This window comes from Trematomus bernacchii, unplaced genomic scaffold, assembly GCF_902827165.1.
Source record: "Trematomus bernacchii unplaced genomic scaffold, fTreBer1.1, whole genome shotgun sequence".
Classification (NCBI taxonomy): domain Eukaryota; kingdom Metazoa; phylum Chordata; class Actinopteri; order Perciformes; family Nototheniidae; genus Trematomus; species Trematomus bernacchii.
Window position 1 is genome coordinate 6,583,433 of NW_022987342.1, and position 72,089 is coordinate 6,655,521.

The 72,089-nt window shown below is 40.4% G+C and overlaps 1 protein-coding gene and 1 non-coding gene across 3 annotated transcripts; both read right to left on the bottom strand.

The window, feature by feature from the left end:
- Nucleotides 1–12,636: 12,636 nt before the first annotated feature.
- On the bottom strand, nt 12,637–12,711 carry trnai-aau. The gene has a single exon. It is a non-coding gene; the product is annotated as a tRNA-Ile (tRNA).
- Nucleotides 12,712–24,890: 12,179 nt separating this feature from the next.
- Nucleotides 24,891–47,019, bottom strand: LOC117482420 (high affinity choline transporter 1-like). 2 transcript variants are annotated; one of them, XM_034130532.1, is made up of 9 exons: nt 46,735–47,019; nt 38,668–38,876; nt 37,879–37,992; nt 35,463–35,618; nt 31,030–31,178; nt 30,287–30,430; nt 29,858–30,011; nt 29,466–29,683; nt 24,891–27,811 (listed from the first exon to the last, which is right to left on the bottom strand). In XM_034130532.1, exons 2-9 carry the CDS (start codon nt 38,849–38,851, stop codon nt 27,266–27,268), a joined length of 1,665 nt encoding a protein of 554 aa, XP_033986423.1. In that variant the 5' UTR covers nt 38,852–38,876; nt 46,735–47,019; the 3' UTR covers nt 24,891–27,265. The 2 variants fall into 2 exon arrangements, with proteins under 2 accessions (XP_033986423.1, XP_033986425.1); XM_034130534.1 differs by lacking the exon at nt 46,735–47,019 and adding an exon at nt 39,288–41,284.
- Nucleotides 47,020–72,089: the final 25,070 nt, after the last annotated feature.

Here is a 72,089-nt window from a genome sequence, read left to right on the forward strand (position 1 = left end):
CAAACTCAAATACATTTGTTTCTTTTATGGAAAATTAGCAATATATACAACCAGTTATATTCATAAAAGATAATAAATTATAATTGTAAAAAAAAAAAATATGGAAAAAAGTAATGTAAAGTGTTTTTCATAATAAAAAAAAGACTTGCTCATCTTACTGTATATGCTGAATTGGCCTATCAAGAAACCACTGGCCTAACAGCAAATGTCTATATCCTGTGTTGGCCTAACTTGCTCATCTGTGTGCAACTTTGGGCTGAATGCCATGAATGAAAGCTGCTATATAAATTATTATCACTCTTTCACTCTGAGACTCATAAGGCAGTACTAGATTTAGTAATATTACCATGAATCTAGCCATTTATTTACCATATTTTATTGGAAAACATCTCTGAAACTCTGAAAAAATCATATTGCTAGTTTACCATAAATGGCCAATTCGACCGGTTGGTTGAGCATATTTTCCAAAAAATAATTACACCCTTGTTAAAACTTTTTTTGTGCATCAAGTTATCTAATTATGTTCAGTAAGTGCCCTGACACTAATATGTCAAAAATGATCTGGTTACCTTACAAAAGTTGACCAAAAAGAGTGATTTCTTCAGCAGTGATTTTTAGCATGCCAACTTTCTCAGAAGAAGCTAGCTGAAGGGCTTTCTGTTCGAACCACAGTGACATCTAGAGGTTGTATTGTGCATAACATGTCAACCAAAGGGTAGAGCTGGCTGAATCAGATGGAGTTAAACTTTTTCTTCTTTTTTTTCAACAAGATATCAAGACACAAAATGTGCTCTACCAAATGGTGGTGCTGGCAGTTAAAGGGTTAAAGGCAGTTTCATGTTGTAGCACTAATGCCACGGTGCTAGCTATTTCCTGCAATGTCCAATGTTGACATGTTTCCAATCCATTACATTCTTCAGAGATAACCAATACAACATCCTCTTGCTGATCCATTTCCCCACAGTCTTGTACGTCTTTAATGTATATTTAATATATTTATTTATTAATATATTTACTATCTATTTCATTTTCAACTTTTATTTTGTTTATAATGTATATATTTATCATTTGATTTCTTATCTTTTATTTATTATTTATTCCTGTATTATTTATATTGTCTGTATTTATTTAAGAATCTATTTCTGTATTTATTTATATTTGTATTTATGCATGTGCTAATTTATACTTATGACATTTATCTCCATGGATAGATAGAATACCTTTGGTGTGATAGTACTTTTTCTGAGGCAATTATAAACTAGTGGTGGTAGGCAGCTACCTAAGTAAAAGTAGGTTGGCCAGTATGGAGGACGGAACATGACATAAGTATAAATAAATAAATAAATGTTTAAATAAATGTATGAATAAATACAGGAATAAATAAATGAGGAAATAAATACATAAATAAATAAATGTGGAAATAAATACACAAATAAATAAATAAAAGAATAAATAATTGCATAAATAAATATGGAAATGAATGTATAAATAAATAAATAAATAAAAGTCAAAAATAAAACAGAACACACATTATTATATATATTTCATATATTCTACATTTACGGTCACTTACATTTATTTATTTATGTATTTCTGTGTCCGTATGCTAATGATGATCGTGTGGAATGATGTATAGAGGACTTGGCTCAGCTCGACATGGATGTGGAGGTTGACCCAGCTGTGTTTGAGCGTCCCACCAACTTGAAATCCTCTCGGAAAACAGAGGAGGCGACCCTTGGGCGTCCATCTTACATGTTGCCCCCAAACGTTATTGAAGCACACGTTCGTTACTGCGGTCAACTCAGCCGTCTCTCGCATTTGCTTGGTCAAATCAGCAGCTCTTCATTTTTGAGTGCGCAATTTATCACGCCTTTACGGTAATCACTGAGATTGTACTACTCTGACGCTAGTACAAGAGTAAAAGAATCAGTAGCGGCTGGCCCATAGGGGGCGATAGGGCGCCGCCCTCCCTAAACCACACACAAAAACATTATTATTATTAATGATAATAATAATAATAATAATAATAATAATAATAATAATAATAATAATAATAATAATAATAATAATAATAATAATAATAATAATACCAATTAATTATATAAATTGTCAATATTTGTGTGTTTAAAATATGGAATGCACCCAGAAATATGTGTAAAATATTATTTTAAAATAATTTGCGCAAAATATATGCTTTTTCTATACACTGTATGACTGAAGTACTATGCTGGGGTGATGGAGAAATCGCCCCACGGAGGCGGGTCTCTGTAGCAGGTTAGCCAATTGCTGATTCAAGATATGAAAGTGTGTCATAAAATGTAGCCAATCAGCATCCTCAAAACTACTTCTGGAGGGGCGATTATTATTATTATTATTATTTATTTTGTATTCATCTATTTAATGTCATACATGACCATCATACATTTGACATACAACAGACAAAGTCCAGGGGCAGATATACAAAGCAACAAGACATTACATACAATAAAGAAAGAAAAAAGAAAAAAGATATATATATATTTCAGATAAAATATTTTTTAATTATCAAATTAGTTTTGATTGCCTTCTTATTCCTAATATTTTTTATAGTGCTAATATATTGTTTAAATTCTTGATAGAAATTTATAACATTTGGTTTGGAGTCAGCCCATTTCTTTTTATGTATATGACATTTCCCTAAAAATATAATCAACTACACAAAAAATACAAGATCTGCATCCATATTATCATCCCTGAAGTACATAAGAATGTCTTTGTCCTGGAGTTGAACCTTTTGTCCCGTCTTTTTCCTAATAAAACATTCCACATCATACCACAATATTCTACAATTATTATTATTATTATTATCACCCCAAGTAATCAACTGCTACATAGCTGGACGACGCCCACAGGATTGCGGTGAGGAAACACAATGAGGAAGTGGATAAAAACAGGCATATTTTATCCAAAATAATGACGTTTTTTGGGGCTTTTGAGTTGGCTTTTCAGTCAACCCTGGCATTTTCAGGGGATTGGTGGATTTTGTTTCCTCCCTGCCAGTGCCGATTCGAGAGTCCGTGGGGGCCCTAGGCAAACATTCAAACATTCACTGGGGGCCCCTCGAACCAGCTTTTCAGCACCACGCACAGCCGACAGCAGTTTATTTGATATGGAGGGATACAGTATACATAGAAGTTCATAGAAGAAGCAACCATTATATATTGTTGATTTTATTTTGATTTCATTTTGGCACCATGGCAGAGGCAAAGTTAATGTGCAGAGATTATAATGTCCCGTTTACTAAAATATGTATTGTTTTATGATGTTTAGTTGACAATAATAGTCACTGTGCTACATTTTCCTGCACTCAAGCATACATCTGAAGATAAGAGTTGTGTCCCCCTTTGGCCACAAGAGGGAGTATACCTTTAAGTGAGCGCTTCTGTCAGGAGGAAACAAAGGTTCGCCAACACATTGCACTCTACTGCTGAGAAAGGCTGTACAAAGACCTGAAACGATGTGCTGCAATGTCTGTGTATTGTTGAAGAATGCCAAGTAAAGGAAGAAAGTAATAACTCGCACTGAGTCTTAATACATTACTTTATTTCATTATTTTCCCCCTTCATTTGAGAAACACTATCCAATGATTGATTATGTTTGTGTTACACACACACCATTACTGAATTAATTCTAAAACCAAGAATAACCTACATACAAAAATAGGGAGCCCTGGCTCAAGGACGGACAAAACAAGGACACCACACATGATTATTTTCCAATTACAGTATATTTATTTAAAGAGAGTAACTAAATCAGTTTAATCAGTAATGTGTGCACTGTATGGGTGTGTGATGTGTCAGTATATCAAGCAAAGAGAGAGCGAGAGAGAGAGAGAGAGAGAGAGAGAGAGAGAGAGAGAGAGAGAGAGAGAGAGAGAGAGAGAGAGAGAGATTATTACACAATGTAAAAAAAACTGTTTACAACATTGGAAAGAAGGAACAGGCTTAATGACCACAAACTGGCAATCGAAACATGCCACAACCTAAGGGACAGTGTATGAGACACACAGACACACCCACACACACCTTGAGGGAGGGAGAGGAGAGAGAGAGAGAGAGAGAGGAGAGAGAGAGAGAGGGAGAGAGAGAGAGAGAGAGATGAGAGAGAGAGAGAGAGAGAGAGGAGAGAGAGGAGAGAGAGAGAGAGAGAGACCTGCTAGACCCAACTCTTATTAATCCAGGGGTGTCAAACTCAAGGCCCGAGGGCCAAATCCGGCCCGAGACTTAATGTTCTGTGGCCCCACAAGAGCTTGCAAAGAATATAATATGTTTATTATACGGTTACATGATGATTTACAGAAGCACGTTGCCCATAAACTACATGTCCCACAATGCATCTCAAATTAGACTTTTTTTCTCAGAATTTGACTCTTTTTTTTAAATGTTACTTTTTTTTTAAATGTCACTTCCTTTTTTTTTAAACGTCGCTTCCTTTTCTTTAAAGGTCCCATGTCATGGCCATTTCCACTGATCATAATTCCATTCTTGAGATATACTAAAATAGATTTATATTGTGCAATTTTCCAAACTCACATTGGTTTCTCATACAGCATCTCTGTAAACTACGTGTATTCACTGAATCTCACTCTCTGCCTTTAACGGCTCGTTGGAGCTCCAATAGCTCCAGCCCCCACCCCCACGTTGTGAATTGCGCTGAGCTCCGTGGAGGTGTGGTTTCCTTGTTTAGCGATACACAGCGAAACACAGTCAAATTCATCCTGAGCACACACAAACTCACAGCCAAAGTAAAAACAATAAGTGTGGCTTGATATTGAGTAAGAAAAAGGTTGATAAACGCTGTGAGAATGGGTCTGCAGAGAGAATTTCGCCGCGATCCCAACTGTCTGTTATCAGCCTGCAGCCAGGGAGGAGAAATCAGCAGAGCTGCCTGCACTGAGTGTGTGTGTGTGAGGAAGTCCGTGGATTGGTCAATTTGGACCAATCAGCGGGAGCTTAACCAACACACTCTCACTCCATAAACGTCCAGGAGCGACGCTTGGTCAGGGTCCCGAGGCGTGCAGTTGGGACGCTCCTAGGCTCCTTCAGCTTCATAAACAGACGCAAATAGCTTTCAACTGATTGCAATGTATTCCCATCGGCGGCGGGATTTGACGCTCATGGAAGCACGGCATTCGTTTGTGTCGGAGGCTGTTAAAGGCAATGTGAGCGTCCATTCCCATTGGATAACGGAGAATTGTACACCCGGAAGTAAGTATTCCCCTTACGGACCGTCCACACAGCAGCGTTAAAAAAATCTTGGAGGAGGGCGTATCTGAAGCTTGGGGATTTTTTGCGAGCAAGGCACCAACAACCAATCACATGAATCTCCCGCCCCCGACATACGAAGCAAAACATTTGAAGTAAACTGGATATAAACGCCCCAAACAGGCGAAAACATACCACTGTCTCTGCCACCTCCCTCCATGCCTGGCTCCTCCGGTTTGTATCCCGGTAGGTAAATAGGGACTGGTCATAAAGCACCGGGTGATTCCCTACCGCTAATTTCTCCTCCATTTTTTGGAATATGAGGAAATGAACTGCGGTATGTCACTCCCAGTTTACACGCCGTTTGATTGGCTAGAGCTTGAACGGTCAGATTTGCGTACACGGGATTTGATTGGCTGACGCTTCCACCTCAGCCTCAAAAGTTGAACATTGTTCAACTTTGAATCCTGAAAATCCTGAAAATCTCCGCTCGCCTGCCCACAATGCAGTTCGGCGAAAAGTGAGGGAAAGTGACGTCACCCCATTCAAAGTGAATGGGCAGAAGCGTTTCAAGATTTTTTAACGCTGCTGTGTGGACGGTCCGTTACTGTCGATTGATTTGACAGTGATATCTCCACTACTCATCAACTCAAAAACACCAGATTATCCTTGTTAATTAAACGACATTGATAGGTTTTAGTGTGTGTACAATGCTTTTGTCACGTTTTCCCCTTCAATTCTGAGAAACAAGTCGTTTTCTATGAGTTTTGGATGGCCGAAGACATGACATTACCCACAATCCTCTGTAGCAACCATAGACTGTATACATTTTTTTAATAATACATTATTCCGAGTGTGCTTGCTTTTCTCTTTGAAAGTCATCACATAACGGCATTGTAATACACGTTTCGGCTGCATTAAATATGACATATCTGCCGTAGTTAACTCTATTTATAGAGCCCTGATGACAAACAGGAACTGCCGCCAAAACTGAAAACTTGACGTGAATCTTAAATATATAAGCAATTAAACAACATCTTACATTTCTTTTCACACAATACGTCTCCTTGCAGTATCAACACTAATTCGGCTGACTTTTATATTTGATCCAATTGGTAGATAGGCTGTATTTACGCCATAACGGTGCACAGCTGATAGGAAGGGACACCTACTGGTTAAAGCACGTTATTGCATTTTATTATTTTATTATTAGATATTAATAGGAGGATGTGCAAAACAGACAAACTAATAAGGCTTTATTTAAACATTAAAGAATACTTTAGGTTAAGGTCTTCTTTTGAATAAGAAAAAAGCTTTGGGGGTATAGAAGATGAATATGGAGGGATGAAACCCTCTTTGATGGTCACACATGCAGAGCACACAGCACACACAGTGAAATTTGTATCTACAGATAAATATTAAGCCTGACAAAGTACTTAACGTCTAAGATATTGCTTTCTTGCAATGTTAACTATGTTTAAGCACTTATTTTAACTGATATTATACATATGTATTATACTCTTATAAGATGTATGTAGATAGTATAAGAAATGTGCAGAATATGACAATGTCATGGTGGAGGTACACACATATTGATAGATGTCTTGTAATGCACTGTTGAGGAACCTGTGACCCAAGTTTTTCATTCATTGCATAACTACACCGTAGTTGTGTATAATATGATATGTCAATAAACCTTAGAAAATCTTGAAATCTTGAATGGGATGTGCAAAATAGTCATTATATACAGTCTTTAATTAACTATTAGTAGAGAATAACGACGAGTAAATAATATACTTTATAGGGATCCTATTAATATCTAATAATACAATTATAAAATGCAATAACGTGCTTTAACCAGTAGGTGTCCCTTTCTATCAGCTGTGCACCGTTATGGCGTAAATACAGCCTATCTACCAATTGGATCAAATATAAAAGTCAGCCGAATTAGTGTTGATACTGCAAGGAGACGTATTGTGTGAAAAGAAATGTAAGATGTTGTTTAATTGCTTATATATTTAAGATCCACGTCAAGTTTTCAGTTTTGACGGGAGTTCCTTTTTGTCTAGAAGTCTTGTCATCAGGGCTCTATAAATAGAGTTAACTACGGCAGATATGTCATATTTAATGCAGCCGAAACGTGTATTACAATGCCGTTATGTGATGACTTTCAAAGAGAAAAGCAAGCACACTCGGAATAATGTATTATTTAATTTTTTTATACAGTCTATGGTTGCTACAGAGGATTGTGGGTAATGTCATGTCTTCGGCCATCCAAAACTCATAGAAAACAACTTGTTTCTCAGAATTGAAGGGGAAAACGTGACAAAAGCATTGTACACACACTAAAACCTATCAATGTCGTTTAATTAACAAGGATAATCTGGTGTTTTTGAGTTGATGAGTAGTGGAGATATCACTGTCAAATCAATCGACAGTAAGGGGAATACTTACTTCCGGGTGTACAATTCTCCGTTATCCAATGGGAATGGACGCTCACATTGCCTTTAACAGCCTCCGACACAAACGAATGCCGTGCTTCCTTAAGCGTCAAATCCCGCCGCCGATGGGAATACATTGCAATCAGTTGAAAGCTCTTTGCGTCCGTTTATGAAGCTGAAGGAGCCTAGGAGCGTCCCAACTGCACGCCTCGGGACCCTGACCAAGCGTCGCTCCTGGACGTTTATGGAGTGAGAGTGTGTTGGCTTAATGTAACGGCTCCGCGGACGTAATGTAACGGCTCCACGGATTGGTCCATTTGGTTCCGGGTACCGCATGACCGTATCGCATCATAGCTCTGGGCGTGGCTACTGGGTGTTCACACGTCACGATACCCAGGAAGAACATGAGAAATCTCCAACGAGGCGTTTTGGGGAGGTCTTTTCTGTGTTAGAGTTTTACTCGCTACAGGGTGTACTTTGAGGGTTTTTGACTCTGCAGACCGTTTACATGCATAAAAACCTTCATAACACACAAGGGGACGGGTAATAACCGGAAAAGCATGACATGGGACCTTTAAATATCACTTCTGTTTTTTGATTTTGACTTTTTTTCCAGCTTTTCTTTTTAAATCATTTTGTGACATTCTCACTGAAGAGACTTGCAATTATTTGCCCCAGACTTCTGCTTTCAGATGTTGTTAATTATGAAGTTATTACCCTATCAGATAATAATCCAATGCAGAGGCAATAATGTAATATAATACATTATTTTATATATATATTTATATATAAGTTACAACCGGCCCTTTGAGTGCAGCCATAATGCTGATGTGGCCCGCGATTACATTTAGTTTGACACCCCTGTATTAATCCCTGTACTGGACAATTGTTATTTGTTCCAAATCGGAACCGGATTTCGGTTCCCGACCCTCATCACATCCCCAGCCACAGCCGTGGTCTTGACCGGTCTTGACATAAAATCTCGAGTCCTATAGGTCCGACACCGAGACAAGAACGAGACCAAATGCAGTCGATTCCGAGACAAGACCAATACCTTTAAAAAGTACTACAACAAACACCAGCAAATATTCTCATACTTATGATTATTAATTATTCCCCTCTCTTCTGATACCAATACTGTGCCGAAGTTTACCTGTAACACTCTCCATACTACTGTAGGAGCGGAATCATTCGACCAATATAATGCTAGGATGATGCTATACAATGATAACGGAGGCGAGATAACGCGTGAATAACGTACATTATTCACGCGCTTAATCCACACCCACGTTATCAATGCGCACAATTTAAGATATCGCTTTCTAAGCTACGCCGCTGCCACGTGAGCGCGTACTTTGAGCGCACCTATGATACGTCGCCGTGACGTCTGACATCGTTGTGACGTCGCCTGTATTCTATGTCAACCCAATCAAAATTGATGGAGGCGTTGGCGTATGGGGGTTATTCCCTATCTTTATTCAAGAGCGTGGTCTTTAAATTTGAGAGCAATTTGAGAAATTTGATTTCACGTTCAGATTATGTATTTCTTTCCCTCAAACCCTGTCATCGCACTCAAATAGTGCCTGCTTGCGCTTAGATTTGCTCTGCTTCTGCTCAAACTGTACGCTTGCACTCAGATATATTGCTGCTTGCAAAGATTTCCCGTGTTCCAGCTTAAAACCTTCTCCTCGCACTCAGGCTGTTTCTGTGCGCTTGTCAAATGTCTGCTCTCAGATTTCTGCTGTGCGCTTGGATTTTTTGTGCAACAACCCTGTCAAAATCCCTCAACCAATAGGAGGCCAGGTGTCCTTGCGGTGTCCAACTAAGCTAACTGAGCGGAGAACTGACGTGGCTTAGTTGTCCGTTCTTTGGCACAAATCACACCCCAGACACCTAAAGACTGCCACCGTTTTTAAAGGCACGTCAAAGACGTACACCACAGTTATTTTAAGAATAAGAATAATTATTATTCGTTTGTTACATATTCAGCTTTTTGTATTACTGTTGATTATACCGCTGTTCTGTAATATATATATATATATATATATTTTCATACATATATATTATATACATCATATATACATATATGTATGCAAGTATTGCTAATGCCATTGTTTTACGTTTTTGTACATAGTCCTCAGTTCCAAATGTTTAAATTGTTTATGGAGGCATTACAATTTAAGACTGGTAAATTGACACTGAAAACTCCTGTTTTTTTTTGCATTAAGTCATACTGGGATGTTTGCTGAAATTGATTGCATGTGGCACAGCCCTACCTAGACATTTTTTTTTAAATCAACTCTAAAGTTGCTCAACTCTAACATTGCCAGACTCCGCCCCTCACTCTCTGACTCTGTGGCAGAAACACTCATACACGCCTTCATACATCCCGTCTGGACTACTGCAATGGAGTCCTGTCCGGGGTTCCCAGCAAAACCCTGGCCAGGCTCCAATATGTCCAGAACTCTGCCGCCAGGCTTCTCACCCGCACTAAGCCATGGCAACATATCACCCCCACCCTCATCCACCTCCACTGGCTGCCGGTCAAGTCCCGGATTCACTATAAAACACTCCTCCTCACGTACAAGTCCCTCCATACCCTCGCCCCCCAGTACTTAACTGACCTCCTACATCCCTACACCCCTTCTCGGAGTCTGCGGTCCTCCGACACGGGCCTGCTCTCCATCCCCCGCTCTCGCCTTCGTACTGTGGGTGACAGGGCGTTCAGTGTTGCGGCCCCACCCTCTGGAATGCACTTCCTCCTGAGATCCGGAACGCTGCCTCACTGGACATCTTCAAATCCTCACTAAAAACACACCTGTTCACCGTGGCCTTCAGACCCTAGTCCTTTCCTGGTCCCCTGGCTTCCTTTATTTTATTTTGTCTTGTTTTGTTCGCTCCTCATTGTCTGTTTTGTTTTGTCTGTCCACCATGTACAGCGACCTTGGGTCCCATGAAAGGCGCTTTATAAATTCCATTTCATATTATTATTATTATTATTATAAAGACTCACTTCTTCTCTCTGACCTTCTAGCCTTTTCTTATCAAGCTCCACTTTCGTGGAATCAGCTTCCAGTTTTGTGTTCGGGCGGCAGACAGCCTATCCGTTTTTTAAGAGTACGCTTAAGACCTTCCTTTTTGATAAAGCTTATAGTTGATAAATAATCTAATAAGAGTGCATTGACGTAGACACACTGTGCCTCTTCACCTACATTTTGGTTTTTGCTCTTTCACTTAAATCCTAAAAGCTTGGATCTTATATTTAAAACTAAGGTTATTACTACTACTCAGTCTTCTAAATCTATTCTCTCTCTACTTCTCATACTCTCTACTCCTGTAATCTATTCATTCTATTTTCTCTTTATCCAAAACCCTCTCTGACCTCTTGAGGTTCTATTAGAGGGTAACAGGTTGCAGAGACGCCTATTCAGGCCGGGGAGTGTTATGACCGTAGACACAGCGTACCTCCTTACCTCTCACCAATTCCAATTAAGGTTCCAGTGGGGATCTTGTTCCCTGCGTGTGCCTCTTCACCTCAGTTTCTTACTTCCTACTTGCTACCCTTTTCCCTCAACCTATCCTAAGGGAGTGCATGTACGTTGACACGTTGTGCCTCTCCACCTCTGTTCCTTTCTTCTTACCTACTACCCTTTTCCCTCAACCTATCCTAAGGGAGTGCATACATGTTAGTTTAGCTGCTATAGGCTTAGATTGTCGGGGGACGCATTGCTTCTTCCTTCTGTCTGTCTGTACCTGTGTACTCTCATGTTCCGATTAACCCAGCTTCCTCCAAATTTCTTTTCTTTTGTGTCTATCTACGCCGGGATCCTGAGTCGTGGCTGATCCTGTTGCTGCGGTCCTGTGTCCTGGATCCTCTATCCTGAGTTCTGGATTGAGTCCTGGACTTCGAGTCGTGGCTGAACCTATCACTGCGGTCCTGCCTGACTCTCATCATACTACTTCCCTGATGGCTCCCACAGGATTGTTGACATCCTCGTGGATTCATCTTCTTATTACTATGTTCATTTCCAAACATTTGGTCTACCTACGCTGTAAAACGTATTATCTCTTCGATTTACACACGGCATCTATTGCACGTCTGTCCATCCTGGGAGAGGGATCCCTCCTCTGTTGCTCTCCCTGAGGTTTCTCCCATGTTCCCCTTTAAACTGTGGGTTTTTTCTCCGGAAGTTTTTCCTTGTACGATGTGAGGGTCTAAGGACAGAGGGTGTCGTTTTCTCATACTGATATTCTGCACAAACTGTGCTGTTGTATTTGTTGTAAAGTGTCTTTATTGTAAAGTATTTTATTGTATGTACAGCACTTTGGCTCGACTAAAAATCGTTTTAAAAATGTGCTATATAAATAAAACTTGATTTGATTTGATTTGATGTTTTTCTGCTTTATTTGCGGAGCGATACAAATAATTTGTAACACAAGTTCTTAATAAAATGGACACTGTTGGACTCAGTCCTAGTTTGACTGCAATAAAATGAAGTACTTTTACTGTGTACTTTTTGGGTAATACTCTCTCAAAGTCCCCTCCTGAGAACAAAAGCATGCCAATTCTGCTAAACCTAATCTGCCAGAAATGATCACACTCCTGTAACCAATCCTGCTTCAGACTGAGGTTAGGACCGCCCACCTCATTAGCATACGGACACAGAAATACATAAATAAATAAATAAATGTAAGTGACCGTAAATGTAGAAATATATTAAAGATATATAATAATGTGTGTTCTGTTTTATTTTCAACTTTTATTTATTTATTTATACATTTATACATTCATTTATTTGTGCATTTATTTATTTATTTGTGTATTTATTTCCTCATTTATTTATTCCTGTATTTATTTATTCCCGGATTACTTTTCTTTTTTATGTATTTATTTATTCATATATTTATTTACAAATCTATTTATTTATACTTATGTCATGTTCCGTCATCCATAGCCCAGTATGGGGATCGAACCCACGACCTCGGTGTTATTAGCACCACGCTCTAACCAACTGAGCTAACCAGCTACAGAGTGCACATTTTTAACACAGTTTCAAGAATTACCATTTCAGTAACCTATGTTCGTGTTTTGAGTAATGACTATAGAATGAGTGCAATATGAATAATACCACCTCGGTGAGGGACCAAAGAAAACTAAAGAAAATGTAAAGAAAAGGGTCAACAAGACTCTATACTTACCCGAGTTGATGCTCATTATTTTCTGTATATTGAGCTCATTAATGATCAACACTATCTCTTTTAAAATCTGCACAGCTTTCCACTTTAAATTCTAATACGGCATGTGAGCATTTTTTCAAATTTTTATTGTAGTTTTTTCTATATTTCTATCATTCTTAATTGAACATTTTTATTATAGCTTTATTTCTGGTCCTTTTTTACCACTTAATTTGTCTCACTGCGTTTAAGTAAGCACCACATATGTTCATCAAAGTAAATTGCTTGTATGTGTAAACCTACTCAGCAATAAATCTGATTTTGATTCTTAATACACAAAAGCTTTTGATCAAGATCCACCAGAACCATACAGTTAGCATTCAAACAATACATTGGCATGTGTTGTGTTAGTGTCTGAAGTGTCTCCCTCTGAGGAAGGACATGCTGTTCCGGACAAACTCTCAAAGACATGTTACATATTTCTAAAGGGAACACTTACTAGGTAAACACCTCAAAGCTTAAACATACACCCAACAATAGCGATCTATTTGTGGTATTTGTAGTCATTCAATAAGTAAGAACGTTTAAAAGAGAATATCCCTGGCATTTCTTAAGAAAAAGAAACGAAACAAACTATGATCCCAGACCTATTTTTTTAAACATTGTGAAGTATCACCTTGGATCAGACTTGGCATAAGGCAAAATGTAAAGATTCTATTCAAAATTCCCTGATGGCAAAAAAACATGGTTAGTGTGAAAGTATAGTTAAGAGAGACAGCACCTGAGAAGTTGTTTTTCAATTAAGATCTCATATACTTGCTTTGAGGATCCTTTTCGCTCATGCATGATCTGGCTTGTTTACACACGAAACATGGTGAGAGGAAGAATTTCATCTAAGGAGGGGGCACAACAAGAGAACTTATGATGGAGGGAGAAAAATATTCAATACATAAAGTGATGTGACCGTCACGCTGTGAAGAACAAGCGTTTGTCTTTCTCAGGTGTCTAGCTATATAAAAAATTATGACTGACATGATGTCGGCAAAGTTTCCACCTCTCAAGCATACACATGCTCAATGCTTTACTTGTTACCGCTGACACAGGGCGTTGACTATAAATATACAGGACTATGTATGCAAATAAGGGCTCCAAGGAGAAAGAAGAACATTTCATATCTTACGCAACTGAATCCCCACCCTGACACACGGGGTGTGGTTTGCTTCAGATAACCATAGAACACGTGTTCATGTCTAAAGAAACATGTAAGGGATACAATGGAAACAATTTTGAACACACTTTGTTTTAAAAAATCACAATGAACATTCTAACGTTTCTCGTGCAACTAAAGGAAAAGGGTGCAACGCTACATGTCAGCAGTGCGTGCTCCTGTCGATGACAGAAGTGCATTTTACAATAACATAGTTTAGACAGATTTACAATGTTCCAGATGATTAATAGTTCTACAATTCAAACTGACAGATGGACGAAAAACATACCTTGCATAACAACTTGGGATGCTAAGGGTAATGGAATCCACAGCTCATCTTATTCTCCTTCGCATGTCACATACCTCATTCACACCAACGCAACTCCGGTTCAAGCTCCGTGCTCGAGCTTTTCAGGTTCAGAACTGGTTCTTCGGTTTAGCTCCGGCTCTTTTCACACCGCCCACCCGTCATCGTTTGCGTCATGACCAGAGATGGGGTCGTTACTAAAAAAAAGTAATATATTACATATTACATATTACTTTAAAAAAAAGTAATATATTACACTACTTCGTTACTCTCTACATAAAGTAACTCGTTACTTTACTCGTTACTTTACTCGTTACTTTACTCGCAGGGCCGGCCCGCCCCTCCCTACAGGCAGATCACGCAGACTGCTAAAGTTTCAAATGTTCTCTTTAGTTCAGTTTCCATTGACTGATCCAGATAGCTCTGACTATGGCTGTCCTCTGTCTCCTGCTATCTGTATTTTGCGCAGTATATCTCTGAACGATGCGATGGTGATTCCACTGTGCAAATGAGCAACATTACCTCTACTATGAAGGATGCTACAAGCCTGTCCATCTCTGCTTTGGTTACCGGTCCTCCAAATTCTAATTTGTGCCGCTTCGGAGTCAGCGGCGGCGCACTCACAACATCCTCACTCTGGGTTCGGGGGTCCTTAGCTATTAGCTTCACCTTAGCATGTGTTCTTTGCAGGTGTTTGTTGAGGTTTGACATGGTGTTTACAGCAGTGGATAACAGCTTCTGGCCTGGACACAGTTTGCACCTCACCGTCACATTCCTGCCTATTCTTCGGACGAACTCAAAATAATGGGCATACCTCCACCCCTCGAAAGTTATCGCTGACTCTGCCATGTTTATGCAGCACTGCACGTGGAGATGTGGACGCGCAAGTCGCGCAGATTACGTACATATAAACCTGCGGCGGAAACCCCTCTTGTCTGTCAGTGTGATTATGACTGATTTTATAAAAGTAACGAAGTAACGCGTGTCGGGGCAATGTTAGTAACTGTAGTGTGATTACTGAATTATAAAAGTAACGCGTTACACTACTCCGTTACCGACAAAAGTAATATTATTACAGTAACGCGTTACACCCAACTCTGGTCATGACGTAACCGTTTGCGTGCCTGCTTCATCAAGCCAAACCGCGCGGAAACCCCTCACAGCTCACACCGATAACAACAACAATGGCCGATTGTGTTGAAGCGCTAGTCGTTTTGGTTTTGCTCTGTCGAAACAAAATGGAAGACCAGTAGGTAGCTGGTCTCTTCAGTGGACCACTGCTGCTTGTTAAGTTTCTCCATCGTTGTGTACAAACTGGATAAAACGCGGGCTTTTTGTTGTTGTTCAGGAGTTGATCCTGCCCCTGCCCCCGCCTCGACGTAAGCGTGACGTATGCGGTGCTTTTGCTCTAGCCGGACAATTTTTTGGTGCTTGAAACGAACCGGATTCCGGAGCTAAGAGGCTGTTCCGCTGCGGTGTGAACAGGAAAACCCGGTGCTTTTCAAGCTCCAGCTCCGAACCGGCCCTGAAACACCGTTGGTGTCAATGAGGCAATAGACGTTAGTGTGTGCATAAGTTTAAAATGCTATTAAAATAGTTTTATTTTACTATTGACACAGGACGTTGACTATAAAGATACATGGCTGCTGGTAGGTAGACTTGTTGAAATAAAGCTTTTAAAATGACAATAATGATGATCGTCGATGATCAGATTTTGCCTTATCAAAGTAGGCAAGTGTTGGCTAACCAGATGTCGTTAAGTTTAGATTACTCATGGTCAGTGGCGAGTCGTCAGGGCCCTATAGGCCCTCTCTGAGGGCCTAAGATATTCTAAAAAATAATATTTGAAAACATTAAAAAAAACAACATTTTTTTTCCAATATTTCTTTAGTTATATTTTTCATTAGTTTTACCAAAATAACTTGATTTAATTGTATTTAAAATAACATTTCCAAAGAAATAAATCCTTCGAATCTGCCTGTTCAGTTTCTGTTTGAATGTGAAGGGTTAAATGAAAGAAGCTCGTCTCTGCGAGTTACTGTGAAGATATGAGCTGATTGGTGGTCCTGCTGTAAATTCACAGAGGGCCCGCTATAGTAACTCAACGAGAGAGTAATGTCAAGTGACAGTACAATTGACCAACCATATATTCCCTCTAATGGCGCATTTCCACCATGGTGCGGAGCGCGGTTTAAGCGTGCCGTGTCGTGCCGGGGCTACTTTTTCACCTTTTTTCTGGCCCGACAAAATCGTGGTTCTATCGGAGCCAACAAACAGGGCTGAGTCGGGCTGAGTTTGCTAAACTAGAGAGAGAATCGCTGGCAAGGGGGCTACAACTACAACAAGATGAACATATTTGACCGTGATTTAATTGTAATACACGTTTCAAAATGATGCCGAAGTAACAACATACTGATACCGGTTAGTAAAAACCATGAATTAATGCTTTGACAAGTCTGCAGACAGACGGCAGGCAAAAAACCTTTTAAAATGCGTGTTGTCTAAATGGAGATCGGCTAAGCTAACGCAATATATGCTCCAACCGTCCACACTCACAACAACGGCCTATACAGACATAAATAAACCAGCGACTGTACTCGCCATGACACAGACAGTCTGTGGTTTGTACTTGTTTAACTTTTGTCTAGTTTCTGAACAGATATGAGGAGCTGTGAGCTCTGAGTGCTAACAGCTAACGGCTGATGTTGTTTTTCTGGGGTGCTCATTGAAGATGACGTCACGGCTCCGCCTACACTGCTTACTATAGATACTACCCCAGTTCCTAAACTGTAATGGAAGCGCAGCATTAAAGTGAGCCGGGCCTAACAAGGCCTAACAAGGTCTAACAAAACCGTACTAAGTCGAGCGAGGCCTGCGGTGGAAATGCGCCATAAATGGGTGGGCTTTATTTTCGCGGACTTTATGACAAGTTCCGCCCACTGTGAAGTTTATGCATGTGTATAAAGTGGTGCAGTGACGCGTCCTAAAAGATTTAGGAAAATAGCTCGAAATAAGGTCTGTGGAAAACGAACCTGTTAGATAAATGCACGTTTTGTTCAGCCGGATAATATCCACATGTCTACCCTACTTTTATAATTTTCGAATCATAAATCTAATCGATAGATTTATGATCGATAGATTTATAAATAAATAAATAGATTTATAGGTCGGAGGGCCTAGGTATAAAAGTCACGGCTCGCCACTGCTCATGGTTGTTCTTCTTGGTCATTGAGCTGAATCAAATGTCATTAAATGCTTAAATGTGGCTTACTGTAGGTTGAGGAGTCTCTTGTTCTCACAGTCCATACATCATAATGTGTCTTTATATTATATTTCATCCAAAGCGATATACAATAGGTCCATCCGACAACGAAGATTCAAGCCTCCTAGTGCGCATTAGCTGACAGTTTAACAGAGTAGAAACCAAATTATAAAATAAGTAATAATTACAAAAAGTATCTAATAGTTGACAGTTATTCACTATGGTATAATAAAAGGCTCTTGAATCAGACAGGGCTCAATGTATCTTAGAGTAGATCTTGCAGCTTCAGGAACAGTTTGAAATGTTCTCAGAAATTAGATTAGCATCATTGTTTAGGCCAGGGTAATTGTCTACATTTGTCCAAGGAATTCCACCAAAAAACACTACCGAGTCAATCTGCAAATTGTGCAATCTCAAACTCTGTCATTTTAGTTGCACACACTAGAAAAACATGACACACAGGCAGAGATATGGTTTTGCTGTCATAGCTAGACTCTTTTCAGAGAAATGTATCATAAACAAACATGTCTGCTCCATCAGAGAATATTGTGTACTTAAATATGTGAATGTGTGTGTGAGTGTAGAGGGGAATAGGCATCTATGTTTTCACTAGTGTGTGGATTTCTGATTGCTTACAGGCGGTGCGACACACAATCCAAGGAATGCAAACAGTAAAACACATTGAGCAAATTGTATCTGGAAACTGCCAAGGAACATCTTAATAGTAGCAATTAGAAGCAGCTTGCAGGAGGCCGTACAAGGAAACAAAACAAGCGAATACAAACATTGTAGCCACATTGAATGCCACCAACGAATCTGAGGCAAACATTAAACATTATTAGCAAGTCAGCCATATCATTATTGTCTCTAAATTTATCCCAGACACTTCCTATCTTTCGGCCTTGTACGGCAGAACACAGTACACTCTATCTCGGACAGAATGATCCGACACAAGGAGAGATATAGCACATGGTGGTATGTAACCTAAGGCCTACTAACATGAGGACAGTCTAACATCAAATAAATATGTATAAAGTCTAAGGTTCGTATATAATAACAGATAGGGACCAGATCAAAAATTACTTAAACGGGCCCAAGCAGCTTTTTAGGGGTTTTCCCTTTCCTGGAGTGTGTTCTATAGGTTTTTGCATGTTAATGGTCTGCAAAGGCTAGGTTCCCTCCAGAGGGAGTTTTCTTGTGTGAAATGAAAGGGGACAATCTATTATCAAAACATGAACAAAGTTAAAGGTTTGAATAAATGTGTTTTATCAGATAGGTATTACTTATATAAAATATCTAATCCATAAAACAAGGGAGTAAACAGGAGATTAGTACTGTGTGACTCATATGTGGCTGGAAAATCATACATGTGTCATCCCAGGTGAATAATTTTGTTTGTAATGAGTCAAACATCTCTTATGCAAGTTTCACACCTGGTTCACCACCAGCTTCCGAAGGCACCAACACATTCCCACCACACCAGTGAACATCCAGGGAGCGGAAATGGAGATTGTGGAGTACCTTGGTGTTCATCTGAACAATAAACTGGACTGGTCTGATCACTCTGCTGCTTTGTAGAAGAAGGGACAGAGCATGACTCTGTGGTGGCATCAGCCATTTTCTATGGTGTGATCTGCTGGGGCTTTGGACTTTACAACCACCACGGCCCCTGGTAGACGCCCCCCCACACCACACACACACACACACACACACACACACACACACACACACACACACACACACACACACACACACACACACCACACACACACACACACACACACACACACACACACACACTACAGACTGTTGAGAAAGGCAATGTGCAATATAGACACTTTTCTTGAAATACTGTGCATTAATCTATTTTATTGTCCCAACTTTTTACATTTATTTTTATGTCTCAACACCTTACACTCAGTTTTGAAGTTGCTGCATTATTTTTTAGCCATGGATGTGTACTTACCTACTTATTTGTCTTTATTTTGTATTCTAGTATAACTAATGTGTGTTTTTCTTCTATATATGAATATGCTAACTTATTCTGTATTATTGCATGCTTTTTTCTTTCTTGCTATGCCACTTTTGCTGTTACAATGTAATGTTTTTGTGTCTTTCTTCTGATTGGCTGATAAGGCAGCTGCTGTTTCTTCAAACAGGAACACAAGGTACTTTTGTAAACACACACACGCAGCTTGGCAGCCAAGGCCGGATTAACCACAGGGCACACAGGGCAGGTGTCATGGGGCTTTTGAGCAAGAGAGGGCCCTCAGCGACAAGAACAAAAAATACATTGTTTTAAATGAAACTCACTCTCCGCCGCAATAAATAACTCGGCTTTTCTATAGGGTCAAATGAATATATTTTCTAAACCGTCTCTATACTGTAGGTCTCACTATGTATGCGCCCAACTTTATTACTACGCGGCGGCGGTCTATAGCCGAATCACAACCCCACCTTCACTCATATCACATTGACATTGTGTCACGTGAGCTAAAACAATGGATGGTGCCGGTAGCAGCCAAACGCCCAGCGGGGCAGCGAAAAGAAAGAAAAAGAAAGAAAAGGAAGAGAGAGTGGTGGCTGCATTCAAACATTCATCACTCTCTCCCTCTCACACACACGCACGCACGCACGCACGCACTCACATTGAACTATGTACCTGCGTCCCTGCTTTTGACAAATAGGTGTGCGGTTGACATGCCAGATTGAATGAACATTTTAAATATTGGTTGTGTTGGGTAGGCGTGTTGTTACGTGTTGGAACGTGGGTTGAGGTGCCCTGAGCTCTCAGTGCCCAGGGGCCCCTGGAGGTACTAAGCCGGCCTTGTTGGCAGCTCCGTCAGTGGAAAAGTACTGGAAGCAGTTACAGCACACAAACAAACCCGTATCAATGCCAACAGTCGACAGACAGAAACCCGTTTACTGCTTACTCACTGGCAAAGGATTCCACATATTTTTCAGCTGCTGTACCTGCACAAACAAGAGCATTACAATCCTCAGAGAAATGTACCACTAACTCCACTGACGAGCAAAGAGTCTCCCCATGCTCATCTGCTATTTGCACATATTTGGCTGGATGCATACCTTTTGCAAATGAGACTCACAGTGAACAGTGAAACTGATACGAGCTTCAGACATTTGGTAGCAAAGGGTTTGCTGAATTCACACCGGGGGCTAGCAAACGTTTTATGTGTGCCACAATACTGCTGAGGTCAACCAAAAGATGTTTCCCTTCATTTATGTTGGTTTCATTTTTAAGATGGGAAGAAGTTATATGAAACATAGATCATGTCGGAGGATTCTGTTTACTGATTGGCTGCAAGGACTTTAATTTGGTTGCTTTGCACTGAATTAAAGCTGCTGGGATCGAAGCAGCTGCCACAGATTCCCATGGACATTGCACGGCAGCTGGCAGTGTAATATCATTACTACAATGTCTTTCATGTATAGAACCTTGTGATGGGGTATGCAAGTGATAGGCAGTTCATGAACACCATCAGAGACTGCAATCCGTTCTATGGATTGTCACAAAAGAATGCTGTGTGAGATCAAACGTGTTAACATTTTATTAGAATCTATTGCAGCCACTACAGCGCAGTGTTCATAGGTCACTACTTGGATTCTGTAAGAGCTTTAGGTTACTATACGTCTTTGTTTTGAACGTTCAACACTATAATAATAATCAAAAATGAAATATGAACGAAATTAAATGATCAAATAAAGTGAACATTTCACAGTGTTTATTGAGTTGTGTGGGGTTTATTAAAGTGTTTTAAACATGTTTGAATGGTGATATACACAGTGATTATTATAAACAAGTTTATAATAAATACAATTATATTTATTTTTAAATGTTTTCATACAATCATAGGAATTTGGATTCATGTGGATCAACAATACGTTGCACTTCACTTTTTTATTTCAGGTCCAACCTAATGAAGAGTATATTTTTCACTGTTGTCCAGGTTCATAATGCTGCATAGAACAACACCATAAGAGCAGGGTGCAAAGTATCTACCATAACCATTGGCTCTCTGTCTCTCTTTGTAAGGTAGTCATGTAATCTGGTCTAGTTTGTTTGTTTGCTATGGGAAACTGCAACAGCTATGAGAGAACAAGAGCGTGATATATTATGGTCACATCTATGTATAGTTTCTCTTCGTAAGCAGAAGTAGTTTCTTTTTACTTAAAAAAAATCACACTTGGATGTTTGCAAACAGGCACTACTGATAATTTCACCTGAGGGCTCTTTGAGCTCTGTTGATATGCGAGGGGCTGCTTTTAAAATAGTTTCAATAGGGATTAATTTCCCCTAAAGGTAGATGGCATCAGTGTGTTTCTCTCTCCTGGCCATGGCCTTAAGTCTTGGATGTCAGTTCTCAAATGACTGGGGTGGATGACATGTCAGACCAGCTGCTGGAGACCAGTTAATAGTGATACTGGGTTATCACTAGGATAGGATACTAAAGAAATGAAAGAAAAATGTTTCTCAGAAGAGAAGAGTGGAGAGGTAAATTGTATAAAACCAAAAAGCAGGAAGATAAGAGTAGACTGCTCATGATATTTCATCCAATGCATCAAGAGGATGTTGTCTGACTTTTACTTATTGAAAATGTAAAAGGATGAATGGTAAAGTAACTGAATCATATGCATACGCTTTTCTAGTTAGCTAAAACACATTTAGCCAGCTTAATGACTCGCATAACCTGATATTGAGCAATTCACCACCTGCATCACACAGACATAATGCTTTATGCTGGCAGAATAATGACAACGTCAATAACTTACATTCCAGAGCTGTGACTCGTTTAGTTAACGTTATAGTTTACATTTATTATATTTTAACGATTGAGATGTCAAGTCAATACATAACCTCAACTGTTCCTAGAAAAGGATCTTTAAATGTGGTTTAACATTTGTTTTTCAGGGAAGCTATCTGCAATGATGTACATTTTGGAAAAACCAATATCCATCCAACAGAGTGAGTACCAGGCTGGACCTCATGTAGCCAATGTATGTTAAAACCATTCCAACTCATACGCTTGTTTAGCCCCAAGCTCGAATTTCGTCTAAATGGCTAACTGTTGGACCAGAAGTGTTAAAATGAAACTTAGTCGCATGACATAATTTGGACTTAAGCACCCTGTATTAATATTTCTGTTTGGGTGTTTATGACACAACTGATTAAATTACCAAGGGGAAAAGGAAGAGAAATAGCTGAATCGTTTAACCAAACATTGAACCTCTAAAATAAGCAGGGCTCACTAGCCAATACCAAAGCAAAATGAGACAACTTTCGACAACGAAAGAAAGGGACAAGGTTAAACAAAACAAAAAGTTACAAATTAGATCCGGGCACATGCCTTAACACTTTCAAAACTCAAGTTACACAAAGGTTCAAAACATTCAGAAACTTTTGGTGCAACAGACCAGAAAGGCACATTGATAACCAACCAAACACTCTTTTTAGTGCTTGGAAGAACACACACACTCGGCAACTAAATATCAAGTCCAGACAACATGACCTCACAGTTTAACAATGTGAAAGAGAAACACTGGCAGGTCAGACATGCTTGTATATAGATCTCCTGAACAAATCATAATGAATCATAACGCTGAACAGTAACACATCTCTGCGTTGCTATTTATATATATATATATATATATATATATGTAAATAGCTTAAAGTATAAAATAAACTGTTATGTACAGTAAAAGTAGGAGAGGAACAGTTAAAATAGTTAGCTATTAGCTCACTTCAATCGCTGTAGGATGGAGAGTAAGTGTATTTCCAAACATGTCTACTCTTTTGGCTAAAAGTCAGCACTAAAACCTTACTGTTTCACTGTTTCTATTGAATTGCAACGTGTAACACGACAGAGATAAAACCATGACGTTTGTTCTCTTTTCTAATACCTCTGTTCTAAGTGCCCTGTAGCCTATGTTTACTGAAATGAGCAAACTGTTAAAGTAATTTTACTTCTCATCTCTACCTTACCTTTACCTCCTGAAACTAGGTGGTAAACGAGACAACAAAGTCATTCGGTTACCATATCAAAAATCATGTACCTGATACTAAAGATGTGACTTGGACCACTTCACAGTGAGGAAATTAACACCTCTGAAATGTTTCACAGACTGATCCGGTGCATCACAGTTTATATCTGAACTGCCACAACAAAATTCAAATCCCAAAATAGAAGTAAAAAGAAACCCTTCTCTGGGCTGTTAGACACCTCAGGTTTACTTTGAAAAACCCCCGCTCACATACCATCTCCCACTACCTAGCTTAGCAGAACAACAAACAAGACATGGAGCTAGTGTCCCAGTCTGGTACTTTGGTATAATATAAACCAACTTAATATTTACTAGGTATGTTACATTGGTCCTTTATGGACCTACACTGTGTGGACAAGTCTACAGCTAGCTAGTTATTATAGGCAAAGCATTTATTTGAGCTAAATGCTAATGTCAGCATGCTGATGTTATGTGTTAGAAATACGACCATGCTAAAAAAAAGATTATAACATGTTGATCTCGTAATATTGTTTACCTCCTTGCATGTATCCTATGTGGCGTTCAATAACCAGCGAATTGGCCTAATTAGAGAATTAGCTTTGACCTTTTGACTATCGTCTTGTCTTTTTGTACAGTATAATGAATCCAGTTTTGTCTGTCAGATATGGCAAGTTTTCATGTCCTTTAAGCATGCTAGATGTTCAGCTAACTGACTAGGCTGACTGGTTTAAGTTGGCCTGATCAATAGATATTATTGCGTATCATCTGCATAGTAATGAAAGTTTATTGAGTGTTTTCTGATAACATTGCCTAAATGAAGTATTTATGAGGTGAAAATGTCTAAGTACATAACCTTGCAAGACTCCATGTTGTTAACATGCACAAACTGAGACTGTTTAGATAAATAAGACTTTAATTATCTTAGCGTGGTTCTTAAACTGCAAACTAAATGTTCCAAGTTTTGTAAAAGAATATGACGGTTATGAATACAGCACTTCAATCTAGTAAGAGGGCAGGCCATAACACAAGGGCCGCACCTTAACCTGAACACATTTAAGGAATGCTATGTGCCTCTTGAAGCACTGATGTTTTGTAAAGCCTTTGCAATTTTGGCCATCGATTGACCATTTCGCAAATGTATATTGACAACAACATTTACAAAAAAACTTAATGTGAAGGCTCCAACATGTTGCATAAGCCACTAAGACTATTTAAAAAAGCAAAAAAACAGTAGTTTGGTTTTAGCCTTTATTCTGACAGAACATCACCCCATGGGGATTTACAATAATGGATTACAAAGTAGGATCTTGCCAAGTGGCAAGGTAAAACAGCCATGACCAAAGTTCAATATACAAACAACTCTGTTATTGAAACTCAACATGCATGATAGTATAAAACCAAATACATAATAGGGGAAAATACAATATAGAGCTCACCACCTATTCATGGTTTATTATACAACTGTTCAGTTTTATATTCATTATTATAAAACTGTTCAGTTTTATAATAAACACTTCTCCACAAATTGTAATGAAATGCACAGATGACAATAGACAGCACATGCACATCATTAATAAGGCTTTGTCATTCCTTACAACTAAAGCTTGCTGAGAACCGCTGTTTTTTTTCTCCACATTATGTCAGGAGAAACGGTCAGGTAGGTGTGTGCATTGTAAATGGCTATGACGTTTGTAATATGCTACTCCTGTGACATGGAAAATACTGTTCAGAATCACTGGTAAAACAAATAAATCTGCCTCCTTTTGATTTAGAAGATTATGAGGGTAAAATGACATGTAATGTTCTGCAAAATCGAAGTTAATTTTTTTCTTTTTAAATGTTGCTAACTTAAAATAAAACACGTTTTTGCAATCAACTTTGATACAACATGTAATGTGTAATATACATATCATGATTAAACTGTACAGTTAATAAGACAGGTAGAAATCACAATCACGCAGAAAAACATGGATGCATCGTGTCTGAATGCGTCCTTTTTTAGAACAGTTCGTTCTGTGCAATCAGTTTTTGGAAATGGCATTCATACCGTATGCTTAGGATAGAAGTCAGAATAATAGGTTAACGTTTTGTATACTTAGAGCCAACATAACCACTCCATGAGGCATTTGCATAGTGACAAGAGTATACACCCCTTTTAGGACGACCAGTATAGGCCACTGACAGCCAATCGAAAGCAGCTTCCAGTGATATTTTGAGCAACAGGCCCTCTGACTGCAGGCCACAATGTATGCTCAGTAAAACAGAACAATACATGAATAAACACGAGTGTCTTTGAACAATTTGCTCTTTAACAAAACTCAATCATTTAAAGTCAGTTCAATTTGTACTATTGGGAAACATTAATGTACATTTTCAGGATAAAAGCTGCAAATATTTTCACCACCTCAGAAAAATAATATGATCCCACTGTAAACTACAGCTTTAAAAGAAAAAAAACCCAATAGATTACAAAGTCATGGACAAACTAAAAGGCACATCCCTCCACACGTACTAAAAGACGGAGAAGAAACTTCAGGAGGAGAAAAGTGAGGTACATTTCTGGCAAAACAGGTATTATTATTAATATAAATAATTATAAGAAGATCTTGGGTCACTTTCGTCTATGTGTTTGGTTGCTGTTTTTAATTATAGGTATTTCTTGCAGGGCAAGGTCGACAGCATTTGCACTGCGGGGCAGTTCAGCGGTCAGGCAGGGGGGTTCTATTTAATCCATACCTGTGCAGTTCAAAAACTACATTCTTAAACTTGCTGGTGTCTATGGAGTAGCATTTGAGGGATGGAGGTAAAAGTTGCTCGAAAAGTTTAAATATATCTTATAATGTAACATATGGTTATCCTCTCCCTGCATAGATGCATTTTTACAAATATTGAGAAGCACTTTTTAGGAGTATGAACTGCTGCGAAAGAGATGTGCCTAAAATGAGTGTAAATAAACTAAACTTGTGTATATCATTTTAGGTGGTAAATATTGAAAATATAATACTAACTAAGTAAAGAAGAATCCAAGGTGCTGTTAAGTCGAGCTCGAGCTAGAGAAAGGTAGATATATTTAGTCACATTCAAATAAATGGGTAAATAATAATACATCTTTCTAAAAGAAAATGCACCGCAACAGTGCGGAGGGCACTCACTTTCTTTGGATTGGACAGAGTTTCAAACTGAGGAAGAGGCTAGACCTTTTCAGTACAGTACAGCGTTCCCTGGCGGTCACACTCGAGTCAAACTGATTCATGATAATTCAGTAAATACAGAGGCAGGTGGCTTGTTGTGTTCTTTTGTTTAAGAATTGAAATCTATTATAATTTGTTGGGTTGACTCTGTCTTTTGTGTTGCCGCAGCGCGATGAACTGAACAAATCAGAGCCTAGTTTTACTGTGTTCTCTGTACAAGACAATAAGGCAACTAATGAAATAAGGTGCTCAGATCAACCTCTACTAATGTAAATGTCATCGCATATTCACTGTTATACTGCACACAATGTGTACATATTGTCTAGCCTTTGTTGTTGTTCCCCCTCCTGCTTAGCAGGCGCACAAACATGTCCGCCTTCAGCCTATGCCCATCCTCTCTCCGTCCTCGTTAGCCAGTTCAGAAACTGGTGGTATTGTCCAGTAGCTGCTTTGCCTCATAGACTTCTTCCTTAGCCTGCTTGGCCTTCTCGGCCTCAGCAGCTCCGGCTGATGGTTTTCGCTTGCGATTGATCTTGAATACATCCCATTTCTCGGGCACCAGACCTTTGTTGATGATGATGGCTGCAAGCCAGGAGAAGAGCAGGATGGATAATAGCGACAAAATCATGATAGCTGTGCGAAAGGGGAAGTACTGGGTTAGCCTTCCTTCAGCGTCCGGTCGGCAGCCGGGGAACTCGATGAGAGGAGGGAGGCCAATGAGGGGCTCACCACTCATGAACCTTAAGATGATTCCCATCATGAAGCCAATGAGGGCTCCATATGCATTCGACACCTTGAAGAAGAGGACGCAGACCAGCTGTGGGAACATGATGGTGTAGGACATATCTACGCCCACCAGCCAGAAGACCAGGACGCTGGTGTCCAGAAAGGTGAGGCCAGTGCCGGCCAGACCCACCACCACCACCGAGATACGGATCACCCACTGCATCTCACGGTCCGACGCCTGGAGGGGTGGAGAGAACAACAAGAAAGACAATGAAAGTTTTGAGGGGTTGTGTCTTTTTTGTCTTTGTAACTGCTACTGTTTTTTTTTTTTTTTAAATGAAACCTAGAAAATATGTCATCCATCATCCTTAAAAGATGTTTTGTTGATTTGTGTGCACAAAGCTAAACGTTTTTTGATTGAAGTATTTGAAAGGCTAAATGCAACAAACAGGCAGATAACGCAGACTGCGTGGGGCCTCATGTTGCGTAGGGGGCCTCATCTTATGTGGAAATGCGGGGCAAATCATCTAATGCGCAAATGCGGCGCTCCGCAGTTTCCTGAGGGAGGCTCCGGCGCTAACAGTTCATGAGCGTTCAGCGATGAGTGACGACTTGTGTACAGACCCGGGGGGCCTCATGACACACCTTTGCGCGGGGCAGCCCTGGCAACAAATGTAGATTAAAGCGGAATATGTGATTAGACTATTAAACAAAGATGTGAATCTTGTATATTATTGCATCTCCCTTTTTTAAATAAAAGTTGACTTTTGGACTTAACCCTCTGGAGTTATACGAAATGTTTGGATCATGAAAGTCGGAAACAATGTTACGCAACCTCCACTGGAATCTACTTTTACTTGCAGGAATGCCAGCGCTGAACAGAGTGAATAGATTGAATGTCAACAGTATGAATGAAGCTTCAAAGAATTGAAATATTCAATACACCCCCTATGAGTTTCACATTCCACCTTGTTAGGGATCTTTGATCATCTGGTCTTCAGATCCCCTTACAAAGTCAAAGTACCTCAAAGTTACAGCACTACAAAAGCTGACAGTGAAGGGCCTCATTACATGGAACATTCTTTGGGGGTGTAATAATGAAATCATTGTTGCAAGAGAGCAAACATGTGGAGGAGTTGTCACAGTGTACAGTATGTACAGCAATGCCCACATTCTATGTCAAGTATCTACAGAATTGCAAGTCAATTGCTTCTCTGTGCTGCCTCCAGATGTGTTGCGGGTACAGTATTGTGATGCAGTCTCTGGACTGTAAATGTCTGTAGAAATGCAAATGTCTGATTTTTTTTTTTAAATTGAGACAACATTAAGACAATAATCTGTCATTACCATGCTGTGGAAGTGTGCAACAAATAAACAAACATCTTAGTGACTACATTTGTTATAACGCATAAAAAAGGCAAGGACCAATCAAAGAATGATAGAAAGTCCTGCTTTAAGCTAACTAGTCTATCTAAAACAGACTAGCAGTAACTACCTTCTCTGCAGCCTCTGGTGAAAAAGTATTATTCATACTGGCTCTTAACATTGTGATTGTCCAAACAGAGAGTACAGTATAACAAGGAAACTAAGTAAGGCTAAATTCTCCTGCCAAGTTATTGTTAAATGCAGAAGGTGGTTAAAACTACCCAGAACTTAATTTGTGCCCATATACCTCACATCAGCAATATTGGTGAGAAGTGAGCCTAAAAGACGAAACTCAACCTAGCAACACCCTGCCAAGCCTGCTGTCTTCTGGCAAACAATATACAACTATAGCTCAAATTTAGATTTTGTGACAGAGCCTTCAAACTTTAGAAGATCCTTTTCTCAACTGCATGTCCAATATTGCGTTATGGACATGCACACCATTGATATCTTTCTCCAATTCTCACCTGTTTTCTGAGGATGTTCTTGTAGATATTTGAGGAAAACAATGATGCGGAGGACAGAAGAGCTGAGTCCATGGAAGACATGACGGCAGCAGCTACTGCTCCAATGCCAATGATGGAGATGTATGGGGGTGTGAGGTACTGCAGGGCGATGGGGAGGATGGAACCTGCCTGGTCGCGATCATATGGGGTGGGCAATCCATAGGCGGTTGAGTTCCAGTCTGGGCGGAATGACAGATAAATATTTGGATTAAAACCAAAGGAATCTTTGAAAAGTTGATCATTCAGTATAAATTATTTAACGAAACTTATGAATTCTGTTTGAAATGCGAAATAGATCATTGCAGACTGTAAGCTAAGGAAAGCTGACATAATCATTATCCAGTGGTGTTAACCTGTAGACGCAGCCACAGCCCCCACCAGAATGGAAGGGATACCAAGCACCAGGCAGAAGCCTGAAGAGGCGAAGCAGGTCACTTGAGCCTGGGTGTAAGATGAGGCGGACAGGATTCGTTGGTAGAACGCCTGGTAGGCAAGACCACCCAGAGCCTGGCACAAACACACAGTTCAGACATGATGACAGAAGTCAGTTTGTACAGCAGGACAGGGTAAGACGGAACAATCCTCTCATGATTTTGCTGTTATGCTTGGCTGTTTGCTGATCTAATGGAATAAGCCCAATTCATTTAACTGGCATCATGCTTGGGTCAATTTAATTGAACTGTGGTGACAACAAGAGTAATACAACTACTGCATAAACTGTGTTCTAGACGGCATATCATTTTGTCTGGCTTTCGTATAATAGCCTCCCCCACTCCACTCACCAGCAGCATGAAGTCATCAAACCACTTTCCGGCCTGATCAAGCTCCACCGTGCCAACCCAGGGAGCCTGGAAGGTCTGGTTGTAGGCTGTCAGTGAGATGTCCAAAGAGTGAGGATTTGTCATCAGGAAAGGGACACACACCCACTGTATACACAAACACAAGGATACATCTGATCAGATTATCAGCAATGTGGCAAGCTTCTACTGATGAAGATCATGTGAAATAATCGAATGGAGATATAAATGGACAACCTGCTATCCAGATACAGAGCGTGGACTTGTACCTGGAAAGGTACCTGGAGAGGTGCCAGTTCACCTCCTGGGCACTGCAAAGGTGCCCTTGAGCAAGGCACCTAACCCCCAACTGCTCTGGGCGCCGGTGAACTGGCTGCCCCTTTACTCTCCCTCTCCAATCCTGCATGTGGTCCTGTGTGCTCATGTATATCAACCAGTGTGTGTAATGTTAGTGATAAAAGTAATTTCCCCCTTGGGAATTAATAAAGTATATCTTCTTCTTTTTATATTCCGCTCTATACACAACTATGAGTTACAGTAGGGCTCTGTGTTCCATTTCCCACAGTTAATAGCAGATGTTAGGTTTTCTTAGTCAAAACAAAAAAGTTATGATTGATGAAAGTTGTAAATCGGTCAGATTTGACCCGAAGACAGGAGGGTTAAAACAAAAATGGAGCTGAAACTCTTTGATTTGACAGCTGAAAAAGGCTGCTTTTACTGTTACTCACCAGACTGACAAAGATGAGGATGAGCTGGATTACATCTGTGTAGGCCACAGAGTAGAGCCCCCCCATCAGTGTGTAGACCATGGCCACCACTGAGGAGATGATGATGGAGTAGACGTAGGGTAGGTCCAAGATCACACTCATTGTTCCACCTGAAGTAACACAGCAGAGCGGTAAGCTGAGAGGACTGACAGCAACTTGTCTAATGTACAGTTGTTGGTTTCTACAGATACATGCAAATGCTTGCTTTGATAGTAGAATTAAGAGGCTAAGTCTCTCTTTTGTTTTTAACTATCTTCCCTCACACACGGACACAAACATATACATCCACTTGTACTTACTCTAAAGATGTACTTAGAAGCTAGGCAATGGCATTGTCTTGTTATACAGTTCATATATCTCAGTGCATTATTTTCCAAAAAAAAGTGAACATTAAACTTTATCCAACAAAAGAAAAACATTATGTTTCTAGGTATAAGGTCGAGAATAAGGTTACACTTCAGTGTGGGCCACTTTGGTTTAAACTTTTAAAGGGGCAGTTTACCCCACAATCAAAAATGCATGTTACCTTTAACCTGTAGTGCTAATGATCAATCTTGAATGTTTAGGTTTAACTTTCCAAGCATGGAAGGTATCGGCTGTAGAAATGTCTGCTTTCTCGCCTATATAAAGGAACTAAATGGCACTTGTTAAAATCGACTGTAATGTATCTCTCCAGAAATAATTGCCAAAGTAAATCCACACGTTGAGCACCAAGAGCCAAGTGCCATCTAGTTTAGAGGAAAGACAAACATCTCTACAGCCGATTTCTTGAACACATGGCAACTCGCACCAAAACTAGATTGATGAATATCCCTACATGTACATTTTTGATTTTGGGGTGGGCTGTACCTTCAAGAAGCATACATGGGATTAAGATTAAGCAACAAGTCAACATAAAAGTGATAATGATAAAATTATAAAAAACTGTACAGAAACACATAACAGAAGCAGCCTATTGATTGTGACTCCAAAATATGCCTTTTTCACCCTCTTGGATGAATTATCACCCTAATACTGATCATTCTTAATTAATCAAGCAGAAGGTGAAGAGAATTGTCTTCAAGTATTGAAACAAATGTGTAAAAAAATATATATAAGTGATTGTAAACAGAAAGTACAAAATAAATAAAAAGACATCTTGTTACTCAAACAAGGCAAGCAAAACGTGACTACCTTCACCGTCTCTCCTCATTGCCAGGGTCCCCCCAGCCGCAGCCTGCAGCCACACCACAACAATGCCCTTAAACAGAGAAGTGTCAGACCGGCACCATCGATGGCTACTTACCACCCTGCTGAGCCCCCAACCCTCTAAACCACCCCATCTTTGCACCAGCTTTACGATGCATACTCTGACTCATTGTCTCATAATTGTGTGTAACTTTTACCCTTTAACCACATGTGCTTGAAGTTTTTCAAATCTGATCTCTTATCCTGGAAACTTTTTCTTTTTCTGCAGCTGCTTTATCATATTATCTTAAATAATGACTGTGTATTTACTGTACAAACAGACTAACTTGTCACTTAACTGGCATTAAAACAAGATAGAATACTTAAGTTATTAACCAGCTGTTCACACTTGGCACAAAAATGCATTTTGTTGTGTAAGACCTAAATATAGGTGGTGACGCAAATGTATACATGACAACTAAAGATACAAAGATAAATCTATGTATTTATTAGTACTTTAATTAATCATCAACTATTAGTTTGAGTACTTTTTTGTTTTTAACGTGAGTATTTTCAGTCTTTACTTTCCGACTTCAGAACATCAAATGGAAGTTACTGTATTTTTTTCTTTGCTTTTAAGTTTATTAACGGCTTTAATTTGTATCTTCTCATTAGACATTTTCTGTATAGCTTTTCTGTGTAACTGATTTGTTTTTATACTCTTAACCACAAGCAGTCAGTCCAAATGCATTCTGATGCCACGTGTGAACTGAAATCCATCTCAACAAAATGTAACCCCGATCTGGTTATCCCTGGATAAACACCAATATTCAACATCTGTCATCGGTTCTGTGCTGACCTGTTCCCCCCACCCAGTGCCACATTTAGGAAGAAGAAAGGGGGAATGAGATTTAGGGGCCTTAGGGACTTAATGAGCCGCACCAGAGTTAGACAGGGGGGAAAGAGTTGCCTTAATACCCCCTCGTGTTGTTTTTAGACCCATGTCCCATTTTTAAAACTCATGCATGTGTGTGCTCAACCAGCACAAACACACACCTTACTTACTGTCCTTTCCCCGGTTGCTTCCCGGCATTAACTATACCCTGCCTGTGTTTTGTTGATAATGCACAGCTAACTGACAGCACATGGGAAGTGTGTTTTAAAAGATAAATCCTCTCTGGAACTGATCCACCACACACACGCTTGCTCATGCAGCCCATGAAGCTCAGTTTATAACACACACACACACACACACACACACACACACACACACACACACACACACACACACACACACACACACACACACACACACACACACACACACACACACACACACACACACACACACACCACACACACACACACACACACACACACACACACACACACACACACACACACACACACACACACACACACACACACACACACACACACACACACACACACACACACACACACACACACACAGTCTCCCAGCAACAACTCCTGTGGGTCAAATGCTCAGCGCACTCAAGTGTCAAGTGTTTATGTGTGTGTGTGTTATGCCAAGAGCATGTCAGGGATGAATTTCCCAGAGACAACGACAGGAGGTTTTACTGAGGAGTGAGGGGTCCCCCACTCTATATTGGTTTTATAGGTTTGGACAGAGCGGTGCCTGGAACATTCCTGCCTCCCTACCAGACCTTTTGAGGAGCGTCAGCACAGCGTACAGTGCTACCTTGGTGACTCAAACACTGTCAATGGATTTCACTGATGTCTTTTGAAGCAAACACAAATAAATGACATGATTGCGCGTGGAACATTTGCCCTCTGTCAATCACACAGAGCCCTTGCACACACAATTGGAAAAAAAAGTCTCTCATGACACAATAATCTGGTTTGAATGGTTGATCACCTCTCACAATCAACAAGCTGCTCGATGTTTAACCCCTTTTTCAAATAACGCTGGAAAAGAACACAGCATTAAAAACACACATAAGAAAACATTATCTGCGCACACACACACACACACACACACACACACACACACACACACACACACACACACACACACACACACACACACACACACACACACACACACACACACACACACACACACACCACACACACACACACACACACACACACACACACACACACACACACACACACACACACACACACACACACACACACACACACACACACACACACACACACACACACACACACACTGCAGAGCACTTGTAAATGTGTATCTACTATAAAACCGCACACACACACACACACACACACACACACACACACACACACACACACACACACACACACACACACACACACACACACACACACACACACACACACACACACACACACACACACACACACACACACACACACACACACACACACACACACACACACACACACACACACACACACACACACACACACACACACACCACACACACACACACACACACACACAACACACACACACACACACACACACACACACACACACACACACACACTGCAATTATCACTTATTAAAAAAAGTATTGCCATTTTCAAAAAGTAATAGGAAAAAACTTTACACAATAATAATCAAAAATTAAATAATATGAATAATGATAATAATAAATACACCAATTAAGCAGTTAGTTATTATTTTTAGTGAAGTACCCTCATTGTGATATCAATGATATGGTCAACTACTGCATCTTTAATTAATTAAAGCAAACAGCATCTGCGTATTAAATGTTTGCGTCAAAGATTTAACCGTACAATTAGTAATCTTCACAAATATGTCTTTTATGTAGTGTTGGTTAAACTTCATAAATACCTCTTATGTAACTTGTTATGTACTAAAATAGAGCAGCTGAATATGTGGGGGCCAAATAACTGAGCCACCTGGCAATAAAATGTCCTCCATTATATTAGCTGGGTAATAAAACAGTTTGGACTGTCAATGGCATTTATTTACAAAGCTGTAGTTTGTGGTGATGATTTTATGAGGTTGTAAGGGCTTAGTTTTTGGTTTTCACCTGCAGTTATCTACAGCTCAGGGTCAAACAGCACCAGCCATAAGCAACTGGCTGTTTTTCTACTATGTTTGTGGACATGGTGTACCCAGATCTGTGGGTGCCTGCATAATTGTGTGTACAAGTATGTGTGTAAGTATTTGTGTGCACATATTATAGTGCCACACATTTTTACTGTTTGAGGTAACTTACCCAGGCTGACGAGTGTGCGCGCCACCCATAGAACATCGGCCACCAGAGCGGGAAGGATCAGCAAACTGCTCATAACGTTCCCGTACTTCTGCTGGAAGGGGTCCATCATTGTCACATATCTGTTCTCCCTCATTGGCCTGGCAAAGAAAAACCCACCTGGAGCAGGAGGGAAGGAATTACGATAGATTAATGAAAAGATGAAGCCAAACATGTCTATTGTGTCAAAACCCAATTGAATGACAAAGGAAGAGGGTGAGTGGTTGTGAACAATAAGAAAACAACTGTTCCTTCCAGATAACACAATGAACACCTACAGCTGATCTCATGGGTCCACTTGGCCAACATTGTGGAATGCTATATTTCCTGATCGGGGACTTTGGAGATTCCATTTCTTGTTACTCTCGTTGTGACATTGGGGCCGGAGGGCTGATGATTTCACCTGTTGCAAATGTTTACCGACAGTTTTTCAGCCCTGTGAATTCAGGACTGGGCGATATTAAGGTCCTTTCGCACATGCAGTCAATCCCTGAAATGTTTAAGAACATTTCCAGCTTAAGGTCATATGTGAAAGAAAGCCGGAATTATGTACCGCAAATTTCCCACCTCAAGACCTTGTAACATTTTCAGGAAAAATGTCGGTATTACTGTGTTGTAAACAAAGACTGTACAAAATACGGAGCTAGTCTCCGTGACGTCATGAAGAGCTGTTCTGAGCTCAATGTGGGTGGCTCTGGCTGTCGCCATCTTGACAGTGAAAACTCAGACAAACTTCTGACCAATCCAAAAGACGGCTATGGGTGATGATTCAGAGCAGACAACTGTTGACTAGTATCTTGTTAGAGCAGCCACCTGTCACTCAAAGCAGCTGCGCCTTAATCATGCATAACTATTAACCCTTAATATAATTGGAATGCTTTCACTTGGAACGAGTGACCCAATCACAAGACTCTGCTGACATTTTACTCAGCGACTTGTTTAAGGTTTAGCATTTCTTTAATAGTAAATGTATATATGACAGGAACATTGCCGATAGACAAAAACAGCTTTCGGCCATGTTTCTTACAAAAACAAGAGACCTCATCCGCCCATTGATGTATTCAAACAACTGTATACGCATGTGGCTCATCGAGGTTGTGCACTAGCATTTTCCTTAAACCCCACCTCCCAGAGGCTACCTTACTCTGGTGTCTGATCAGTCAAATGATTAGAAGGGGGAAACTAATTCTGGATTCGGCTATTAAAGCATTTTACAACTTTGGGACTTAATATTTTAAATAATGGCAAGTGTTTGAACTGGGGAGTTTATTTATTTGATTAGATGTCTGTTTTCCAAAGTATTTCAATGGGAAAGTCTTGATGGCCCAAGGGCATCTGCAAACCAACATACACGTACATCCGGAGTGGCCTCATCTTCTTCTTTTGGTGTTGACTTTTATGCCAGTTGGCATCTAGTAGTGTTGCATTACTATCCGATTGGCTGTCCTTTCTGTTGCCATGGCATGTGTGCTACGGTGTGAGATGGAAATGTTTCTGAATGTAGTGCCTGAATGAAAATCACTAGCGGTGCCTGAATGATTATCCCATAATTTTCCTGGAACTATTTGGGAAAGGGGCTTATATCTCTGGGTGAACTCTCCCTTTGCACCTGTTGCCTCAAGTTACAATGCTGAACCGATTTTCTCATGCTCCTATTTTTACCTTGAGCGACACTTTTATTTGTGCATATCAGATGGGAGTTACTATATATCAACGTTATGTCAACAACGCCTCAGCTTAAGACACAAGTTCATTTTAGAATTGTATTTTACTAACTGTGTGTACAAACTTCAGGAAACTTCATTTTAGAGATTTCCTGAATTGATTAATAATGATGGAAATATTAACCTTTACATGCTTGTGCTTGGTATTAAAATAGAAACCGAGAAAATAACATTGTCGCTTGGTTAGTATCCAGGTGTCATTACCCCACATGACTTTTATAAGTCTAAAACAAGAGATGCATTGAAAGTTAAATGTTGACAAGGACAATCTTTTTTCTTCCAAATTGGATTACTGACTACTCAAATGTAATATAATATACCCTAAAAGTATTATACTGGTAAAAGAGGTAAATCTGTATTCACGTGTGGCTTCCTAGTGTGTGATAGTTACCAGCCTGTGGTAAGTTACAAGTGCTTCATTTCAAACCCTGCATAGAAGCCAATTACTCCTTGTGTACTATCTATTAATGCTAGATTGTTCCATTTAAATATTTAATTTGCAATATGATGCACCATTATATCAATTTCATCAGCACAGTTGTATCCAATTACTTTGGCCCAGATTGCAATCAGCTGACGTTGACGGACTCAAAATAAAATAGCAGGGAAGACGAAGATGGTAGTTATAAACTTTGGTGGTCAGTGGTGTAACTCACCTAAGAAGAAGGTCAGGACATAAGGCACAGGCATCAGAGCCCACACTGCGCCTAGTGTGGGGTTGTATGCCGCCTCAGCTATACCGAGGATGAAGCCTCCACCCACCCATGTAGCTGTGAACACACACATTAAAAAGGGAAACATTACATATACACCACACATGCTTGTGCTTTCCACTGACTTTGTAATACACACCACGCAAACACTTTTTCTAAACAAAGCACCCTAGATGTCAGTTATCCACTTCTTTCCTCAAAACTTAAAAGGGGCCCTATTTTTCTCATTTGTAGGTTCATATTTGTATTTAGTGTCTCTACTCTCACATGTTTCCATGCTTTAATGTTCAAAAAGGTCTTTATTTTTCTCATACTGCCTGTGCTGCAGCACCTCTTTTCACCCTCTGTCTGAAACCAGAGCCCAGTCTGCTCTGATTGGTTAGCTGGCCAGCTCTGTTGTGATTGGTCAAACTTTCAGAGATATCCTGCCCCTTAGCCTATCTTGTACAATGTGTTGGAGTGCTAGGCAATAGGAGTGCAAGTGTTAGGTAGTGTTGCAAAAGTAAAAAAAGGACTCCAATGGAGGGAGTGTGTGGGAGTAGACTCCCTCTGGAGGGAACTTTGGGATTTTAGCCTTTGTAAACCATTGACATGCACAGAAACCTATAGAGCACATTACAGGAAAGGGAAAACCCCAGAAAGCACACTAGGGCCTCTTTATTAATTCTACTATCTTATGGCATAATTGCGTCTGAAAACCGTCAACTGTGAAATAAACCCGGACTGCTTTACCAGTGAGAGTGAAGATGCCAACAAGCAAGTTGATGTTGCGCCCAGCCAGTAGCGTTATCTCCAAGCCATCTCCTGTGCACTTATTTTCCTGCTTCTTGGAGCGAAAGGAGGCCCAGATGCCTGTACCCAAGATCAGCAGGTAGAATCCTGCCATCACCACCAGACCCGGCACATTGAGAGTCATCGTAAACTACTCCTGCACGCGTTTCCTGTGGGAAAGAAGAAACATGAGGATTAGTTGCTAATAGATAGAACATTAAATATGCAAAAAAATATTTTTCTTATGCTTGTTTATGTCAATAAAAAAATACAGCTTAAAATGCAAAAACAAATGATAAACACTAATGAATAAAAGACAGTAGCTTGTATTCAGGTCGATGCACAGCGGAGGGTGAGTGAGGTGGAAAAGGAACTCTATACATGTACGTCTTCTTATAGAAAAACAGTGAAGAAAGAATAGGCTGCAGTGGGAGGGGTGGGGGGGGGCAGCAGTATCGCAAATAACCTCCGCTTGCTTTGCAAATGGGTGGAGATGGGGTGATGAAAAGGGGTGGGGTGGAGTAGGAGGGGAAAAATAGAAGGTGTGAGGGGTAGAGTCGGAGAGGCGAAAGGGATCTCACCATAATACTTGGCAGCACTGACAAAGATGGCGGACAGATGTTGTCCCCCGTCCTCAGTGGTTGGGCGGCCCCAGTTTCCACCCAAACATCGTAAATGAACACAACTCAGAGCGGCGTTAGTGTGTACATATGTGTGTCTATGTGTGTGCATTTACTGTAAGTGTGCATTGGACAGATGGTCTTCAAGAGAATATGAGATAAGCCTTTGCGTTTCAAAAGAAGCGTCTATCTTATCGTAACTTTTGGTTTGCACCCACATCTCTACGTTGACATGGATCATGTTAACTGTTGATGCTGTCCAGAAAAAGTAAAGGACTTGAGACAAGTTTTCTGTGTAAAATATCACAATAAGGCAGTTTCTTAGAAAAACGTGTTTTCTTTATTATAAACAGAAACAAATAAAACATATCATTTTCTAGGAAAAGATATTGGGCCCCTGCCCAAAGTGGTGAAAAACATTTGTTATACAAAATGCTTTGGCTCGAGTCATACAACCCGAGAAGAAAAGAATGCGTATACACTTGGGAGATAAGGGAGAGGGAAAAAAAGGAAATGTTTGTTAAAGGAACACACTGAAAATACGGGTGGGAGGCAAATGAATGTTAGTGTGTGTGCGTGTGCGTGTGCGTGCGTGTGCGTGTGTAATACTGTATGTGTTATCTGAGGGCTGGGAAGGAATGGGTGAGGGGTGGTTCGAAGCCAAAGTCAACAAATGCTTGAAAACCTCACTCAAATGGCCCATGTTTTTAAAAGTTTTCTGTACACATTTGTGCACATTCAGACTCTGTATAGCATACCCTGCAGAGTTCGAGCTCAATCCTTATTTTTACGTTTACAACACTCATACTCTATTGTTTTGGTTCTACAAAGTGTACAATATTTAATTTACTTTTTGAACTTTTTACTCCACTCATACATTGATTTGACAGTTGTAGATACAAGATACTTTGCAGGACAATGTTTTTCATGCAATGAAACATCACATTTGCTTTTACAGCAGCAGAAAAGCAGTACACATTTGATTCTCACTGTGATGCAAGTACAAGCAACCCTTTAAAAACAAAAACGAAAAGCAAAAAAAGAACAGTCTGATACTCAACCAATCCTTAGTTGACTGCTTGCTAGACCGGGAGAACATCCAAACAAGCAAGACTCAAGACACTGGCAGGAATGTTTGTTTTGTGTAGGCCTAGCCATAACTCAAATACAATTTCTAGAAAACAACTAATGATTCCAGGAACATTTTTGTGGGCCTTATGCAACACATGGTTGGCACAATTCACTATGGAATGCTGGAATATGTATGTCCTCTTGTAAAACAAAGGAACGGTTCAAATAGAAATTCCCATGAAAGTTCTTTGAATTTTGTCATGATTTGCACCTGTGATATTTGCCCTTTAGTAACGAAGTGTTCTGAATAATGGAGGACACAGGTCTCCAATAACTGTTATGTAATGTTAAAGTATACTTAAAGCTGCATCAATAAATCTTTTTAGCCATTTGCTGACAGAACTCCAACACATGCTAACAGAAACAAATCCCTGACATATTGCTGCCTGACGCTCGAGCCAGCGCGTGATAGCTACCCCACTGAACAGCTGCGGGTCGCACGAGCGCGGTGTCCACACCAATTCTGCTAGTGCTGCTTCTGCCAAAACTTGTACATTAAGTTTGCCTTTTATTATTTACATTCCTACGATACAAAAATGTTAAGCGTGTGCTTGTCTGCTAATAATAATAATGATGATAGGCTTTCTAGCTAACCTCTAGCTTACATATGTCTGCTAGCTAATTGCTAACTTTGTCTTTCTGATGTTTGGTGCTGAGCAGCTAGCTTATAATCGCTTTTCTCCTTTAAAAAAGCTTCCTGGTGTTGCTGGAACAGAGATGAATGAGAACAGCAAGACTTAACCATATATTTAATGTTCAATATCATTAAAATGACAAGCTAAAAGGCTCTGTAGCACTACCGAGATCGACGACTGTTCACTCGGTTTGTTAGTATGAGTCACCATTCGACATTAACAGTATAAGTTAGGGCTGTGCAATTAATCGTATTTTAATCGCAATTACGATTTTGGCCTGCCACAATTACGAAAACAACATAATCGTAAAAAACGATTATTTTGCTTTGCTTGGTTGTGACCGTGCACTGCAACATATTGGATCTAATTTATTTTAGTCTAATTTATTTGTATTTATCATATTTACATATGTTTAGTAGCTTGTTGAAGTGCGCTCCAAAATATTTGTTGATCTTGTTTATTGGTATTTATTATTTTGATATTATTTATTTAAATGTAAATATAAATGTATCATTTAATTTATTTTTTGTATTGGTTTTTAAGTTGAATTATACGTTCAGGGTAATCAACAGTTAAAAAGATACTGTTCAAATTATTATTTGTATTTGTTTTAAAGTTCAATAAATGGATGTTTTCAAAGTCAATGAATAATCGTATTTAATAATCGTGATATCAATTATTGACCAAAATAATCGTGATTATGATTTTTGCCATAATCGCACAGCCCTAGTATAAGTAATCATTGTATTTCTTGCTGAATGTACATCTTATCATTTATGAAGCTTTACAGTAGTTTGTAACTGCCTTCCTCCTTCTGCTTAACTGTTTGCTCAGTTATTCTCAGCTTGGCAGTACTTCTAAAGTCCAGGCTATTTCGGTGAGCCTCCTATTCACTCTGTAACAGTACTCAAGATATTTCATAGAGCGCAGGGAGACCTGGAGTCCCTCCAAATGCATATGCATGCCTATTGACCTATTGCGAAGTCTAAAAAAACACCCCATTATATTTCCCCCTCACCACACTCAAGTAAACACACTTCCCTTGCCCTCTATTTTCAATGTGATGAAAGTGTTTCCATAAGGATCTCGCTCTCACATTCACAAATACATTGTTTATCTATCATGGTCTGTACCAGAGCATTAACAATATAGACTTGGTTGAGAGGTCTTTGTCATTAATTTGGTTTGCAAATGTGATATTTATGTGGAAAAGAGAAGCAATAGCAATTTTCTAAGATTTTACAGTATTGGGAAAACAATTAGAACTAGAGAATGCAATTCCTGAAGAAATTGCTAATGGGAATGCTTTATGCTGAAAAGCTGACGCTAATAATAATAATAATAATAAATGGAATTTATAAAGCGCCTTTCACGGTACCCAAGGTCGCTGTACATGGTGGACAGACAAAACAAAACAGACAATGAGGAGCGAACAAAACAAGAACAAAATAAAATAAAATAAAGGAAGCCAGGGGACCAGGAAAGGACTAGGGTCCGAAGGCCATGGTGAACAGGTGCGTTTTTAGTGAGGATTTGAAGATGTCCAGTGAGGCAGCGTTCCGGATCTCAGGAGGAAGTGCATTCCAGAGGGTGGGGGCCGCAACACTGAACGCCCTGTCACCCACAGTACGAAGGCGAGAGCTAAACTGCTATGCTGAAATGTAATGTGTAAGAAGAAAGTGAAGAATTTAGATTGAAATGATACATGAACACTGGGGGCTTGAATGTGTGATAAGAGAAGAAAAGAAAGTAAAAAGGCTTGGAAAAGCAGCAGAATATTTGAACTGCAAACTTTTGAACTAACTTGATGGCGAATGATCTGTCGCCATGCCAACGGCATTTGATGACATCCCATAATACGCTTAGATGCGTTGATGGCTGCATCGTTACCAAACCTGTGAAGTTTTGGGCCGTTTGGAGCATTTTCACTGAAGTTATGAGAAAACCGTGTTTCATGGTGAGCATTGTGTTGCCATGGCAACGACATTTGAAGAAATCTCAAAACTGTCTCGTAGATGTCTTCACGGCTGGACTGTTAGCACACATGTGAAGTTTGAGCACTTTTTGAACATTTTCATAGGAGTTATAGCGACATCGTCTTTTATGGCGAAATGCACCATGGAAACGGCATATGATGACACCCCATAATTGACGTAGAGCTGTTGAGGGCAGGACCATTAACCATTATCTGAAGTCTGGTGCTCTGAGCATGTCAGTTGGAATTATGACATCATCGTGTTCCATGACACAGGTGTTTATATTTGATCTAACGACGTGTCCAGAGATCAAAGGTTTCCATGGTGATGTGCAGTAATCAGTGAGAGGAGAGCATTTTCATTTTTCTGAATGAGAGATAAACCTCTTACATGTGAACGTTTTGTTGAAGAACCATAACAGATATCGGTGAAATTTCACAGCGTGAAGCATGTCAAGGAACTTGAGCATCTGAAGTGTACTTTTTGTGTACTTTCGGGTTAATAATGTGGCCTTTTTGGCAGATTAACTAAAGGTGTGCGGCTGCTGTGGTGGGGAAAGATGAGGCTGAATTTACAATGGGGTTTAAAGTTGAAGGTTTTTGTCACTTCATGCCCTCAAGAGGCATTTTGTTTAATTATTTTGCTTAATTTATTTTTAATTTTCAAGCTACGAGATGTTTTCCTACGTTTCTCATGAACAATTATGTATCAGGAATGTAGGGTTTGGGAATTATGGCAGGTTTAAAAGAAAATATGAAGGCAAAATGTAATCTGTCCTCCACTCTAGCTGTGACATCACGCACTCTAAAATCTGAAGAAGGCCTCTTTACCAAGGTCTGAACAATGTTTAATATCTCTAAAAGTACGAATCAGATTTAAAAGTTGTGTTACACGAATAATGTCAGAAAGATGTGTAACATTTTAAAGATGGAATGAGGTTTCTGAGTGAAAGTATGACGGAGCAGTTAGCAGTTGAAGTTGCATGAAGATTGTTCAAGTCTGAAGAGTTTCTCCATTGACTTCCATGTTAAACATTTGATGAATTATGGGATGTATCTCTGGAATTATGAAAGTTATGAATAAGAAAAGTAATAGCCATCGATTCCCGACCGAGCTGAACGTTTTGATGTTTGAACGGAGTTTCTGCGATGTGGAATGTGGGAGAAGAAGAGGTACAAAATAACCCGGCGGAATAATAAAGAATTTCCTGCGTAGCATAACAGATAGTTGGAATGCTGTATCAGCATTCCCACTAAAATACTTTTCCCACTGCATGTTAAGTGATGAAGTATTTCCCTGGAAGGCAGATTAAGGCTGTAAGCAAATACAAACAGGTTTGTCAACTAAAATGTGAGGATTCAGTCAAGCACACCCACCTGTTAGACGGCCTTTCAAACATATAACCATATAAAACAAACGGCAAAACATACGTTTTAGCCAAAACTAGATATTATGTTGTGGGGCCATAATCGGCTATCAAAAAAACAAAGATAAGGGTGTAACACAAGGAAACAGTAGTTGATCAACACCGACAAAACAAGCATACCACCCCCAGCACCTAATGTCACCCAAATGATTCCCCCAACTTCTTGAGGTATACTTTTGGTAAATTGGAGTGTGCATGAAGCACACTTCATTCTCCTGGCTCTGTCAATTGGTGTCACACTTCCTGGCTACATTATCAGTTGGATAAGCACACGCCTATCTCTGTGTACAGACACACAGGCAAGGCATCAAGGTTTTTGAGAAAGCTATCATCTCCCTGTCGTCATGCAAGAACTTATCAACTGAAGGCATCAGCACAAAGTCATTTCCCAAAAATGTAACGTCTGCAATGTGCTTACTCAGCACCTGGTAACTTTCCATAACTCTTTCGCAATTTAATGTAATTTTGATGCAAACCAAACACAAAAATCCCCATCAGGAAGACGCCATATAATATGTACCCCAAAAATAGGGAAATATTATTCCCATTTACTTTTTAAATTGCCTGCACTCGTTTATTAGCCCTTAAGATTGTACTAAGCCTTTATGGTGCATTTACAAGTTGGACATTTCATTTGAACTTCTGTATGTTTCCTATACACACTAAATAATATAAATATTCCATGTGTTATTCTCTTTCATAAAGATGCAGAATGGCGTCTTGGGACAGGCTCAGCTACAACCCTATCACTACGAAAGCCTCCCCACACTCACACCTCTTCATATCACTGCCTCTCAGTACTTTTCCGCTCTGACCAACTAATCTGACAACTGTGTGTTTGTCGCCTCCCACTTCTCCTTCTCAACCCCCTGTAATTTGGCTATGTGGAGAGTGTTTACGGACACCATCATCTGCTATTAGCGGGTAGCACTGAACTGAGTGTTAACGGTAACTTTCACCGAAAGCCTAGAGTGTGTATGTGTGTGTGCACATGCACTTTCACACATGCTATAAGGCTTTAAGACTTCTAGGTAATATCAAGCACCAGTGAAATGTGACCTTGCAGGCTACACACACAAGTATTTTGTGTTTCACCAAGAGAGGAAGAAAGTGAGAGGACTAAGGAGAGATCATGACAGAAAACTGCTTCCCCCCTTAATCCTGTTCGATTTGTTTCCACTACATTGGTGCTTTACTTTGTTTGCATATGAAATAATCCAGCGTGTGTCCCTTTGTCACGGCAGTCCCCTTTGGCCCCGTTACACCGAACAGGTGATAACCCGAGGGGGGACTGTCTGCAGTGGAAAACTAATTCAAGCACCTGGTTCCAAAGTAAGTTGAGTTGAATAGAGCTGTACCACAGTGGAAACATGGCCTTAATGGCACATACAGTTCAGAGATTAGTTCTATAGAGCACCTTAATTTACATTTCTTGAATTGTTCTGTTTAAAATAAACAAAATATTAAATATATTAAAGTTGACTGGGGAAAATTGTACTATGTGTATTATGTGAAGACAAACCTCATAAAGACTGACAGAGATGATTGGATCAACTAAAGGGCTGACAGAAGGAAACACGTGGTGACAGTGAGGAAGTAAGTCGAGAAGAGATATTGTTCTACTAGTGAGGACTGCCAGGAAATACTGGGTGGAAAATACAAATTTGAGAACTGGTATATAACAATAAAAGAAAGCTTTGCATCCTCAAGGACATACAAAATAAATGCCCAGTCACTGCTTTCTAGTCACTCTGGAATATGCTTTACTTGAAGTCTCAGTAAAAACAGACTTTTCACTAGTTTTCAACACACATTTATTTTAAAACAAAATGTAATCATTATATAAATTACTGTTGATTAGTCCAAGTCAGTCTGATGCATATATATATGTATTATATATAGTTTCGTCAGCTTGTCTCAGTCCATGCTACTCTTTACTGCCGTGGAAGACTACAGTTTTAAAACCATTGATGGAATTAATGCAGAAAACAGATACAACAGAAGATAACCTCAAGAGTCTATGTGGCACAACAGCAGTGCCCTAAGGGCTATTTCTAGGACAGGCATGCACTTTCACTGAGTGTGTCCTAACTTGACCGAGCTGAACAACAAGCACACACACATAGGACACTTCTGTCCTGCAAAAACATTAACACAAAGTCAAAAAAGTTTCCAACATGACCCTAGGAAAGACCTGAGCACAGGAGGCACAAGTGAACAATTCATGGCTGGATACATACCTAGTGTTAACAGTGAGAGTCAGTTCTGTGTGATGATGTGAAGAGGGAACAGATGCTATTCTCACTGGACAGAGAACAGACCAGGTGATAAAGTCAGTCCAGCAGGAGAAAGAGTCATGCAACACTCATCCACAGTGTTGGGGAGTGAAACCGTTTGCCAAGAGATGAAGGGCAACACAAAAATGGAATAGGTTGTCTATCAATCAAAATCTATTTCAAAGCTGTTTTTAAAAAAGGCAGCAAAGAGGGAGAGGATTCAGAGGAGGAAGTGGAACATTCTAGAAACAGCACACAGCCTTCCCCTGCTTTTAAACCTCACAGGGTGGGAGGGGCCAAGCACGAATGACAGGAAAGGGGAAGCTGCCACTCCTGCCACCCGATTGGTTGATGCATCAGTGCTCCTGTCTGCAGCCAATTAGCTGTGTTCAGAATGCCGGGGAGGCCCCCCCTCCTCCACATGATGATGACTTTAACCGCAGGGCTGCTCTGGCACCTCCAGCAGCCCATTAACAACCCCCCCTCCCCTCCTTTCTTTGTTTGACTTGATCTTACTCAAGCATCTTTCATTCTTTCCCTTCTTTCCTCAGGTCTTCAAATTCTTTTTTTTTGCAACTCCTTTTCTATTTCCCCATTCTTAAGTCTATCAGAAATGAATAAGTGCATCTGTTTATCTCTCACTTACCTGCTGGGTTTCACAGTGAATGCACAGCCAACAGGTTCCTCAAAATATCTCTCGCCTTCCATGTTTGATGGGGGGGGGGGGGGGGGGGGGGGGAGTGGTGAGTTGTGGTATGTGGGCGTGTAAAAGTGCCTCCTTGTCCATGACTTCCACAAAGAGGTGCTTGTTCTTGTTCCCATGTAGTTAGCAATATGAAGCATTTAGTAAATGTGAAGACAGACAGATAGTAGCAAAAGTTGCAGTAAAGTGGAGTTTTACAAAAATAGACCAAAAAACTAAGCGTTGTGCTCTGTGTTTGCAGTTTGCCTTCATTTAAGAACAACTATAAGGATAATGGTGAATCAAAATTCCAAACATTGTCTCAACAGTTTTCAGACAGTTTTCACATATTAACACACAGGTTGGGAAAGACTCATGTCTCACTCAACAAACTGAAACACAGCACTGTATGTGTGAATGCTTGCCTCCTACTATAGCGCGTGTGGTGTGTGTGTGTGTGTGTGTGTGTGTGTTTCTGTGGCCCATGCAAATCTTATACGAGTCCTTTTTTAAACATAGGTGCAAACACGGCCCAATACATTTCCATTTGGAGAAACGCACTGCACTTTCAAAAACAATGATAACAAAAACTAAAATGTGCCAAATAGGGCTGCACGATATATCGTGTCGTGACGATAATCGCGATATGCGCATGCGCGATATTCACATCGCAGGACGTGCGATTAATTTTTTTTTTAGGACTTGCGATAGTAGGCAAGTAGGCAAATGAACTCAAACACGTCATGTTACAATTATTTTGCTGCTTGCTACAAAAGGAAAACTTGCGTGGCTCTCATGTCAGGGGTACTTGAGTGAGTGACATGCAGGCTCTGCATGCACAGCAAACAACCAATCAAATCTCCAAAGCAAACGGACCCGGTGATTAAAGGTAAAAACACTGAATAAAGTAGTTTCATGTGTTTCTCCAGGGCAGTTCGGCGCTGCTAACCGAGCTAGCTCAGCTTGTTGCTCTGATAACTTAAGATCCAGACGTCCGTGACTAAAATCCTTCATCCGGTTAAATATAGTCTTTTCTTCAATTCCTGTATTCATATCGCAATATATATCGCAGGGGGGGGAAAAATCGCAATGTCAGTTTTTTCCAATATCGTGCAGCCCTATTGCCAAACCACATGAAGAAATGAAGAAACAAACAATTTCACAACACATGTGCTGCATTTAGAAAACATTCATAAACTTCACGAAACATGTGCAGCGTTTACTAAAAGCGCTGCATAAACGAAAATAAAGAAAACGCTGCAAATACAAAACACAACGGAAACGGGGACAGTAAAAAGTGATGCACACAGTTATAAACGCTTGTTGACAATCAAGGATTATAAAGTTGGCCAATTATAGTCTGTTTCAAGTGTTTTATCAGTATATTTGAAATTACTTGGTTAGCTACTTCTAGCTCTAGCTTACAGCAGATCTGCAATAATATTGAAAGAAATCTGCATCATGCGATTCCCGGCTAAATGTCACTGTCACTGGAAACATACCTAAAATGTTTTATTGGCTTATTTGAACAATGTTCAATGTTCTTGATCGCAGCAAGATGCTCTTGGTGCTTACATTGCCAAGCTTAGTAGCAATAGCTGTAATGTTGCTTTCATGGGTTTTATTTTGGAAAGCATGCAAAACCATAAGCTTCCTCTCGCGGGACAGTTACTACTTGGAGCTTTTGTTTTGGAAAAAAAGGCCTTGTCTGGAGTTATATCTTACACACGGCCCTCTACTGGACTCTATGGGTACTACCTCTCAACCATACTATGCAAGCATTCACCTACTGAGATATCTATAAATGTAGCCGGCCCCTCGGGGCGGGCCTACCTGAATGCGCGCGCAAGCTCACCGTATATAAGGCGGCCTCGCCTCCTGACTGTGATCCTTTTCTCTTCAGCGAGCAGGATAAAACAACTGAGACGTAAACGAGAAAAGAAAGAGAAAGATAATTGAATCATGGACTTACCACTCCTTGAGCCCCGGCCCTGTCCTACATGCCCTGGCTTAATCGCAGGTGCCGAGCCCCACCGCCTCTGTTTTGATTGTCTGGGGCCTGACCACGCCGCCGACGGCCTGACCCAGTCTCCGGCCTGCAATGCCTGTCGTATGCTCCCACGGCTTAGCCGCCGGCATCGTCTGGAGCACTTTCAGGTGTATTATGTCTCGCCGGAGGAGGCGGAGGACCAGGACCTTGAGGTGGTAGAAATGGAGGAACAGGATGTCGCCGCGGAGGTGCCATTCGTTTTCTCCATTCCGGCGGGCCAGGCGGCCCGTTCGTCGAGGGAGAAGACGACGAGGACGCCTCGATGTCTGGTGCTTCCGGGTCCGGCGTCCAGGAGGGTCCACCTGCGCGTCAGGACTTCCCTGCGGTGATGACCATGGCGGCGGAGCGTGTAGGGCCGGTTCGCCTCGTGACCGAGATATCCTGGAATATTTGGACAAAATATTCCGGCTCGGAACGCAGATGGCGGCAGCGGCCAATAATCTCGGTGTGTTGGGTGTCTTGCTGATCACCCCTCAGCCGCCTCAGGACGGGAGCGATTATTCGGACCGCTGCATTGGTCAGATGAACAATCTGATCCACGGTGTAGCCGCCGCAGCTGGACGTGTGATGTCCCTGGCCACAGTGGCGTCACGTCACGTGTGATTGGGACTCACCGCGCTGTCCAGGAAGGATCGAGATGATCTCCTTGGGGCCCCCGTATCCACGGAGGGGCTCTTTGGATCGATCACCTCGGTCACACAGCGCTTCAGTCGCCTGGAGGAAGAAAGGGTGCAGCTCAGCCGCATGCTGCTGCTGGCTCTTCCTCGGGCTCCTCCTCAGGGGAGGGAGCGCGGCTCTACGGTGAAAAGGAGAGAGAGGCGCCGGTACAGAGCCCCCACGGCTCCCGTTGCTCCCTCTACCTCCTCGGCTCGTCCCGCGGAACCGGCTCAATACCGGCATTCGCGGGTACGGGCTGTCCGACTCTGGCAGGCTCCACCTCAGCAGAGGGCCTCTGGGTGGGGTGCACTGTCCTCCCGGAGCTGACTGGCGGTGGGAGGAAGCGTCCCGGCAGAGAGAGTGGCTTTCTCCACCCAGGACACGAGGGCGAATCCCGCCTCCTCCCTCTTCGATGCAAAAATTGTGAAACATTCAACTTTCAATAAAAATGATTGCATGTATACCAGTCTAAGTGTAATTTCTCTCCACAATTCCACACTTCCACATAATGTTAACCGTACAGATTCCCCACTCGCTGCCCCAGTTGTAACTCCAGTAAAGGAAGCAGCTAGTGGGCATGCGCATGTGAGAGTGATAAACCGCAGGAAATGCTATCAAAGCGATATGCGGGTACAGGGGCATTATGGCCGGCGTGTTATTGTTAGGAGACACACCGCGCCTAGCGTAAAAACTCAGATTAATGTATTTTACCGTTTGGGTGAGGGCTGCATTATGGCGCGCTCCCACGAGAGCGCGCCGTGGTGCGTTCAGGGACCTCAGTAGAAAATTGGCCCTTTCTGTGTCGACCCCCCAGGGGCCGAACTTCCTTTCATGAGTTTCGCGGGGGAGTGGGTCACCAGGGAGTACCACAGCTTCCTAGCTGTGGCTCCACAGCTGATTGCTTGTCCCCTAACACAGTGTTATGGGGAATGGAAGCTCAGCTGTGTATTAACAAAGTGGATGGACAGGACAGGCCTTTCGGCAGAGATTCAGGCCCTGGTGCAAAAACAGGCGGTGTCTGTTGTGCACCCTCAGCACAGACAGAAGGGGCTTTATTCCATGTACTTCCTGGTTCCCAAGAAGACAGGAGAATTCAGACCCATTCTAAATCTCCGCAGCCTGAATCAGCACATTGCCTGCAAAAAATTCCATATGTTAACTACAAAACAGTTATTGGATCTAGTGCAGCCGGGCGATTGGTTCACAACCATCGACCTGAAGGACGCTTACTTTCATGTCGAAATTGCTCCAGAGCACAGAAAGTATTTGCGTTTTGCCTTCCAGGGGATAGCCTACGAGTACAACATACTACCGTTCGGCTACTCCCTATCCCCACGCACGTTCAGCGTTGTGGCCACAGCGCTTCAGCCGCTTCGCGACCATGGCATGAGGGTTTTCTTTTATCTGGACGACCTCATAAGGCGCGTTCACACCAAGTACTTTTCCCACAATAGTTCATGAGAACTCAGTTCATGAGAACTCTTTTAGTTCTGATGAACTAAAGCAGATCGCGTTCACACCAAAATGAGTTCCTGGGGGTGGATTAGGCAAATGAAGCCGCTGACGTCACTTCTTCTGCTTCTGCCACGCCCACCTGCTGTATATGAGGCGTCTGTTTACCTTCCGACCTCAGACATGAGCTTCGTCTGAGTTATTTAAGCAAACACAAATACAGATCGTCGACCAGTCAAATGCAATAGCAATGCTGATTCGGAGGCGACGGCGGTTAAGAAGGATTGACAAAAGGATTGGACGACGACATGCACGCGCTATGGATTGCGTAACCTGTGTGAAATGAATAAACTGTGCCAGGTGTGTCGTATGCACACTAAATAGGCTCAGCAGTTAACACACCTTTATTATATATCCTCCTGAGAGCAACTGCATCCGTCTGCCATGAACCCTACAGAAACCTACGTGTTAGTTTTGGCCCATAGTGGCCTCCATTTGTGTCGTGTAAAATGGGGGAAATAAAAAGTTAGCAAATCCCCATCTCCTCCTCAGAGGACATTCATAAAAACATTTTGTTTTCGGTCAAATAATTATTACACTGCTCTGAAACTCACTACACTAACTCCTAAGATGTTCCCTTACTCACAACACTGGTAATTACAAAATTAACCATTTCTCTTTCAATAAATAAATAGTGCTTGTGTTGATGGACGCCATTTTGAAATACAATAAAATACATATTTGGGGTGGGACACAATAAATAAAGCTTCGCCAGTTTATAACCGATGAAACATGATGGTATCAGAATAATCACTTACATGTGATGTATAGGATGCTACACAGGTCATTGTAAAGATAAAGTGTCAGAGGAGAAATAAGCAAGCTTAGTTACTCCAGGGAGAATGTCCTTGTAATTAGTAATTGTAAGTTGCTTTGTATAAAAGCGTCAGCTAAATGAAATGTAATGAAAAATGTAAGATACAGGCTCTGTTTAATCGCCATGTAGGTTCTCTTTTATTGCACACTCAAGACAATATCAATAACGGCATCACGCTGTCCCAGGTGTGTCGTATGCATGTAAATACAAGTTAAAAGTTTTAGTGTAAATAGAAGTTAACATTTTCAATATAAAATAAAGTGTCAGTAGTATCAAAAACAATATATATATATATATAAATAATAACAATATTAGGTAGGCTCAGCAGCAGACACACCTTAGTGCAAAGTCAAGTGTCAGTATTGATAACAGTGGCATATATATATATAATCACAATAATACAAAATTAACTGTCCCAGGTGTAGGCAATTTGGGGTGAAGTGTCTTGCCCAGGGACACAACGACATGCTGACTGCAGTGGGGTTTGAACCTGTGCTCCCCTGTTCCGAACAACAACGCACTAATCCACTGCACCACGCGCCTCACAAGTCATTGTACAGTTTATCAATGACGATTATTGAAGTCCTGTTGGATTTAATCAGCTCGCTTAGCACTGCCAGAAGCCCAGCCTGAAAGGTATTTTGTTGTTTTGTTACTCCACCTGGCGCGCCGACACCTCCACCTGGCGCGCAGCCTGGCACGCCGCCGAGTCAGCATGGCGCGGCATCACCATGAGCAGCTGGTCGTCCGATTCCTGGGCCTTGTGTGAATGCAGCAGCCGTTCGTCGTGCATCTCCTTGGCACGCAGGTTTTCATTCTCCTTGCTGACCATGGCACGGCGGTCCTCCATCGCCATGATGGTGTCAAGGAAGCTGTCATCCCGTGCCCGCTTTCCTAAGAGGAGAAATAAGTAGGTTGTCAACAGAGACAGCATTGGATATGGTGCAGGCAGGGACAGTGTACAAAATGCAGGTGTAAAGTAGAAGATAAGATAGGATCAAATAATATCAAATAAAAAATAAATATCAAAGTGCTCTTATTTATTGTTTTGTGCTTAATGTATGTTTGAACTTTGTTTTATAGGGATTAGTGGACATCAGTTCGATGCGTAACCTTCTTTCAAGGCCAGAGTAGTTACAGTGTAAGTGGATTGACATCTAACATAACATGGCTGAGTAAAATTATAACAATCAATAAAAGAAAAGGAAAGATACTTAAATGTTTTTACTTAAATGTGCAAAGATATTAGAACATCAGTCTTTGTGGCATGCAGGTAATCAACAGTTTAAGCTTCTACCATTAACATGTAGAATTAATGTTGCAAATGACACATGAAATTATAGCTACTACAATGTAAGTTATTGTTTATCTCTTCATTCACTGTAGCCACAGAGGTAGCATGCTAATTGCTAACGTTATATTATCGTTTTATCCCGGAGGGGAAAGCTCACTACTTTCCAATCCAGAGAGAAACACCTCGCCTGAAACACACGATTAGTGCCATGAGTTAGTGAAGCAAATTACAGAACATTGCACACTTATTCACAAGTCAAAACCTTTTTATAGCGGCCGAGAATAGCTAGCGAGCTAGCTAGATGTTATTAGCTAGCTCGGTTCCGGCCTGCCAACAGTGTTACCCAATTCAACCTAGCATTGCTAACTCGATCTACCGAGCAAATAAAAGTACATCTGAGACCAGTATTGTGCAGATTAAAACAGTGCATTGCATGTAGTTCATTTTACCTACATCGTGGTCCCTGCATGACTGCGCTGTGGACGGTTTCCAGGTCTGCTAACTTTGCTGAGCCACGGAAACGGCCTTCAGTAGAAGCTTCTGGATCGCGTCCTCCGAGTAAATCGGCAGAAGCGCCGACACATCCTCATCACTCCACCGCTCAGAGGATTTATTTAGTGTTGCTATAATAACTGCTTTCACAAAAGTAATCTCTTCGTTGGTGGCTGCGGCGCTGAGCTTTTAATGTGAGAAAATACAATGGCGGCCTTCAAAAAAGATTCAGAGACTCACGGGGCGTGGTTTGCATTCCGCACAGCCAATCACATGTATCTCGTATGCTCTCGAGCAGGGACTGAAAATGGCGTAAAAATGGTTCTGATGAACTAATTTAGTTCCTGGGGCTTTTTGGTGTGAACGCAAATATATCGTAGTTCTGATGAACTATTGTGGGAAAAGTACTCCGGTGTGAACGCGCTAATAGTCATGGCCAGGTCCAGGGAATGGGCAATGTTTGACACAGCTCATTTGATCCTACACCTAACCAAGTTGGGTTTTGCGGTGAATTGGAAGAAGAGCCATCGCATACCTGACCAACAGGTGCAGTATCTGGGGATGGTGCTCGATGTAGGCAGGACCCCCCCCTGGACATAATGCACTTATGTTTTCCCATGCTCCTTAGGGACCCGGGGAACAAGTTTGATTAATGCTTGACTCTGCTGCTTTTTTTTTTACTGACTTCTTCTTCTTTCGTGTAATGTCCGAGGTCCGACTCGGTGTCGTGTAGCCATGCCCGCATCTCTGGTCCTAAGTCGAAGAGGCTGGCTTCCGAGGGTGGTCTATATAAAGGGCAGGTGGTGATTATGTGTTAGGCAGTCTGTTCAGGGTCACCGCACTCGCATGCAGCACTGTCTGCCAGGCCCCACTTCTTCATTTAAGTTTTGAAGCGACCGACCCCAGTTCGTAGACGGTTTAGTGTGGTCCATTGCCGGCGTGGTAGGTCGTCTCCTCCTACGGCTTCATCTCCTGGGTCCCAGATGTAGCGATGGATGCGGGAGGTTCCGGCTATCTCCCACTACTGCTTCCAAGCAGCCGCCAACCATGCATCTCTGGAGAGATTTTACTGACTGACAGCTGTATTGAGATAAACCTGCATGCCTTCACTTGAGACTGTTCCTCACAGTACAGGGTAGACCTGCTTTAGTGACAAGCCAAAGGATACACTGTAGCTCCTCTGTAGTCGTTACAATAAATATGTAAAAGTATTCTTTTTAAGGGGGTTTCCCTTTCCTGTGGTGTGTTATATAGGTTTTTGTGCATGTGAATAGTCTACAAAGGCCAAAATCCCAAAGCCCCCACCCCCCTGCTTGAAATGTAGTGACATCTCCATGTAACACTTCTATTGGCTAGCGCTTCGACACACTGTACACGATAGGTGACGGAACATTTCTAAAACATCTCTATGCGGTTGAACAATCACAACAGAGACGGCCAGCTAACCAATCAGAGTAGAATGGGCTCTGGTTTCAGACAGAGGGTGAAAAGAGGTGCTGAAAAACAAAGCACTTTGTGAACACTAAAGCATTTAAACATGTCACAGTTAAAGCACAGAATGCAAATATGAACCTGAAAATGTGCATAATATCTCCTCTTAAATGTGAAAAGCTGTCAGTCACTTTGCCATTCATTTAGAGAGAGAACTAAAATATATAAAACCTTGGATTATATTTGTATTTCCCATTATAATCGACAACATTTCAATTTTAATTTGAAAAGACATTGTGTTCCTTGGTGTTGTGTCGACTTTAGCTCTTTATCCAACGAGCAGAGGCCGTTTTATTCTGGTAACAATCCTAATTTGAAAGCTGATCCCCTGATAAAATAGGTTTATATTTTGTTGTGTAGTCCAAATCTCACATAATCTCTTACAAAGATAATCTGAGTAGCCAATACATTGCATTCCAAATAGGGGGGCAAATAGGGTGTCTGTGTGTAAGATTACACAACAGTGAAACTGAATTCCAGCTGACATTAAGAGCTGCTCATCATTCTTCAATGTTTTGTTGACATTTAGGGAAGATTTACGAGATGACATTACATTACATTACATGTCACTTGTTAGACGTTTTTATCCAAAGCGACTTACATACTCAATACTGGGCAATCCCCACAGGAGCAATAAGGGGTGAAGTGTCTTGCCCAGGGACACAACGACATGCTGACTGCAGTGGGGTTTTCCACTGCGCCACACGCCTCAAACCCCTGAGGCATCAACCAAGCTAAGAAGTTACTCCAGCGTAAAGTGCATTTAAGGCTTCGAATTGGCCTCTGTTACAAACTCCTGTGTGTTTTTGATTAAATCTTGGCCAAGCTGCTGCACTGAACAGCAGCATTCCTTTAAACATACATGTGTGCTGGGTCTTCTGATTTGTTATTGGGCTGTTTCTTTTACAGATGTAACATGACACTAACATTCCAATAGTGGTTAGTTTATTTCTTGACTGATTATTTTAATGCATACTTTATTAATCGTTTGTAAAGTTGTGTGGTGCATATAGGCACATGTATCACTTACAGCAGTCTGCATGGCACATTTATATGAGGATTAAGATTACAGCTGTGCTACTGAGTTTCTTGTTTTTAAAATAATATATCTATTAAATTAGGTATTTTGTGTATAAAGGAAGTTGGCAAGTTTATTTATGTAACATTTTTAACGATTGTATAACTTATTCTTTTGTATCATCTTTATTTAATCAAAAGCTCACTGTTTGTTATACTTGCCTCCCTCTTCTTGCTAAAACCTTGACATAGAAAGGCTTTAGGAGAAAACTAATCTCTGTCAATGACGTTTCCAAAACAAAAGATAATGTTTGTATCTGCCCTGTGATTCAAATTCATAGTGATGGATAGTGAAGAAATAAGAATAAGTAATGGCCCATGCTACACCCAGGCCATTACTTATTGTGCAATCCTGCTGCCAAATAGACTAAATAGACTCACTAACTTTTTGATGGAGATATTAGTGCTGCTAAAGTTTTTGAACTTGTATATCAAGATAAATCATAAGCATTTTAATGTTGGTTTAAGGTTTGGATAAGGTGAGAAACTAAAGTTTGGATAAGGTGAGACACTCAATTTCCTTGTTGGTTCTCAAACTGAGAGGATTTGGGAAGCCCTGATACAGGCAATTGGGTTATGAAGTCACAAAAATATATTACATGTCACCGAACACCCCATGGAATTTGCTTCTACAAAAGCAAACTTACTTACTAGAGTGCATGAAGAAGGCTTGTGAGGGGAAGCCATCAAGATACGTGATACCTTTGAAGTCATTCCAAGAAGTTCAGATCGTAAAAAGCAACTGCATCAACAGTTGCTCTACCAGTTGCAGCTTTTTGGGAAAGTAGCAACTCCGAACATCTTAGTTAAAGTGTGGCAGAAGGCACAGGGTAGAAAAAAGCCTAGTTTAATCTAACTTGATTACAAAATAAAACATTTAAACTCATAAAATGGGTTGATAATATTAGGTCACTGTATTCTACAATGTCAAGACAACCTGCTAGTAAAAATAAAACAGCACTCATTCAGCAGCAATGCAAGAGCTGCACCTAAAGCAAAGTTACATATCTTTGTAAGTGAAAATGAAGTTGTATTATCCTTGAATACACTGTGTGAGCTCCTGTACATTAGATAATAGTATTTTTATATTGGCACAAAAGAGAATTGGCCTCAGCCACCATGGTAAATAATCAACAGGTATACTGTGAGTGTGACATGGCCATCTCTGTGGTTTCCTAATAACATGCCACCAACACGGTCTCCTGATACTTGGCGATAATAAGAAGTCAATCCACATTTAATTCCCATGGCAGTGGTGAACTTGAAACCACAACAAAAACACAATGAGTGCGGTTATGAATGCCATTCTGGCAACCTAACATGCTCCTTCTATTACAGCTGATATCGAGTAACTTGCAAGACTTTAACTTAACATTGTTTTCACAACTAAAGGAGAACACTGAGCTCAATGGTAATATACAAAAGATATTACAAAAGTACAATGAGAAAGATACATTTATTGATATAACATATCAAACCACATATGGTCTGTATAACAAACAGTACAATTAACAGTGGCGAGCCGCCAAGGCCCTCTCTCAGGGCCTAAGATATTCTAAAAAATAATATTTGAAAACATTTAAATATATATATTTTTTAATATTTTGTTAGTTATATTTTTCATTAGTTTTACCAAAAATAACTTGATTTAATTGTATTTAAAATAACATTTCCAAAGAAATAAATTATTCGAATCTGCCTGTTCAGTTTCTGTTTGAATGTGAAGGGTTAAATGAAAGAAGCTCGTCTCTGCAAGTTACTGTGAAGATAGGAACTGATTGGTGGTCCTGCTGTAAATTCACAGAGGGCCCGCTATAGTAACTCAACGAGAGGGTAATGTCAAGTGACAGTACAATTGACCAATCATATCTTCCCTCTAAATGGGTGGGCTTTATTTTCGCAGACTTTATGACAAGTTCCGCCCGCTGTGAAGTTTATGCATGTATGTTATAGTGGTGCAGTGACGCGTTCTAAAACCCGGAAGTAAGCTGCGCATGGGTTCCCTCGACAAAAAAGCAATGGGATTTCTCCATAGGATTTTGGAAAATAGCTCGAAATAAGGTCGGTGGAATACGAACCTGTTAGATAAATGCACGTTTTGTTCAGCCGGATAATATCCACATATCTACCCTACTTTTACTAGGTATAAAAGTCACAGCTCGCCACTGACAATTCAATAATAGACAGTTGTCTTTAATCAATTAATACCAATATTAGCTTCAATGTAGAGCAGGGTTTGAAATGTGTAACTGGTTTTACTTCCTGCTGCATACTTTTATTTTGAATTGGATTTTAACCCCTTCAGCCATGCCTATTGACAATGAGTTGCCACACCTGGAGCCAATTGGCACCAACAGCCCTGCCTATAAATGGAAGGAGAAGAGCATATGTATATGTACAAAAGAAAACGTAGATGTTTATATATACAACACATCCTCACTCCCAGGTCGGCGTATGTTGACGTTATGTCAAGGTCCCCTGTGGTCTTTTTCCAACGCAAGGGGGGCGGCCCTTAGTGTACATTTTCAACTTTCCGGGATGTCCATAGGCTTCTATATAGCTCCCTAAACGTATGTTGTAGACGACTTGAGATCGCGAGTGAATGCTTCCCGCCGCGGGCCATTCTCTGCTGAAGCATACGTTGCGAGACTGCATTGCATTAAAAACATTATGCTCTCTATATATTGTCTTTATTATGCTTTAAACAGTGTCTCGGGCTTTGACTATAGGGCGGCTCAAAGTATTTTGTCCGGCCGTTGTGAAGACTGCTTTGTTTATTGTCCTTGTTTTTGTTTTAAATAAAGCATTTTCAATCGAGACATGCCAAACATGTGACGTCATATGACGCGTCGCATCTGCGCACAGGGAGACCCCTCCGTATTCCCCGTATTTTTTAAATAAAGAGATTTTCAATCACGGGCGCGCATCAAAAGTGTGACGTAATGTGGTATTAAAAGTATTAAAAGAGGTGAAAATCACTACAAGTCTGGGCATGTTGAGAGCTGTACATACACACAAGGGGAGTCAGTCGGTTCATAAGAGCCAGCATGCGGGATTCTGGGATTTGTAGTCTTTCTAGTTGCGTATTTTTCATAGTCTTATATTTCAACAGTTTTACAACAAACTGTGACTTTTTTGACATGGAAATGATTATTTAAGATTGACAAACATCATATGTGTAATTCGTGGCACAATTCAAACGTGATCGAAAGATAATCTTTCTCTCTCCATTGACTTCAATGCATACTTTTTCCGAAATAAGGTCCCATGGAGGAACCCGGAAGTTTGACGGACATTACATTACCCACAATCCTCTGTTGCAACAGGCAACAGCTTCGGTTCATGTTAATTTACAAACTCAATGAAATTGTCAAAACGCCAAGTCAAATGTAATATCTACTGACCTAAGTCTTCGCATTCAGACAGAGCTACACAACACCGACACAATATAATGCAATCAAGAAGCCATTCAGTTAATGCTGCATTTGAAATATACCAAACCATGCTGCCTTGGGCTTTAGACCTGGGCCAGATAAGGTGTGCCCAACTATTCACAGCGACAGAAATGTATTTATTTTCTGGGAAAATTACAAAAACGTTTTGCAGCCAATGTCACTGGATACATGACCCAAACCAAACATATAATTACTGGAATAACACTAGGCTAGGTATGTGCACTGTCCTCTGGGCCTCTCAACCAGTATGTTAACAGCAGAGAAATGTTGATTTAATCCAGTATTGGGTTTTGTGTGTATATTCTTAAGAGATAGCAACACTTTTGTTTTCCACACTACAAACAAAGAGTCCATTTCATGGGTTACAGTGTGTTAGTTATAAAAGTCACGGCTCGCCACTGGTTGAAGCACTTATTTTAACCGATATTATACATATTTATTATACTCTTATAAGATGTATGTAGATAGAATAAGAAATGTGCAGAATATGACAGTTTAATGGTGGAGATACACACATATTGATAGATGTCTTGTTGAGGAACCTATGACCCAAGTTTTTCATTCATTGCATAACTACACCGTAGTTGTGTATATGATATGTCAATAAACCTTCGAAAATCTTGAAATCTTGAAAGGGATGTGCAAAATATCCATTATCTACAGTTTTTAATGAACGATTAGAGAATAACAAGTAATGAATATGCTTTATAGGGATCTGCAGATAAATTTTTTGTCTTTTCAAGAACCCACTATCAAATATCTCGCCTGATTGTTGGCACTTGACAATCACCTTCCCTGAATTTTACTCAGGTGTAACTAAAGTCTGATTTAAGGGTTGTTTATATTTCACATCATTAATCCAAATCTATAAAGTAAAATAAATGTAATGGAGTAAAAATACCAGGTTAACCTTAAAGAAAGCCCTCAGGATTACAAAAGACCCCCATCACCCCAGCCACAAACTGTTCTGTCTGCTGCCGTCTGGCAGGCAGTACCGCAGCATCCGGACTAAAACCACCAGACTCAGGGACAGTTTCATCCCACAGGCCAGAAGACTATTAAACACCTGAACTTTTGAAACAACATCCACAACATTAATCTGGCTGCAATTTACAAATGATTTATCTAATATATCATATTCCAATCACTTGTATATAGACACCAATGTGTTTCCCATCCCGTAAACTTCCAGGGATGTATACAGTAATACTGGCAACTTCTAATTATGGGAAATACGAACACGTCTTTTAAAACTACAATTCCCAGTAGAGACGCACCATAGAACATGTTGCGAAACACACATATAGCCAGCATGTGTAGTTCTGGGGGGTGGACACGTTCGAGTCCAGTTTTGGATAGTGGGTGTAGTCCTAAACGATAGCTGAGGATTATGGGTAGTGTAGTGTCTTCTGCCACCCTAAACTCCGAAAACATATTTGTTTCTCAGAATCGAAGGGGAAAAATACAAAAGCATTGTACACAATTTAAACCAATCAATGTTGTGCAATTAACAAGGATAATCTGGTGTTTTTGAGTTGATGAGTAGTGCAGATATCACTGTAAAATCAATCGACAGTAAGGAGAATACTTACTTCCGGGTATAAAATTCTCCGTTATCCAATGGGAATGGACGCTCACATTGCCTTTAACTGCCGCCGACATGGACCGATGCGGGTACTTCCCGCAAAAGCTCTTTGCGTCCGTTTATGAAGCTGAAGGAGACTCCGTGCGTCACAACTGCACGCCAAAGGACCCTGACCAAGCGTCGCTATTGGACTATCAGGGAGTGAGACTGTGTTGGCCAGACGACAACACAATCATCATGCTGCACCATATTAGAATCAAATAAATACATATTTAAGAACATTTTTGCAATAAACGTCCTTGTAGCTGCAGCTCTCCGCCTTCATCTCTTCGGTTTAATAAGATACAAAATATCAGTGCTAAAGTACAAAGTAAAATTGTTAATATGGAAAGTAAAGTTGTTTGATAAAATGCAAGTTTTACAAAACCCCTCATTCCTATCACAAAGCACAACATTGATTAGGCTCTAATTTTTAAGCTCGTAGCCTTTGTGTTTATTTGAACAAAACAGCTAAACACATTTACGAATGACGTTAGCTGTAAGCTAGCTAGCTAGCTACAGAAACAGTTGGTGCATTTGTGGGAATTTGTGCTTTTACTTTCAGTCTCTCAATTCCCTCTGATCTCTGTATGTTTCTGAACCAGGTAATTGTAGGCTGTCCATGACTACACCTAGTAGGGCAGATTCGATAAGAACTGTCTTTTCTTGCCAAAGACCAGACATTTAATAAAGCTAGTTTAAGTTTGTCAACAACACTATCTGCCAATGAGTGTAGCTGACGTGGAATGGCTGCTAAATTTGCACAAACGGTTGAGAGCTTTCTGTGTCTTTGCAGTTTCTTTTTCTATTACCTGTCAACACAGATATAGGCAAGGTACAGGCAAGCAAGGCCTGGAATGATTAGCTATGATAATTCTCCAAGTTTTTTTTTTCGCACTGTGTTATCTCTTTTGCCCGTTTTGATTATTCTTGCTGCTTGCCCTTGGCAGAGGGAACAGATGGGTGACACAGGAAGTAAAATGGGGTAGAGGAGAATAATCCTGACTTGTTTATCTTCCTTAAAAATATGTCTTCTGTCCCAAAAACAAAGAGAACCATATTCGAAACACCTGTAATGACTGTAATCAAAGAGCTTGATGGCCAAATATCGAAACATCTTCTTATCCGTGACGCACTATGTAATACAATGTGTATTTACATTAAACCATGTAATCAGCCCCCTGCTGTTTGTTTAGTAGATCACTATGACATTCAAAGCTTGGGAACACACTGTGCTAGTGTGCTGTGTCGGACCAGATATGACAGTAGTCATTGATATCAAAGCAAACTTACATTTTCAAGTGGATCTGTCACCAGATTCTACAAAGCAAAAGCATAAACACATTCCTGCCTTTTGGTTGAAAAAAAAGGTGTCAAAATCGAGCTTAAGGTTCAAGACAAATTCTCTTTGTGCGCTACTTTTCATTGTCATTTTCCTTGCTTGTGTTTGGTAAAAACCTGCTAACCTGTAGTCTATGAATGAGCCGTTGAGTAGTGGTGAATGGAATGTCACACCCCTCAGTCTATGATACTCACCAGGTTATTGGTCTTTAGAGGATGCAAGCAAATTAGGCAAACCAGGAAATTAGTTTGTATGTATTGATCTTGTAACAAAGACATATTTGCATCATATTCAGATTAACACATGAGACTCAAAGGCTAGCATAACTTTACATTATCTAAATGATTTGGCAGCCAGTAGTGAACACGTGTATACAGCTGGCTCTCCCTGCCATGCCATGTGAGAGAGAGAGAGAGCACGAGAGACAGAGAGAGCAGTGTTTTTCCATGACGTCTCTGCTCACTGAGTGTGTGAACAGTGTGTCGTCTCTGTAACATCCTGTATTTTTTGTTCATAAAAGATTGAGTGTTTATATTTTAAAATCCTGGAAGAACTTGAGGATTTTACCCCTGGTTATTATCAATCAGCAGATCAACCATAGGGTTATATACTATGTATGTGTTTGTGTATTCAATATATCCATCTCTACACTAAAATGAGAGCGTTGTTCTAACAAATAGAGCATTCAATTCTATATGAACTAACAAATGAGTAAGTTTAAATCTGTGTTATACTGTAACTACAAGGGGATGTTAGCTGAACATATACAGCAGCAATGATGTCAACCATTCTGTGTGGTGTCAAAGTGCCAAACTGGAGTGAAGCAGCTTAACTTTAAAATCCTGTAAAGCACAAACATGTGCAACATGTGTTTAAACAAACAATGCACTAAGATATTTTACAGGTGATGCCAACAAAAAAAACACAAAGTGCAGGTGACGTAATGTGTGATAATCAATATTAAAACAACTTAAATCTTTAAACACAGCTAGAAGGATAATTTATCACAAAAACACACGAGCCATGAGTCCAACCTGCTCTGCAGTTTAATATTTTTAAGTGAATAATAATAAAAACAACCTCTTCAATAAACATTTTGCAGTTATGACAATGCTTACGATAATTATTTTTTAAATATAATCCCTTTACTTAAGTCACCTTCATTTCTATTTTAAACACTGGTACAACGTTTGGTTATACAGTATTATCCTATATATACAGTAGGCTACATTACATTACATTACATGTTAGACGCTTTTATCCAAAGCGACTTACATACTCAATACTGTGGACAATCCCCAGAGGAGCAAATTGGGGTGAAGTGTCTTGCCCAGGGACACAACGACATGCTGACTGCAGTGGGGTTTGAACCTGTGCTCCCCTGATCCGAACACCAACGCACTAGCCCACTGCGCCACAGCCTCCAGTACAATAACAATGTTTGATTGCCCTATTTAACATGACCCTTAGCTCTGTTAGCACTTTTCAGAAGCTGCAGGCAGAGGAGATAATTGTGATTAATAATGTATACCTAATCAAATAAAATTCCTCAATTGGTGAATGCTTGCAGAGAGATAGAGATTGATTTTTTTTAAAACTTTATTTAAAACAATTTTGTCACTAAAACTTGTCACGGTGGAATATGTTCCCTGTGCTGTTGTAGCTCGGCCCTGCTTTGTTTTCAAGATGGTCAGTGGTTGAGTTTTGCTAGCCCCATAGTGACTGAGATTTATTTATTGAAAAATAAATCTTTTAAATTAAAACTATAGGCTCCACTTCCATGTATGATCAAAGTGACAAGGCAGTTCCTTGAACTTGGCATTTTAAATAAATTGCAATTTATTAATAAAACAATTGTTTTAATGTATTTATTTATTACCATTGCAAAGACAATCTCCATGTATTCAACATATATAATCAGGGGTGCACATAACTGGTGTTGAATTGCGTAACGTCACTTGTGTCACTACGTGCCTCAAAACATCAAAACAAAACACATATTTCGTCTACACGTGTTTCTTGTCAACACTCAATGGAGTAAACAACGAGACATGTCAAAAAACCCAAAGACATTAAGCAGCTACGTTGCCGTTTCGCTCCCTGCAAAAAATCTTCTGACTTTCGGTGACTAACGGCCGTCCACACAGCAGCGTTAAAAAAATCTTGGAGGTGGGCATATCTGAAGCTTGGGGATTTTTTGCGAGCAAGGCACCAACAACCAATCACATGAATCTCCCGCCCCCCGACATACGAAGCACATTCTGTGCCCCGCGCACACACTGGAGAACTGCGCAAAATCAGCTGATCACAACGTTCACGCTCTGTGGTCAAGCTGCTGCAGTTTTATTTACACCAAAGTGGAGTGAAACACACAGTTGCAAACTTACTTAGGGTGTTATGGAAGAGTTTGAAATCAGACAGAGGTGGCAGAAGTACTCAGATATTGTACTTGAGTAAAAGTAGAAGTACCAGAGTGTTACTCTGTTACAATAAAAGTCCTGCATTCAAAATGTTACTCAAGTAAAATTAGAAAAGTATTATCATCAAAATATAGTTAAAGTACCAAAAGTAAAAGTAGTCATTTTGCAGATTGGTCCATTTCAGAATAATATATATATGATATGTTTTGTAATGATTGATCATTAAAGTGTTATCAAAGCTGGTAAAGGTGCAGCTAGTTTTACAAATTAGATCAAAGTCAAGTAAAGTACAAATATCTCAAAATTGTACTTAAGTACAGTACTTGAATAAGTGTACCTAGTAACTTCCCACATCTGAAATCAGATATGACTTCACGTCATGTGATAATTTCTTAGTATTTGATCCTTCAACTTGGCCTCAGGAAATGCAAGGACTTCACAGTTTTGGCAACAAGTTTTGGAGAAAGCAAATCGGAGGCTTAAAAAGAGACAGGGAGGTGCATCTTCATCATCTTCATCATCTATCATGCAAGAAGTGTAAATAGAGGACAGTGAAGGAGACACTGAGGAGGACCACGCTTCGTGTGGGGTGAGTACCAAACGCTGTCTCCTGGTACTCATCTGAGTAACTCACTCAAAAGGTTATGCGCACCCCTGTATATAATGAATGTGAGTATTAGGTCAACGTCATGTATTTTGGTGTCTGCAAAAGTAAGTGACAGTACTTCCACCATTTTTGTAGAATGACGCGATTTGTCGTTTGTTTATATCACGCAGTCTGTCTTCCGGTTGCCTATTTTGAATGACGCATACACACTACCGCCACCTGCTGGTAAGGAGAGTTATTGCCACTCACGCATGCGCAGTTCGTACGTGCTACTTGGCCGTCGGCTGAAGTCTTTGCGGTGTGCTCCAGTGCGACTGTTGGCCAAGACGCAGGAGACATGAGGCGACACAACAGTCGTGTTCCGTCGGGACGTGTTCTTTGCAAGCCCCCAGGAAGTGCGCCAGACTCTTTGCCCAACATTCGTTATGTCCAAACGGCGGTAGTGCAACTTCCGTATCAGTCCGTGACGTCACCCGGCCCAAAACAACTTTTTCCCATTGACTAACATGGGGAAAGAGACGTCTGTAAATCGGTGGATAATTTGTTTTTAACTAAATAAACTACCCAGTATTAACTATTTTGTAGCCCTTATTAGAATCATTCGGTCCTTAAAGTTGTAAAATGCACTAAAAGCCGAATCTAGATTTATTTTCTCTCTCCATTCATTCTAGTGAGCCGAGAGTGGGAGCTCGGGGGCAGGGCTTAAGGGGTGCATGCTCTGTGAGCGCACATACGGGTTCTTCTGCTCTGGCAGCCAGGCATGACGGGTAATCTGTGACGTTTCGCTCTCTCAAAAGTTGGGCCATTTTGACTTCATGCACCAATGAGCAGCTCTCATAGGAAAGAACGAGACCCCGCCTCCCACGCTGTATCCAGTTCCCATTATACATCCATGGTTTTTTGTTGGTTGAAAAAAACATATTTATAATAAATGTTGGTTGACAAAGAGTTCTAATGCTGAATTTGTATTTGTACACATCACACAACCTTGGTATGTCATATTAAGTCAGTCCTGATGTATCTCAGTCCCTGCTGTGGGGAAAGTAGACAACTATTTTACTCCAAATTCGAATTTAAAGGGGACCTATCATGCAAAATGCACTTTTGTACATCTTTTATACATGAATATGTGTCTCCGGTGTTCCAGGGAACTCACCAAGTGTCAGAAAACACAACCCTCTCTATTTTCCTCCATACCCAAATCTCTAAAAAAGGGGCTGCAACGGACCCGATACAGACTGATCCAGATTTGAACACTTCTATGTCGTCACAGAAGTGGCGCTACGGCTATTGGGCCAACTCTCCACCTATCAGGGGAATGTGGGGTTGGGCCACGGCCGGCCATTGCCGCTCGAAAGCGCTGGAGACGCTGTAGTACATATGCCAGGCCTGTAAGTGGCGCTGTTGTCTGCCACAAAAGCAGCGAAGAAGACTTCCCGCCCATAGTTACCCTTCTGTTTATTCTCCGCTGTGGCTTTTTTTCTTCCTCCCCGAGGCAAGCGTTTGCTCCCGCTGCTTTAATTCAATGCAATCCCTCCCCGTCGAGGCAAGCACTGTAATTCTCTCCGGTTAGTCCACCAGCAGATGACAAACACCCACCTCTCCGCCTCTTCCAAGGAACGAGGGGACCGTGCGGCAGAGTTTCAGTTAGGTTTTCTTTCGCCGGTCAAGATGTCCGTTAAAGTTTAAATCTTCCGGACAAAATTTGAAAAGTGCCGGTCAAAGGTCTTCTTTGTTATTTATTGAGCTTTAAAACACATGAATAACGACTCTATATAATAAAACAGGAGGACGGAGATCTCTTTTTCTCCCCCTCTTCTGACAGCCCAGCAGCTGATCAGAGCACGGCTCACCTCTCCTGCAGGGGGGCGTGGTCAGCAGAATCAGACCCGTAGACAGCAAATAGCACATAGAGCGAAATGAGGCATGGCTAAAATGCATGATCTGTTTGGTATTTTGAAAACAGAAACGTATAAATATACCTTATATAGGTATGGCCCTACAATATATCATTTAAATATAGCATGATAGGTCCACTTTAAACATTTTCATTTTAGACATGAATTACAAATGTATATACAGTGTTAGTCATATGTTACACTACTTTTGTGAACCTAAGACTTTGGTAAACCAAATCTAAAACACCAGAGAAATGGATGACATGAGTAAGTCTGTGTTTTCACAAGAGTTTTGAAGATTTCAAAAAATGGGATGTCAAATGTTCAGCTTTAGAGCTAATTATCTCATCACACAGTGCTTTAAGGTGAGTGACTTTACAGTATACCAAGAACAGAGAATGTCCTGAACACTTTGATATGTAACACACGGGGTGCCATGTATAACAAGTACATTTAAAAGGTGATTTAAGGAGACATCTAAAAAAGACTCAAGAGGGTTAATGTGCCGTTTTTGTATTACTATAATGAACAGCAATACGTTAGTGCATTCTTTATCACCATCATGTTATAGTGATACAGTTAGTTTGTGTATTTGTTCAATACAGCCTATATCGAGCACATACATTCGTATGCATTGATGTTGAAGTACTTAGGCTACACCACTTTCGAGTCCCGGGGGGCTGCAGATGGCAGCCCCAGAGATAACTCTTTCTTCATATTTTTTGTGTATTCATTCAAGCGGGTCAAAGTTACAAAACACTTCACATCTCAATAAGATGTGAAGTGTTTTGTAACTTTGACCCGCTTGAATGAATACACAAAAGGCTGTGAAGGCTGACCTAAATACCTGTTTACCTGTTAAGGTAAAACTAGGCCGATTAATAAGATGATCTTATTAATCGGCCTAGTTTTACCTTAACAGTGCAGTGGTAAGGTAATCTGTAGAAAAGCACCGTATTTAGGTCAGCCTTCACAGCCTTTTGTGTATTCATTCAAGCGGGTCAAAGTTACGAAGCACTTCACATCTTATTAATCGGCCTAGTTTTACCTTAACAGTGCAGTGGTAAGGTAATCAGTAGAAAAGCACCGTATTTAGGTCAGCCGTCACAGTAAGGCTACATTAAATGTTGTCATATTCATTGTGTATACTGTGTATATACACTTCCTGTGTATTGCCTTTATTTGTATTTAATTGTATTATGTTTATACTTGTTTTCCACCTTTTCCCACACATTTCCCAATGGTTGGTAGGTAGGTAGGTAGGTAGGTAGGTAGGTAGGTAGGTAGGTAGGTAGGTAGGTAGGTAGGTAGGTAGGTAGGTAGGTAGGTAGGTAGGTAGGTAGGTAGGTAGGCAGGTAGATTGGGAAATGTGTAGAAAACAAGTATTAACATAATACAATTAAATACAAATAAAAGCAATAAACAGGAATATACATAAACAGTAGAAAGGACACGATGAATATTACAACATTTAATGTAGCCTTACTGTGAAGGCTAACCTAAATACGGTGCTTTTCTACAGATAACCACTGGTAAGGTAAAACTAGGCCGATTAATAAGATGGGAAGTGCTTTGTAACTTTGACCCGCTTGAATACATACACAACAAAATATGAAGAAAGAGTTGTCTCTACTTCGCTGCCAGCTGAAGCCCACCGGGACCCGAAAGTGGCGTAGCCCAAGTACTTCAACATCAATGCATACGAATGTGCTCGATATATGCTGTATTGAACAAATAACACAAACTAACTGTATCACTATAACATGATGATGATGGTGATAAAGAATGGATCTAACGTTCCGCTGTGCATTATAATACAAAAACAGTGCATTAAACAAACCATCATGCTCTTACTTTGAAACCTTGAAATCCGGAAACGTCATCATCAGCAGGCCATCACGTGGTTTCCGAAAATAACCGAGTGACACGAGCAGATTTCGGTCGAGACCGGCGGAAAGTTTGTCTCAAAACTCTGTGTGTGTAAAAAGAAGATCCACAAGCAGAGATTTGAGATCCACAAGCGCATTTTTGGTTGACAAATACAAAATGGATTCACAAATGCCTGATCGAAAGTTGTCAATGCGACATAAGATAAGAGATATTCACAAATTCCTTTTGTTTATTTGTAAATTAATTATAGTATTCACAGATCTTTTTTTATTTGTGAAAATATTTTTCGTATTAGCAGATCCATTTTACATTTGCAAATGTATTTGTGAGTTTGCAAATCTTTTAAATGCATTTGTGGATGGTGTTTTACATTTCCAAATCACATATTTACACACAAATTATTTTTATGTTCACACAAATATGTATGAGACAAATCTAAGCCCATATTTTATTAACAGAAGACCGTTGCTAGAAGCTGCAGCTAGACTGCAGAAGTATTCGTGTTTTGCTTTTGAGGATGGAACAATTTCACACACAGATATAGGGAGGCTAGACCTATACAATTGATTTATTATGGTTTATAATTTAATGTCAAGACGAAGAAGAAGAAGATGGCTGAACTGTTCAGTGTCAATCCTGTGGAGATGGAGGTTATAAATCTCCAAAATCATGTTCAGCTCAAGCCTCGGCAAAACTCACAACATTTCTGGAGCCTTGTAGACCCAGAAAACTATAGAACATCACCAAGCAGCACTGAAAATGTCTGCTTTATTTGGCTCTACATACCTTTGTGAAGCAGCTTTTTCTGACATGAATGTCATGAAATCTAAATACAGAACAAGACTGACTGATGAACATTTAAATGACTCTATTAGAGTGAACCTAAGTGGGTACACTCCAGCATACACCTCTGGTGGACTCCATGCAGTGCCAGTCATCTCACTAACTGTGAAAAAGAGTGAATGCCACTTATTTTACACATGTGCCATAAGATGATTGTAAGGTGGTGATTAAAGGTAGGGTAGGTAAGAATGGAGAAACCAGCTCGAGTGCGCTAGAATTTGAAAGTACACAACCGGAAAAAATCTGCCCCTTCCTTCAGACCTCCTTACAGAGCTCCTCCTCCAACACACACGGACGTGCACATGACCAATGAGGGCACGAGATACGTTTGTGCACGAGATGGAAGGCTGACAGGCAGGTAGGCCATCCAGTTATTTTAGCCGGGCCGGCTCAGATGATTGGTCGTGCTATTTACAGTACCACGGCTTCCACAGATGACATTTTTGTATGTATTTATTGTCAAAGCATTTAATGTATTCATTGCTATCGGGATGTTAAGAGCATTCCATGGAATATAACAAAAAGTGTTTCTGAAGTGAATTACCTACCCCATCTTTAAGGTGATGTATGTGGGCCATAATAAGAAGTGAAAACATTTAATTTTTCTCTTGGACAATTATGTGAATTTGGGCCATAATCATATGTGAGAAATTGTCGTTTTCTTGGACCTTGATGTGAAGTTAAGATTTTTGATAAGCTTTGGGTATTGCAATTTCACACGTGTACAAAAGTAGCTTAATTCAACCGATGAGTGCTATGTGAATAAATGTAAGCGATGTGATGCAAGTAGCTCTTGGCCACTTTCATTTTTTCAAAGTAGCTCTCAGATGAAGAAAGGTTGGAGACCCCTGGTCTACGGTGATGCACTGAGCATGCTAAAACAATTTATAATAAAATTGTCCAAGTTCCCCATTTCCCAAATCTTTTATAATAAATCTCTTTTTGAATGAATAAATAAGAACTACAATCAAATACTGATAAAGATGCTAATTACACTTTCAATCTTTGAAGCATATCGGTCAGCCAATAAATAGTATTAGTGAGGGTTCTTTCTAAAAAATATACATTATTACAGGTCTGCCATATTAGGCCAGACCTGTAAGAAGCACACGTAGCACCTTTAAATAATTGAAGTTGAATGATGGGCCCAAATCCAAAGTGGGATAGA

Bases quoted from the DNA above. Each gene is read 5' to 3' on its own strand.
- LOC117482420 (XM_034130532.1), bottom strand. From the start codon at position 38,851: ATGACTCTCAATGTGCCGGGTCTGGTGGTGATGGCAGGATTCTACCTG. The intron at 35,619-37,878 runs GTGAGTTACACC...CTCCTGCTCCAG, and splicing joins TGTCCTGACCTTCTTCTTAG to GTGGGTTTTTCTTTGCCAGG. The intron at 30,431-31,029 runs GTGAGTAACAGT...TTGTGTATACAG, and splicing joins TCCTCATCTTTGTCAGTCTG to TGGGTGTGTGTCCCTTTCCT.